Source organism: Metopolophium dirhodum, chromosome 1, assembly GCF_019925205.1.
Source record: "Metopolophium dirhodum isolate CAU chromosome 1, ASM1992520v1, whole genome shotgun sequence".
In the NCBI taxonomy this organism is placed as follows: domain Eukaryota; kingdom Metazoa; phylum Arthropoda; class Insecta; order Hemiptera; family Aphididae; genus Metopolophium; species Metopolophium dirhodum.
The window spans coordinates 99,791,278-99,863,366 of record NC_083560.1 but is presented as its reverse complement, the minus strand read 5'-3'; the positions used below and the strand labels follow the sequence as shown (position 1 = coordinate 99,863,366).

The following is a 72,089-nucleotide window of genomic DNA, read 5'->3' as shown; positions in this document are numbered from 1 at the left end:
GGGCAGCAGATACCGAATGGTTATACCTGATTATGCCTATGGTGTCCGTCGGCACCCTGTTCGAGCTAGTGTCTGAACACGGCAGGCTCAACGAGAACGTAGTGCGATTTTTCTCCGCTCAGGTTGGGTTAGGTTTACATATTATAATCAATAAATCATAACATTATTACCGATGTTACGTTGGTCCCAGGCGCTGTAATCCGTTCCTTATGAGGTACAAATTAACATTTTTTTTTTTTTAATCCATTTATTTAATTACTTTTGAAAGTCAAGGATCAACACAAAATCATATAAATTCATAACGTTACTAACCTAATATATTGTGTATCACTATTGATTGAAAGTATAATAGTTTATACCTCGTTAGAAAAAAATCGTAACATGAAAAACGCCACTGAATTTTAAACGATCGTTGAAATAAAAAATTCACGTACGGGTAGATCGTGCTCGGCGTCGAGTTCCTACACGCTACTGGGCTAGTGCATCGAAATCTCAAGCCTGAAAACGTGCTGGTCAATGTCAATGGTTACGTACGACTGTCAGGGTTTGGTGATAGCAAGCTGATCGGGCGGGCCAGTCGCACCTACTCGCTGTGTGGCACTCCCGACTACATGCCACCCGAGATGGTTGGGTTCCGTGGCTACGGTCTGGCAGTGGACTACTGGAGCCTGGGCATAATGCTTTACGAGATGGCAGCCGCGCATCCACCGTTTATAGGACCAGACGTTGGAGTGTTGTTCGGGCGAATCTTGCGTGGCGAGTACCGGATGGACAATACGTTCAGCCCATCCCTTAGGAACCTGATCCAGAACTTGGTCCAAGTAAGCGAAATATCAATAATGATTATTATGTACCTATTGATGTCACCGCAATAATATCCACGCTTTATATAATATCTTATTATGACGACTTGTTCATCTTTTGGTAGGCACCATTAGGATAATATTGAGTAGGAGGATGTCTCACCAGCGATTATCGGTAGGTACAAAAACGATAGATCCACTATAATTGCTTTTACAGTTTAATAAATATCAAACACTTACCTGGCTTTAAATTACGACAATTTAAGTTGCCATTATTTTGAAAGGAAGCTCATGTCTATTATTTTCTTAATATTAGTTAAACATTAAAATGTTAAACTAAATGAAAAAAATAAAATACAAGCATTAAACAAAATACAAGATGATTTACATAACGGAAGACCAATATGAATCACCCTAAAAAATGTCGGCTAAGACGTAATACCCCGTAAGTCAAAAACATTCATTTTTCAGGAGACACATTTTTGTGTTTATAAAATCAATGTTTGTAGTTAGTTTAGCCTATGTTTGAAATAATTTGTTTAGACAATGTTTTCCATTAGTCTATAATAAAGTTTTAATCATAATTCGTTTTTAAAATGTTTTTTTTAGACTTACGAGATATTGCATTAAGTATATTGAAAATGGATATTGACATACGAGCTATTATTACTTTATTGTTTTCTAGCTGACTGATGTAATTACATTGTTAAATAAAAATTGTTGGATCAGGGGTTTTTATTTATTGAATCTTTTAATACTTCAGCCTTTTGAATTTATTATTAAACCATAATTAATAATTATAGGTAACAATCAAGGTATTAAAAAGTAAACGTTATTTTAAAACAGAACTAAATTTGTATTTGTAGTTACATTCAGACTTTGAATTATAATTATAATATAACACCATACATTATTTTAAAACAGAACTAAAAATGTATAGTAACAATCAAAATATTAAAAAGTAAACATTATTTTAAAACAGAACTAAAATTTTATAGTTACAATTAAACTACTAAAAAGTAAACATTATTTTAAAACAGAACTTATTTAGTATAGTAACATTCAGACCTTGAATTATAATAAATTACTATCAATAAAAATACAAAAAAATAAAAATAAATAAGTAGAAAAAAAAGCTTTAAAGCCTTGGTTTTATATTTCATAACATTAAAAAATAGACATTATAATATTATTAATTTATTACAATAGTGTAGTTAAGTTAGTTTTAATATTTAATCATATTTAATATGATTATAAAACTCATGACAATCATTAGGTATTACTTTTTTCAGTTGCTGTAAATGTTCCCACTTACTTTTGGGAATTTTCAATTCTTCTGCATGAAGCTGACCATAAATAATAGGAGATGTTATTTTACACATTTTTTTTCTTTTCTTTTGAGCCAGTCTGAGATCAGAGTACTCATCATCAAAATTAATTTTAAAATCAATAGTGCCATTTGAATTGCATCGAAGTGACTTTATATTTGTAACAGTTGGATCTCCAGCTGATTTTCCAGGTCTTAATGAGTCATATCTATTTAAATCAATTTGATATTGTTTAAAAAATGATGTATCACACCATTTTACATTATAAGGAAAAGGTTTTTTCCTAGCACTCTGTGTAATTTTTAAATAAACCGAAGGTAAATAAATATCTGCATTCTTCAACTTGCGTTCAATATTGGAATGAACTGAGTCACACTCCATTTGGGTGTGCCCTTTGGTCAAATATTTTTGTTCAATAACAACTTTATTGTTTATGGCAAACTCTAACAGTGAATTTGACAGTACATTATTCCTATTTTGGTAGCAGCAGCCATCACTCCAGAGTATTATATTTAGATTTGGATTTTTGTTATGGCATTCTGTTAATTGATCTATAATACAACTCACAAATGATGAAGCTGAAAAGTCACTTTGGGTCTCATCCCACCAATAGCAAGTGGACTCATGTGTTGCCAAATTATATGTAGTAAAATTATGCACACATAGTTTACTTTTATAATATAGAGCACTTGCTTTAAGATATGGGCAGACTTTAACCGCTTGCAGGTCCATTGTAAACACCAGTATTTCATTAAGTAAAGCTTTTTCTTTGTCCAGACATTTTTCTTCTCTACTTTGATTTTTATCTTCAATGTGGTCTTTCCATTCTTTTTCACTAATATTATTGGTTTGATAAGCACAACAAGTGTCACACTGGTCTTTTTTGGGGCTGAATAGAGATATATTATTTTTTTCAACAATGTCATAAAAGGTGTTTATTGAAACAATATTATTCTCTTTTCCTTCATTATTACACATCTCAATATACATGTTATATAACTGGGATTTTGATTGTATGTATGGCTCAAGGTAAAGTTTAGAAGTTGATGTTCTACAATAATGAGAGGGCATTTTTGGAATTTGTTCAAGAAATTTATTTACAAATTTTCTATTTTTTTTATGTGGACTATCCCTTAAACATCTAACTTTTGGTGTATTTGGACTTAGCTCACATTGTTCTCTTGTTATGCACCAATTATGAACTTGTGACTCACCTAATGCTAGGGTGTTTAAAAACATTGTTTTACAAACATTCAAGAGTTCTCCATTAACTTTTAAAAAATAGGAAAAAGAACTATTTCTTCGTGACACTGTTGAATCAACTTTTCGCTGTTTAACACTAGTCTTTTTTACTAAGGAAGTAACATAAATCTTTTTTTCTGACCAGCTAAGATTGGACCAAAAATCAGTGAATACCCTCAACCTGTCATCCTCCAGTATTTCATTACACTTTCGTTTAATAGACCTTTGACAAGATATTTTGGTACATGTAGGGAGCATAGTTTTAGCTTGTCTATTTGTGTTGTGAGAGATTACCTTTTCTTTAGACCGTGTATAGCCTAAATATGATTGTCCTTTCATACGTAGTATTTGATTTGAATTTCTTTTCCATTTGCTTAGATTTTTTTTCTTATTTCTAATTCTTTTTTCATTTATATCACCATTGAGTATGTCTATTGAACCATTATTGTCACTCTCAGAATGTAAAAAATCATTGTGTTGATCCATAACATCAGTAGTACTCTGTATAATATTACTTGAACAATTATACAAATTTTCCGTTTCTTCAGTATAAAGTAAGTTAATATTATTAGGGTCAACTGTAAAAATTACAAAATAATTATATTAATTGAATAATGCAATTTAAATGTTTTACAATTGCAAACTAACTTTCATTAGGCAAATTATCATCTATATTGTTACAGTTTATAGTATTCATACTAATAGCTTGGACTGTTTCTGTTTATTTATTATCCAGTTGGTTTATATTAGGGTCAACTGTGAAATTACAAAATAAATTACATTAATTATTGAATAATGTAATTTAAATATTATAAAGTATTATAGGTATTACTGCAAAACTTACTTTCATTAGGCAAATTATCATCAATATTGATAGAATTCGTACTAATATTATTATTATCTTGGACTATTTCATCCCACTCTGTAAAAAGAAGAAATATATTAAAAAGGTTACTACTGTAACTAATTATGATACTATTAATGTATGTTAGGGCATAGGCACAATGTACATTAAAATTAAACTATAATGTTTTTGAAACTTACGTAGATTTTCATTATCCAATTCTTTTAACAGAAAATCAATCTCGTTTTCATCCATTCTTATGAATTATTTTATACAGCTTAATAGTTACAAACAAGATAAAGTTAATATGTAATAAACAAATTTAACTTAATTAAAATGAGGAATTCGCACTTCAAACTTCAAACATACTGTGTGATACCTATATTTCTATCAAAATATTATTGATAACATAGATTTAATAAATAATCAGTATTACCATTGATTATGAATACTATATTTTATTATTACAAATATTTATTATTTCTATTTATAAATTGATGGTATTGTGGCAACAGAACCGTTTGTTTGCAGTTGCCGCTGTATCAGTGTGCCAGCCGACGTAATTTATTAATATTTTGTCCAAGGAGATACGATGTATTTCTGATAAAATACTGATAATTGATTTACGCGATATTGCGTCCAAGTTTATATTCTCTTTGGAAATTATGAGCTATACGTGATATTACCATTAAAATATTCCATATTTTTTTCTGTAAATTTTGATGCATATATCTCAAAATACCTTTTTTTTTACTTACGAGGTATTACGTCTTAGCCGACGATAACGGAAGACCAATATGAATCACCCTAAAAAATGTTGTTAGATTAGAACCATTTTTAAATAATACTAATTATAGCCAAATTATATAGAAAATGCTCGTAGAATTTATTTTAACAAAATAATATTGTTCTATCTGGAGAGGAGTTTTTATATGTATATTTAAATAAGATACTCATTAAATTATAATATATCTATCTTTCTTTTATTTAATGTTAATAACAAGGACCGAGGGCGTACGTCCTATTAAGAAACCCAAACGTTGACATAAGCAATAATAATTGTTTACACATATTTTGTAGGTTATGTTTACATTATCACGTGTATGCCAAACATACATATTTTTTTTGAACGATTTTTTGTTAATCCATTTTCATGTTATGGGAGGTATTTATGTGTTATTGTCAGAATTGCAATTAGGATTTATATGCTCCAGGGTAAAATATATTACACTTTTTAAATAAATTCAGTACCTAAGTACAGTAAGCTTAAGTTGTGGCATTGGTCAATGACTCGATGGTTCTAATAATAATTATCGTTTACAAAGATCTAAAGTTATTAGCAGGGCTTGGAACTTTATGCATTCATAAGAAGCTGTATATTAAAAATCTGATTTGATACAAATTCGTTTCATAGTACATACAATCTAAATATAAAAAAAGCGGATAAGTGGATGTCGCTCTGATGTACTGTAGGTTACAAGTAGGTCACTGTATAATAGATTGTAATAATTTTGAATTCAATAACATCATATCATTGTATACGAAAAACGATTCTGAGCGGAGACGGTTTGTCAGTCTGGATATTTTATATTGTTATTATTGTTACTAAAAGGGTCGCGTAACCGCCAAATTTAAACACATATTTATGAATGGTACGTAGTACGCGACACACTGCAGTTTTTCCGCCGGGTTTTGCCGAAATCTGCCGCTACAAAGTTCGACATGTCGCGTTTTGGCAGCCCGTGCTGTATGATATTTTTCACCGCGTAGAAGTCAAACCAATGGTTTTCAATTATGTGCATCACATTACAACGGCTACAAAGCGCGTTTTTGCTGATAGAATTTTTTAATTTTTAAAATGAGTGTTTTGACGCGGAGCTTTTTATCCTGCAAGTTGAAAAAGAAGAGTGTTTATGGAAAACAAATTCCAAAGAGTTCATGGTTGATCGCAATGTAAAAGCCAAGGCCTGGATAAAAGTAGCATCGATTACCGATGTTTGATGAGGGGGTAACCTTTAACAAGGAAGAGTAAGAACTAAAAGGTAAGTTTAACTTTGAACAATGTTTATTACAGTTTATGAACATATTTTGTTCCAACATAATTTGTAGCTACTATAGCTTCTTAGGTACATAATATAAAAAATATATTATTAAATACTGACTTGATTTTATTTCGAAATTAAACGAAAATTTTTTTAGTAACTAGATTACGTACCTATACTGATGTATACCTATGTAAAATTATAATATAAGTACGTCTTTATTATTGAATTAAATGTGAATATGTGTATTAGCAATAATATAGTATATTATATAATTACATAGATACGTAATAGGAGCACCTATAACAATATATAAAGTAGTACCTATTTTATGTTTAAATACACACAAAATGTTGGTAGTTTTATATTAAATATATAATTGTTTACAAGAAATGATAATATAAAGGTATAAATTAAAAAAAAAAAAATTATTCTACCTGTGATTAGGTATTAATTTGCTGTAACTTGCAAGTGTAGATTAATACTTAAATAACTTTAAATAGGTACTTATAATACAATTATAGGTATAATACCTATATACAAAAGTAATCAAGTAAAACAATAATAAAATGGAACTGAACCAACGTTTACAAAATAATCTGCAAAATATTCTCGTACATAAATCCCTTTATGACGAACTCCGGAATTTCCAGAGTTTTGAACATCGTCCAAATTATTAAAAAACTGTATCCTCAAATTGATATCCGTCTCTACTTCGTACATAGTCATCTAAAATGCAGCATACTTTTACTATACAATCAGTAAAATTGGATTATCGGACTAATATTGGGGTGTGTAGAACTCTCCATTTATTCACTAGAATGCCAAAAGCCCATTCCACATATCGCCTGACCCTCGACAACCTAGTTGAACATTTTTCTTTTATCATTGAGTCCTGGGTACGGTCTTAATAAATTTTTATGAAGGCCAAATGCTTCGTGCTATAACGAAGGGTTGTGGAGAATCTTTGGGATTAGGTAAGCCAGGGTTGCCACAGACCTGGAAAACCGGGAAAACCGGAAAAGTCAGGGAATTAATTTTTAAGTCAGGGAAACCGGGAAAAGTCAGGGAATTATTTTTCAAACAAGAAAAACCGGGAAAAATCTGTGAATTTAACAAACACCGTTATACATTTCTTATTCTGTTTAATAATTGTATTTTATGACAAAATTTAAGAAAATAACTTACTGAAAATAACTTGGTATTTTAGATTCGTGTGTATTTACATTAGAAATATACGTATACTATTTTGCGTGAATAGTGAATACGTATTATTCACTAGGCCGCGAGAGTGCGAGACGACAGTGTAGCCCCACCATAGTTACTGGCGCTCGCGTCGCCTCGCGAAAGATAAGAAATAGCTAAAAATAAGTTCAGTTGAATTATTTATTATCGAATATTTACGAATATTGTTATTTTCACGTATATAAAAATAATGATAGTTATTGCTTGACAGTTTTGAGCTGGTAGTTTTTGAACAGTTCGCTTAAATTTATTGTTATTTAATATTATTTTACCTACATGTTATGTTTGTCTATCGTCTACGACTCAGACTCTACATAGTTATCACTTATCATCAAATCTCAATCATCGTACCAGACCTAAACTCGTAAGTATATTTTTGATTTAAACATTGAGGATATAAGATATAAAATACATAGTTAATAAATGTCATTATTTCTGTTCATCCTATGTAAAGTAAGGATTGTCTTAGGGGTATATTATCATATTTTCATACGAACAATGTTTATTTAACAAAGTTAAATTAAATAGTTCTAAATAATACATTGGACATTGTACATGAGCATAACCACTTGCGTATCTTGTTAATAGTTATTACTTATGACAAGATAGTTTGCCTTTCGTGTATTTTGTAAATAACAATTTCGGACTTTTACCACGATTTACCTATATTATTATTTTTTATAATATAAAACATTAAAAAATATGGACTTATTTATTCTTTATCTCTGATGTACAGATTTAGCACTGTTTATCGACTATCGTTTATACGTTTTGCAAATAAAATTAGTGTATTACAAATCAAAATTAAATGTTTCAAGTAGCATTTTTAATAATGTTGATAAAAAAATAAAACAAGTATAATTTCGGACAGTTGAGCAAAAACTAAAAATTAAAACAAAAAATTTTAAGCATTTAAAGTTTCAATTTGTTTTTAAATTAATTTTTATGGTCAACAACATTTTTAATTATTTAATATGTTGGCATTTTGGCCATTTGTATACAATTATTATTGTTATTATTATCAAAACATAAAGAACATAATACCACATTTTAATAATTTGTAGCAACCATACTATAGGTTTTTTTTTTATTAATTGAGCTTATAGCACTATTAAAAAATTTTAATTTTTTTAATATGTATTTGTAGTTTCAAATAATGGCACCAGGAAAAAAACAGTTTTTAATGTGGATTGGTTAAAGGACGAAAAACTATCTCCTTGGCTACGAGAAAATGCTAATGACAAATTTTCAGCATATTGCTCATTTTGCAAGAAAAAATTTTCACTAAGTAATATGGGAAAACAATCATTGGCTAGTCATGCACGTAGTTCCAAACATATTGCGATCATTTCAACTGAAAAAAAGATTTATGGCATGCCCATGTTTTTAAATGCTAAACCACAAACACCACTTGTTCAACATTTAGTGACGGGTCCATCCAATCTAAATAATACACAAACGTCATTATCTGGTTACAATTCTATAGTGTTAACATCAGATGTAGGTACCTAAAGCACCAATACTAGGAGAAAAGAATATAACACCATTTTTTGAAAGAGATGCCACTACAAAAGCCGAAATACTTTGGGCTCTACAATGTGTATTTAGCCATCTATCAATGTCTGCAGGTGGTGCATGCGTAGAGACAATGAAACTGATGTTTCCAGATAGTAACATTGCTTCAAATATTAAATTGCAACGTACCAAATTAACTTACACTATTGTGCATGGATTAGCAAAACATTTTCTGTATGAGCTTCAGGATAACATAAAAAAGGTTGATTGCTTTACAATTGCATTTGACGAGTCGCTGAATAAAATATCCGAAAAAGAGCAAATGGATATATTCATTCGATATTGGGATGATGAAAGAAATAAAGTGGTATGTCAGTATTATAATTCCGCATTTTTAGGCCATACAACAGTGGAAGATATGCTGGATGCACTAGTTTTAGGTTTACAACCATTGAATTTAAAACATATTATGCAAGTATCAATGGATGGTCCGAATGTTAACATCAAACTTCTTCGTCTTTTAAAAGAAAAGTTAAAAACATCAGATTTAATGGATCCAAAAATTATTGACATTGGGACATGTGGCCTTCATACATTGCATAATGCTTTCAAAGCTGGTATAAAGGCACCTAAATGGGAAATAATAGATTTCCTAAGAGCAATTTATAATTTATTTAAAAACGTTCCAGCTCGCAGAGCAGACTTAATTCACTATTCTGGTTCATCTGAATTTCCATTGAAGTTTTGTGCTGTACGATGGTTGCAAAATATTATTGTGGCAGAAAGAGCTGAAAAAATATTACCCAATTTAAGAGCTTACGTTGAAGGTGTAAAAAATACAAACAGAGAGCCAACATCATACAGTTACAGAAAAATGGTAAAAGGATTAAATGATCCATTTATAAAACCCAAATTCGCATATTTTAAGACTATAGCCGGTCAACTTGAACCTTTTTTGAAACAATTCCAAAGCGATGAACCTCTTGGTCCCTATCTTTACACCGATTTACAAAACATTTTGCAGTTTATGATGAGCAGCTTTGTAAAACCAGAAATAATAGAAAAAGAAAAACTTACAGAAATTGATGTTTTGGATAAAAGTAAATTAATTGGTGCAAAAAAAATAAACCTTGGTTTCAGTACAAGAGAAGCTATTCGCTCTATTGATAAATTTACTGACAAAGATATGTTAATTTTCAGAACCACTTGTCAATTAATTTTACAAACAATTTGTTTGAAGTTATTATTAAAATCACCTATTAAGTATAAGATGGTAAAAGGTATATCATTTTGTGATCCAAGCATAATTGTTGCATCTGTAAAAGTGGCAAATTATAGATTTAAAACTTGCTTGGAAATATTTGTGGAAAATCATTGGGTTAGTGGCATAGTAGGTGATAAACTTGAAAGAGAATTTACTATTTTGTGCTCAAATAAAAGTTTTATAGAAAGAGCAAAACAATTTTCACGGTATGAAGTAAGACTTGACAGTTTTTGGACAAATATTGCCATTGTTTTCAACCTATCATCTGCAATGATGAATGTTTTAAAAAAAGTTCTGATATTTTCACATGGTAATGCTTCCGTTGAACGTGGATTTTCTGTAAATAAAGAGTGTCTGATAGTAAACTTACAAGAAGAATCACTTATAGCTCAACGTCATGTATGGTCGGCTATTAATAAGGTTGGTGGTATAAGTAACATAGACATCTCTAAAAAACTTATATTGAACATAAGAAATGCCAGATAACACTACGAGGAAGCATTAAAATTAAAAAAAAAGCTGATAGTGAACACAAAGAAAAACATTCAAAGAAGAAACATATTATGGATCAATTACAACAATTAAGAGAAAAAAAGATACGTTTAATGGAATCTGCTCAAATAGAAGTGGATTCTATTGAGCAAGAAATAAAAGAACTTAATAAATAAAATTATAAATACAACCTATTTTGTTATTTAAAATTATTTTTATGTTATTTAAAATATTTTAATTGATTGAACAATTTTATTTGTTTTTAAAATTTGTTAAACAGTTGCTTTTTTCTTTAGTTTTCATATAAATTTTTAAAATGTTAAACATAGTTATTACTACTATACCAGTATAGGTACATTAATCTTTTTTTTTTATTGATTTAACACTATTATTTGTTTTTAATTTTTATAAAAAGTTGTTTTATTCTTTAGTTTTTATATTGCTTTGTAAAATGTTAAGCATGTAGTTATTTCTACTATGACTATACAGTGTACATGTATGTTTTTTTTATTAAATGATTTAACAATATATTATAATTTGTTTTTAATTGTTGTAAACAACTAGTTAGTTGTTAGTTGTTAGTTTTTATATTATTTAATAAAATGTTATGTTACTCTTTATGGAGTTACATAGAAGATATTAAAATCATTAATGTAAAATAATAATATATCGCATACAAAATTGTTTCAATATAATATTTAACAATATTAGTTGACTTAAATATTTTCTGGGTTGATTATTAAAATTTTTTTTTGAACTATTGATTTAATCTATCTGGAAAACCAGGAAAAGTCAGGGAATTTGAAAATAAAAAATTTGTGGCAACCCTGTAAGCACACCGGGGCGGGAAGATTTAGTTCTTCAGAATACAGTTTCCTACCAACGGGCTTTCTTTAAAAACATTCTCTTTAGAATCGCCCTCTACCGTAAGCACCGACGTCGATGGTCGTAAAACAATATTCTGCGTCTACTACAACTATTAAAATATTAGAGAAATATTTTTTATAATTAAAAAACATAGATCCCGCATTTCTTGGATTCACTCATCTTGTGTTTTCCATCTACCGCTCCTATACAATTTGGAAAATTAGTCATTTTATAAAACTTATTTTCTATATCCATCCATTGCTCTTGACTTGTCAGCTTTGGCATCTCTAGGCTGTAAGGCGGTCCATATAACTTTGCAAGTTTATTAGATGATGGTTCCAATTGTACTTTGTCCCAATAAGAACTCGTATTGCAACGCCACAAAATTTGATTCAGTCGATAAATATCTAAAATTTATTTAATTATTTTATTTTAAATTTTTAAAAATAAGTATATTATATTATTTGTTTTAAAATATTTTAGATTCTGAGTGGAACGATGAATGTATTGATTTTACAATGATGTTTTTTTTTTGTGTGTCTGTCATTACCTTTTAGGACAGTAAAAGTGCTTGGATTTTCTTCAACAGTATCTTTTCTGATAGGGAAGTGAATCTAGTTGGTACCTTGAGGGGTCAAAAGTAAAAATTTCCTTGTAACGACAATAAACATAAAAATATGCTCATGCTCAGGAAATTATCTACTCAGAATTACAGTTTAGTTCCAACAGTATAGTTCGTTATTCTTACCGATTGTCACTTACAAAATGCCGAAAATTATTAATTGTTGTGCTCGTCTTCGCAATTTTATAAAAGAATTTGGTGAAGTATTTTTACTTGTAACAATGCTGTGCTTTTTTGCAAAGTATGTGTAAACGTTTCTGCCAAAAAAAATCTAATATTCAACAACATATCGCTAGAGGTAAACATATCCAGCAGCTTAATATTAGAAATCAACAAGAAAAACCAAAATCTCAGTTTCTAGTAACAGGTATGTCAATTAAGTCATTATTCAACAAAGAACAGTGTAGTGTTTTTTTGTCCGCAAATATCCCTCTCACTAAATTAAATATACCAATATACCAATATTTTTCGATTTACTGCATAAACCACAAAACAAATTATTCCCGACGAGTCTACGCTTCGAAAAAACTATATCGACCAATGCTATACAAATACTATTATTAAAATTAGAGATTACGTCAGGAACAAAAATGTATATGTATAGATGAGACTACTGACGCGATATGTAGCCAATATTATAATTGGTACATTAGGTGTAGACAATCCTGGGAAAATATGCCTTCTGAACGCAGAGGTATTAGAAAAAGCCAACCACTCTACTATATCTATTTGACAGATCTCTTTTTATATTATGGCCTGAAGGCATACTTTATGACAACGTATTACTTTATATGATGAAAGCAGGAAAATCTTTACAAGTTCTTTACTCAAAAATGGTGATATAATTTATTTGGCACATGACCTACACATGGCGGCAGAACAAATCAGAATGAATTTTCCAGAAATTAATAGTTAAATATCAAACATTAAAAAAGTTTTTTTTAAAAGCTACATACCGTATACATTTGTTTAAGAACTTTTCTCCGGGTATTCCTCTACCTCCAGAACAATTATTAATCGTTGGGGCGTTTGGTTAAATGCCGTCAACTATTATTGTGAACATTTTCTACATATTAAAAATGTTATACTTTAATTGGACTCAGATGATACACTGGCTATTAAAAACGCTTAAAAATTAGTTGAAAACCCAGAACTTGAGCAAATTTAATGTACATAAAAAGTGATTTCGGATATTTGGCGTCTAAAATTACACGTTTAGAAGCATTTGGGATGCTATTATCAGAATCCGTGTGTTGTATAGAAAAAGTTAAACAACAAATTAAATAAGCTTCGGGAAAAACAGTTACAAAAAAACTTGATGATGTACTAAATAAAAATTCAGGATTTAAAATTTTTTCCTTAATATCAAATATTCTAAAAGGCGAAAAAATATCAAGAGAAGAACTTCCTAAAGATTTAATATGTGATGATTTAATCCATTACAAATTTTCCCCTATTTCATCTATTGACGTCGAACGTAGTTTTTCAAAATACAAGCATATATTGTCCGATCGTCGTAGACGATTTTTATTTTAAAACTTGAAAAAAGTTTTAATTGTCCTATGCAACTCCGATGATATTAGGTAAAAACAATCATTTTATAATTATTATTTAATTTATTTTTTATAAATTTATCTTAAATAGAATAAATTTAATTTACAGATTAATAATTGTGGAAGAAAGAAAACTCAAAGAAGCCGGCTTGTAAATAAATTTATTATAATACCTTTTTTAAAAAAATAATTTAATGAACTAACAGGTAAATAACTTTAATACTTTTTTGTGATAAATATTTTTTTTTAAAACCCACTTTTAATGCTTTTTCAAAAGCTTTTTTGAAAGATTTTGACAACTTTATTGTTTTTTTTAGTGCTTTTCTTTAGTTTGTTATTATTTAAAAATTCGTACTCTACTGATGACCAATAAATGTGCAAATGAGCGCGTTTTTACCGCTTAGTGTGACAGTAACTAACCACGCGTCAAATCAAACGCGTTTTCAACCATAGAGAGGCCGTTCTGCCTGAACATTGAAGCGCTAGTGGTGTATAAATTACAGGTTAACCACTTACATAAAATAAGTAGCTAGCAGTCGCCCAATGCAACTGAGAGTAAGTAACGCCCGCTGCTACTAGTTCCCGGATGTGTGTCCAAAACTAAACAATATATTGTACTATATTTTACAATATTTTTTTTTATATGAAGTGTAAATCTACATTTTATACACCAATTGCGCTTTCATTAATTGTATAAGCGAGATATGGAACGGCCCATATCTATATTACTCTATGGTTTCAACCGCGATAGCGTGACTCGACCCAAAAGTAATGTCTGGAACATAGGATATTATTATATTACTTTATTTATTATCACATAAGAAACTATTATGGCACTTTGAGTTGCAAAGTAGACCCAGATATTTTGCATTATTTACATCGATTGGGGTTTTATATAATAATATAATAGTAATGACAGACTGCACGACATCGTGACATCATTCAAAAATATCGAATAGAGGTTTTATGATCAGATAATGAAATATTATCTAGATTATAGTATTTGCGATTTTAGTGTTCACTCAAATGTGCAATATGGGTACTATGTGATCACTTTACCGTTGAAATTACGGATCGGATCGTATTATCGGCAGGCGGCAACCGTCATCGCGTATATTGCGTAGATATGTATCTCGTAACTCGTGTAAGTCGTGGTATACTGGTATCAAATGAATAAAACATGTTAATAGTTTATAGTTAATATTTTAATAGTTTTGTAGTGTTATTGTCACGTAATATAATATAATATAATATAGTATAATACCTTTCGATATAAATGTGTGCAGTGCGCTGCAGTATTTACTTTGCCCATATGAATCCGGGCAGTGTACACTTTGCCCGGACAATCTCGTATAATGCCCAGTCAATGTATGAAAAAATTTAGTATTAAAATGATCATTCTTACATTGTCCAAAATGTTCAGACATTGTGCACATTTCCCGGGAATTGAATAACGATTTAGCAGTCTTGTAAAGTATTTGAGTAAATGTATTTAAATACTTTTATAGTATTGAGAATACTTTTTAAACACTTTTTGGTTTAAGTATTTGGAAAGTATTTTAAATACTGTCTTGGACGTATTTGTATTTGAAAATCAAATACTTTTGAAAATTCGAACAAATTATTCGCCGGTCGTCATTTTTTTGAAAATTATTATACTATTTTATTTATAAATTATAAAAATATTTTTCTTTCATAATTGTTGAGAACTTCTGTCCACTAACTCTGTATATCCACATCATTTATATTTCATTAAGAACTGTTTAATTAGGTACCTATTATTAAAGAATTTCTATAATATAACAAGTTTTATTTATTTTCATTTTTCAGTATACAATTGAAAATGGTACAAAAAGTTCTAGTAATACCTAGGTGAATGTATCATGACAATTTTAAATTAGTAATTAAAAAATTAATTTAGCAAACTAACTAATGGAAAAGTAAAATAAAAAACAGTATTTGAAAAGTATTTAAATACATTGCAAGTATTTATATTTTGTTCTTAAATACTTTCTGAATGGATGTATTTGTATCTGTATTTAAATACAATTTTAAAAGTATCTTTTACAAGACTGCGATTTAGGCCCATTTCACCGAGTACCATCCAACCAAAAATCCGTCTTACCGAATCATAATAAAAAAGAATTTTTTTCCAAGTTGATAGAACAAAGTGTAATTAATATTCTTTGGAACCAAAGAATCAGTCTTACTTAAGACTCTTTTGGTATAAATTTGTTGATGGAAATAAAACATATGCCCAGCTATAGGGATTATTGGTCATCGAATCCAGATCTCTATGACTCGTACATCAGTAGTTTAATGATAGTTAATCGCTTTGGATGGTTACTTTCGACATTACACATAAATAATAATGTGATGATACCAAAACGAGGTGACTGGGGTATGAAAACTTTATAAAGTAAGATAGTTTTTAACAAAAATCAAACAAAATGTCTAAATATATTACAATTCACACCGTATAGTTGCAGTTGATGAATCGATGATAAGTTTAAAGGGAGGTTTACTTTAAGACAGTAGATGCCCAATAAACTTATAAAAAAGGGCTATAAGTAGTGGGTACTTATGGAATTTTGATATGTATAGAAAATAATTGGGTGATTTTGTTCAAAAAGATTTTGGAGGTAGTGTTGTAAAAAATTTGTCACAACCCATATAAAATAAAAGCCATTGTTTATACATGGATAATTATTATTTTACAAGTGTCCCTTTATTAAATTATTTGAAAACAAAAGGAATCCATGTCTGTGGAACTATAAATGCGTCCCGCAAATATTTACCAAAAAATGAAATGAAATTAAACATTAAAAATTGGTGATTATGATTGGGAAATGAGCTATTAAAATGATGCATCAATTATTAAGTGGAAAGATAAAAGCATTGTAAATTTATTATCAAATTTCCATAACCTTCAAAATGTAACACAAATAAAACATAAGACTAACCGTCTCTATGGTTCCGTGCCCATTGTACTTCAAGATTATAATTCCAACATGAATTGTATTGATAAATTTGATCAAAAGACAAAAAACTATCATATTGATAGGAAAAGCCAAAAAATGTTTTCTTTTTTTTTGATGGTACATCATGGTACAATTGTTAATGGTGAGGGGGGGGGGGTCCGGGACTCAGTATGCGTGCGCGAAAGCGGAACACTCAGAAGGAACAGAGTATAATAAAAATATGAGTATGAAAAAATGTCGTCGTTATGTATCAAGAGATATGGAACCTAAAACTTTAGTTGAAAAACGTCGTAGTTCATCTGATTCACCAGTCACACCTAAACATTTAAAAAAAGGAAGTCCGACAGTACCCAAAGAAGTCCGCTTAGAACAGTCAGCTCATTAACCACAAAGATCAACGATCAATGGCAGTTAAAAACAAAATGAAGTAAGAACCTACTGGATATGTACAATTTGTGAAGTTCCTCTATGCTTAGGGAAGACCAGGAATTGTTTTTTATTTTGATTCAATACGACGTCTTGCTGTCATCTGACTTTTGACTTTTAAGAATTGAATGAACATTGATCCAGCGATAACACACTATTTTGGCGTTACAATGTTGCTAACAATATAATTGTACCTACCATAGAATGTCATATTCTGTGATACTGCCATAATAAATATACAGAATTCTGTGGTTAGTGGTTACCATAGAATATAATAATCTAATTATCAATGGTGGTTGAACGATATTTTAGAATATAGATAGGGTAATAATTTAATAGATAATGTCTAAAATTAGTAAAATTACTATTTTGTACCTGTTTATACATCATATTTTTCAATGATTTTCTGGTGGTGCAAAAACATACCTTTGCACCAACCAGTTTACGCCACTGACCAGTAGACACTCGCGAGTAGGTACATTTAATTTGTACTTACCTATATTCAAGTTAGTAATAATAAAAAAAGTGAGTATGTGGGTGAAGCTTGTAGGTACTGTAGTTAGGCGGAGATTTGATCACATTTGAGGGGGAGCTTAAATGTTGCTTTGCAAAGTAAGCCGTGGGGGCTTTGCCCCCACACCTCCACTCTTCAGTAAGCATCAACTACTAAATTACTAAATAACAAAACTACTAAATATGAATTACTAACTATAAAATGATATGCACTTCAAAAATTATTAATTTATAATAAAATAAATATTTTATTATTTTAATACAATAAATCTATTTTTATCGGCAAATATATCAATAACTTTCTCAATACTGATATTGATATCTCTTTCAATGTACAATATTGAAGAGTTATTCAATTTTTCTTGCAGCATACTCGTGCGCAGCCATGTCTTGACTTTGCGCATTACAGAAAAGCTTCGCTCACATGTAGTCGAGCTGATTGGTATAGTTATGGCTACCTGTAGTACCTTGTATAAGCTGGGAAACACACTTTTAGAAATATTTTGTTTTATTGTATTATAATTTATTTCATTTCCTGATTGCAAGATGCTGTTTTTTGCTACAGTCATCTCTGACTGAATATTGAATTTCGATAAATCCAATAATCCCCGAGAACAGTTAAAATGTATAATGTACTAATGACTTTTATCATAAAACTAAAAACTGAAGATTTACTTGATAGTGATCAATAAAAAATTGACTTTCTTCAAATTTTAGTTGAAAAAAATTATCAACAGATAATATGCCCATTTGTAAACTATCATTCGAAAATCTTTCTTTTAACTTTGTAACTATTGTGTCAAGAATCACATAGTACGCATTTATTCTGTAGAAATCTTCACTTGTCTGTACGTTACTTTGTGTAGGTTCTGTGTACTGTGCACTAGTGCTAGCAGTGACAATGAAATTTTTAAGATCATTAGGTTCTTTCCTTTTTCTTTTATTTCCTACATTTTAAATTAAAATATAATCAATACAATAATCATTTTTATTAATAACATAGTTAAGTAATCAATTAATTAAGGTATACCTTGGAATGGATTTTCAATAGATATATTATTGACTGTTGCAAATTTATTTATATCCAACCAAATTTCAGCAAAACATTCAATGGTTTTATAATCCTCTAAGGATTTGATTGTAGATTTAATAATTGCTGAATTTCCAAGAGTTGAAGATTTTTCTTGCAATTTGCATGTTAAAATATTAATTATTGTTAAAAATGTATGTAAAAGAAACAAATATACAACAAATTGTCCTTTCCTCATATTGGTTAAAATTCCTGAAAAATAATAATGAAGAGGTACACATTAACTTCAAATATTAACAAAAAGTATATATAATCTATATATTAAAACATTAAATACAATAATCAAAATATTTACCTATTGCTTCATTTACATCTTTATCAGATTCATTTTCAATCTAATTTATTAATGTATCTACTATTGCTTTATAACTGGACATTACAGCTTCACAATTTCTATAACGGCAATTCCACCTGGTGTTGCTTAACCTTGTAATTGACTTTTTTTTAACACCCAACTTATTTTGAATATCGATCAATTTTTTATTATTAGTCGAATATGAAAAGTGAATATGAAGGGCCTCTAATGTGTTAAAAACGTTTCTGGTTTCCTGTAATTTAATATTTGAAATATTATTAAATTGCTTTTTATTTTAAAACAAAACACATTTATTTAAAAATAAAAATATAAATAGGCAATTTAAAATAATTCTTACCTTTACTATTTTACAAATGTCTATAACTACTAAATTAACTTTGTGTGCCATGCAGTGTGTAAAAATTGCATACGGATGTTTTTTTTTAACCTTTGCTGAACACCATTAAATCGCCCAGACATAACACTGGCCCTATCGTACGACTGGGCTACAGTTGCCAATTGAGGGTTTAAATTACATTGCTTGAGGTAATCTAACATAGTTTTACTTAAAGTCTCTGCATCTTGTTTATATGAACAATCAATGAAACCAATAAATCTTTCTTTGATTTCTAATCCTTTGAAGTATCTCAAACATAAAACCATTTGCTCATCTTTAAAACACCTGAAAAATTCAAATTAAATTTTAATTGATCAAATTTTCAATTAACATTTTTAATTTATTACCTAGCTTCATCGCACATTATTCCAAATATGCCCATATCTTCAACTTATTGTATTATAGTATCTTTTGATAAACCTGCACAAATATTAATAAGCTCATCTTGAACTCCATGGCTAGTATAATTTGTTTTCTCTTTATATTTCTGGGCATATTCCGGATGTAATTTAGATATCATATTACAGGCTTCTTTAAAATTTCCTAAATACAATAATTAATTTAATTTAATTATTAATAAAAAAAATTACTATCCACTTCATACCTTGGTTCATGGAGCTGGGAGCTTCATTGTGGCCTCTAAATGCTAGGCCTTGTCTGCACAAAAACAGTGTCACTTCACACAAAGTTCTTATATATCTACGATTACTTTCAATAAGTAGCTTATGTTGAGAAGAAACCTGTGCCATTACACTACCAGTTTTTTCAATGTCTTTATGTGACTGCCATTTTTCCATATTAGTCAGATACTCAGATGATATTTTGTTGTTCCATGAGCATGAAGTCTACTTTGATGACCTTTTTTAGATCCTCTTGAACAACTTAACTGTATTAAATTTAAACGTAATAAATAAAAAAAAATGTATTAAATAAAATTGTTTAATTATTAAAATGCTTACTTTATTCCATTTTTTAAAACCAATTTTGGTAAATGTATCTTCGGTATTGTTCCCAGAACCATAAATACGACAAGCAAAACAGTACAAAGCGTTATTGATGATACTATTCAAGCCATTCAAAGCAGTCGTAATATGATGCATTAAAACTACGGTTTTGTTGACCAAATTTTGTCATTGGATAAGACTGGAACATTAAAAGTACCTAGTAGTCACTATAATAGTCACTCTATACATTTTTGCATGCATATAAATTTAATAAAAAATAAGCTACCTAAGCAATATTGCCAATATTTATCTCAAATACATAATATCTACCTTCATAATTGGACGTGATGGACCAGAGTTAATATTACCCAAATCATTTATATCACTAATCTGAAGCCGCTGAGAATCAAAATCAATATTCGATGACGAGTCGGAGTGTACTGTAGTTGTTGGCAACACGTTTTCAGATTTTACAGTTTCTGTTTCTTTAGGTTTTTTTTAATATTAAATAACTCAAAATAATTTGACATTTCAATCAATAATAATAACGATTTACAACATCAGTGAACAACGCAAGACGCAACACAAAAGACGAAACGGTCGAAACAGCAATCGGCAATCGGCACATTAATAATGTTTATCAGTCTGATTATCGGAAATTTCTATTTTTGTCATTGCGATAATGCGATAACAATCCGTCGCGACGGTCAGCCGGTGCGCACCGATGACGATTAGGTATAGTATAGTATAATAATTATTATTATATTGACATTTATTTTTATCAGTGATGATGATAATATTTTCGACTGGTCTACACCATGCTCAAAAAAGTCAGACAAGAAAAAAAATTAAACAAAATTCTCCAACGGGTATCTCTCCAAATCCTAAACAATCAAACTATACGTATACTTCTAAAAACAGATTCTCTCCACTTGCTCAAAGCAATGACGTCGTTCAGATGGAAACTGATACTTCATCAAATATATCGCAGACAAAACTCCCATTGCCACCACCTATATTTATCAAAACCGATATAGTACAGTTTAATCTTTTCTGCGAATCCATTAAACAGTTGACTCAACCTGATGGTTTTCTATGCAAATCTTCCGTAAATGGTTTAAAATTAAATACATATACAACAGACTCATATCGCAAAACTGTAAAATTCTTGAAAGAAAAAAAGTCAACTTTCACACATATCAACTCAAAGACGAAAAATCATATAGAGTGGTAATAAGGCACCTCCATCATTCTACACCTGTCGACGCTATAAAAGAGGAATTAAATTCCAAAGGTTTCTCTGTCAGGTATATCATAAACGTCCTGCATTATCAAACTAAAAATCCCCTCCCACTCTTCTTCGTGGACTTGGAGCCTTCACCTTCAAACAAAGATATTTTTGCAATAGACACACTCTATTACACAAAAATAAAAATTGAAGAGTCACGTCCCAGACGCAACCTAATTCAATGCACGCGCTGCCAGTCCTATGGCCATACCCAATCATACTGCAATCACCAACCTAGATGTGTGAAATGTGGCGATAACCACCTATCAAGTGAATGCAAGAAAGACAAGGACTCTCCTGCAAGCTGCGCCTTATGTACTCAGCCACACCCAGCCAACTATAGAGGGTGTCAAGTACACAAGGACCTCCAAAAATTAAACCAAAACTCCGCACCAAAATCCACCTTGCGGGATCAAAACTCCAAACCAAACTTCGTCTCAACACTAAGCTCTTTAAAAGACTCATCACACCAGGTCGTGTCAAGCCAGATCAACAGCAACGAAAAACCATTATACGCCCTTATACAACTTCCAAAAGAAACACTGCCTCAAACTCGGACAACCATGATTCAACAGTTCCACAAGCCCCATCCCTAGCATCCTTCCTCGAAGAATTCAAATCACTAATAACCCCTCTCATTTCTCTTCTTACATCACTAATTACCAAATTGTTCAGTCATAATGACAAATAATGCAACAAATATTATTCTCTGGAATGCAAATGGCTTATCCCAACATAAACATGAACTACATAATTTTTAATTCAAAATAATATCCACGTAGCTTGTATCACTGAAACCCACCTAACTAAAACAATAAAATTAAAACTACCTGGTTACTCAATTCACCGTGCAGACCACCCGGACGGCACGGCTCATGCAGGCTCTGCCATAATCATTGCCACTAACTTAGTTCACAACCTACACTCAATCAATCCACAAACCAACCTTCAGTCAGTTTCTATCCAAATTTTCCTAAACCATGTTCCACTAACCCTTGCTTCAGTCTACTGTTCTCCCAGCCAAAAAATTACCACTCAAGATTTTGCTCAACTTTTTACCTCACTAGGGAATAATTTCATTGCAGGTGGTGACTTTAATTCCAAATAGCCAGTATGGGGCTGCCGCTCCACCTCTCCAAGAGGTAAAATTCTACACAAAACAACTACCGATCATAAATGGTCACTCCTCGCACCTACTGGACCGACATATTGGCCCATTCACACCAATAGGCATCCAGATATTTTAGACTACTTCATATATTCCACCCCAAGTAACTTACCCCTTGCTATATATAACATCACTGATCTTAACCCCAGTAAAGCTAGTCATCGATGGTGAAACAAACCAAATTCCAACAAGATCTTCTCTGACCTCAGGCCCAATAAACTGGACCCACTACAAGAAGTACTTAAGCAACAATACAAAATTAGGCCTCGAGCAAGCTTCTGTCACATTAGTAGAAATGATCCAATCCGTGGCCAAACTGTCCTCGCGCCCAAGTAACAACTATTCCACCACCTCGAACATAATTCTGGACAAATACCCACTTCCGGGCCACATCAATGTACTCTTAAGACAAAAAAGAAAAGCTCGTGCCAAATGGCAAATCACAGGTTACTCTAACGACAAGCGGATCTTTAATAATCTAACTAACAAACTTAAAAGACAACTTCAAAATCACAAAAATCAATCCTATGACAGCTACATCTCTAACCTAAATCCAACAAACGGCTCGCTTTGGTAAGCGACCAAAAAAATCCTTAGACACATCGAACCCACTCCTCCAATTCGTCGCCCCGATAACTCTAAAATCGCTGACGATGTGGAAAAGTCCAACGTTTTTGCTGAACATCTTGCTACAGTTTTTAAACCAAACATTATACAAATTAATCCGCAGCACTCTGCCAGAGTGTTCGAGTTCTTAGATAGTCCACTACCAGTCTCTATGCCTGCCAAACCCACTACAACAAATGAAGTTTTCTTCTACATAAAACATTTAAAGGCTGGCAAAGCTCCTGGTCATGATTTGATAACTGCTCCATTTTTAAAACAATTACCACCCAAGACAATAATACTTCTATCTTATATATTCAATTCTATATTCCGCCTTTCTCACATGCCATCTATCTGGAAACATGCTCAAATAATACTCATCCACAAACCAGGCAAACCTCCCGAAAACCCTTCCTCTTACCGTCCTATAAGCCTTCTGTCTATCGTAGGAAAATTATTTGAAAAAATACTACTAAAAAGAATTACAAAAATTGCCGCAGATAATAAAATTATACCTGATTTCCAATTCGGCTTCAAATCTAAACACTCCACAATCCACCAACTGCATCGAGTCGTCGATCAAATCTCATCAGCATTCGAGAGCAAAAAAATCTGCATTGATATTTTCCTAGATATCGCACAGGCTTTTGACCGAGTTTGGCACCCTGGCCTACTCTTTAAATTAAAATCCTTCTAGCCTGCTCCGTACTACCTACTAATTAAATCTTATCTAAACCAACGAAAATTTGTCAAAAAAATTAACGGTGCCTTATCCAACTCTCAAATAGCAACTGCTGGTGTTCCTCAATGCAGTGACATAGCTCCCTTCCTATTCAATGTCTTCTCCAGCGACCTACCTCTAAACGAAAACACACTACTTGGTACGTTCGCGGATGACACTGCTATCCTTGCTACTGACAATGATCCCATCCAAGCTGCCCAAAAAATCCAATACCACCTAACTGTGCTAAACACCTGGTTTCACGACTGGAAAATCCAAGTAAACCCATTAAAATCCTCTCAAATTACTTTTACACTTCGATCCCTAGAATGTCCCGAAACTTTATCGGCAATGCACAAATTCCATCTTCCACACAAACTAATTATTTGGGTTTAATTCTTGACAAACGCCTTACATGGGGTCCACACTTAAAAAACAAGCGTAAAGCTCTCAATTTAAGACTCCACCTTCTCAGGCCCCTACTCCGCTCAAAGCTCTCATTAAAAACCAAAAGAACAATATACATGGGTCTTCTAAGACCCATGTGGTACTATGGCATACAACTTTGGCGGTCAGCCAAACCCTCAAATACTAGAACAATTCAGGCATTTCAGTCCATTTGTCTACGTCTAATATCTAGTGCCCCTTGGTATATTACCAATGAATCACTCCATAAAGACATCTGCATTCCAACCTTAAACAACCTTGCCAAAATCACCTACAAAAAAACACACAAAACATTCAGTACTCACTCTAATCCTATAATCACCCGACTATCATCCAATAAAATTCCAGGTAATCCACCCAGACGCCTGAAAAGGAACTGGTGTAGGGACCTACTCTCTCCTTAAATCGCTTCCCACAGGGTGTCGCCAATGGGCAACTTCCCCCTTCTGTAAATCAATTTCCATCACATTTACTTATTGTATAACTTGTAAATACAGATTGTGAATATTATGTTTTGTTCAATAAAAAAAAAAAAATAAATAATAATAATAATATACGTTATTTTATTTGAAATATTTTAATTGCTTAGATACTTATTTAAAAATACATTTGTTTATTTTAATTCTTACTTTTAAAGTATAAAAAAAAAAATTATTCAAGTAACTTGTTATCGGTTCTTTTTTTGCAGGTTCGTAAAAACTAAATTTATTTGATTTTCTTTTGTAGCTATGTTTTTCAGTTACACGTTTTTAACACCAGCAGTAATCGGCCATTATACTAACATCCCATCGACCTTGATATCTCTTTGATGTCTTGATGAAAACGTTCACCCTGTTCTTCACTTAATGAACCCAAATTTTCCAGAAAATAGTCAGTGAATTTAAAAAGAGCAATTTTATGCTCATATTACAGCCCAATAGTTGTCAATTTTTTCATCAAATCGGCTACGATCGATTTATAATCTAGATCTTTTGTATTACCTAAAAACTTCGACACCACGTTTTTAAAACTAGTCCATGCATTTTTTTATACACGGTTGTCATACTATTTTGAAAATCTGTATCTTTTATTAGTATTCTGATTTGTGACCCATCAAATTTGAGCTTTGCTTCAGATAATACAGGCAATTTGTGGCACAGATATGGGAAACAATGTCCATTTTTATCAAGGACCTTTACAAATTACTTCATTATTCCTAACTTTATGTGCAAAGGAGGTAATAAAACTTTTTGTGGTTCAATTAAATTATGACGTATTATATTTTTAGTTATCAGTTCTAAAGTCTGTCTTTTTGGCCAATACTTCACCGTCCAATGTTTCATGCGATTTCTGCTGTCCCATTCACATAAAAATATGGAAACTTAGTATAGCCATCTTGTTGACCTAATAACATTCCCAAAACTTTTAAGTCACCGCAAACAATCCACTTATGTAGTGGATATTGAACTTTTTCTAGCAGTAAATGTAAGTTTTCATACATTTCTTTTAAATGTACAGAATGTGCAATGGGAATAGACGCTAACTGGTTTCCGTTATGAATCTATAAACAACCTCCATTCATTCATATCATAATATTTGCCAAAATATTGAATTAATCAAGAAATATTATTACAAAATACAAGTGGTTCTTCCTTAGAAAAAATTGTTTTTCACTATTCAATTCCATTTCACGATTGGTTTACCAAGAAAAAGTAGTACCTTTTGCAAGTAAATTGTTTACTTTTAGTCTCGAACCCAAAATGTTCGCTGCCTCTTTAGTAAGGGTTAAGTCACGTACTAAATCATTCAATTCAAATTGATTGAAAAGTTGTGGAGAATCTGTAGTGTCAAGTTGAAAGTCTTCATCATTATTACTAGGATTGCCATCGGAATCTATAGAAGTATCGTGGTTTAAAATAGTTTCGAAAGTTTCTGTTGGTACGTGTACAGGTAATTCAAGGTCGTGTGGTATTGGTTGTATAGCAGAAGGTGAATTTGGGTAAATTAGCTTCGATTTATTATTTCTATTATAACCAGAAATATTAACCATACAAAAATAGAAATCGTCAATATGATTTTTTGGTTCTCGCTCTCATTGGTACTGCAAAAAGGCATTGATAAACGCTTACCGTGTTTCCAATTTCACAAACTTTCAACACATCGGAAAGCAATATGGGGTGCCCAAGATTTATTTTGATCTAAATGAATACCAAAATATTTGTGATATACATTTTGAACAAAATTTGTAATGTTATTTCGTTGTTTCATTATAACATATTCACCACATATAAAACAAAATAAATTTGAGTTGTTTTTACAACATCATATTTTAATGGCCTTAAACGTGATACTAAAAAAAAAAATTGAAAATCAAAAATCGCACGAATAAACTCTAAGAAATATGATATACAACTCGGATATTTTATGAAGAATAAAATGAACGTAACTATAGAGAATAAACATCAATTGTAGAAGTTTAAAAATATATTTAATTAAACTACTATGAGATTAGAACTAGGTACTAGAAGATAGACAATTTAATAAAGATAAGATTAAAGTTTCAGTAAAGTATATTACATTCGGTTTATAATAATAATTCGATGAATATATCTTATATTATTGTATGACTATACAGAAGATACCATATTTATTATTCGAATTGTAGATAAACTAGACGTGTTATACAAAAATTGATTACAGATTTAAATTCAGCGCGTCAAAATCTATAAATATAAGTGCAAAAAGTTAAAACAGCAAAGTAGTCGCAAATCGGTGTAATGTTTCATATAAAAATTAAGAAGGTGTGGCAGAGTGGCACCCACTTGCCCTTATTAAAAAAAACATTTGTTGTACCTATCCAAAAAATTAGGTACATAGTTGTATTATTATTTATTTTTTAATTAGATTATTATTAATATTGTTTCAGTCAAAGATTTAAAAAATCGATGGAGGTATATACGTGATGAGTATGCTAAATTTTTAAACCATGGTAAGAGTGAACCAAGAAAAAAAAATTGCTTACTCTGAATCCTTAACATTTCTACAAAAAGTTATAGTAAAAAGAAGGTAAGTTTATTTCAATAATTTAATATAAAATATATCCATACTAAATTTGCTAAGATATAATTAACAACTTAATGATAACGTCAAGTAACATAGAAGATCGTGAAAATGAAATAGAAAATACCTACTGAAGAACATCTATCAACATCAATTACGCCAATTGCTAATGCAGCTAGTTCAAGCATAAATACTCAGGCGAAATAAAAAAGAACATACATTAATCTTTTAAGACTGCATTACTTCAATGTTTTGATGCTTTAAATAACGAAAATTATATTGACCCTGATAAGGCATTTTTACTTTCCGTCTTATATTATAAAAGCTTAGATCAATAAAAAAAAGAGACTTTTATCAATATATTTTAGACTTTTAAAATTCAAGACTCCTCAACTCAACAAAACACACGTCCATTGGGCGTTCACTGGACATAAACGAGTTAAAAAGTTAAAGTTAAGTTAAAGTTAAGTTAAAAAGTTAAAATAAAATAAACTTTTTAACTTAACTAGTTATTTTTGGCTTTTCATTTACTTAACTGTTAGCTTACTACATTTATTTTTTAATTAACGTGAAATTAACGAATTCATTTTTCATTTTAAGAAGTAAGTTAATTTATTTTGTTTTAAATTTTATTATATTTCACTGTTTCAGTCTATTTCGTTTTCATATCAAAAAATATTTACCGTGAATTATTTAATTTTAAAAATGTATATTATTATTATTAATTTATTTCTCAAGATAAGAATACTGGGCCTCACTGAGTATTCTCGTGTGGAGGCCCAGGAGTTATTATGTGTACATGAGTATAATTATTACTAGTATAGAAGTTACAATATGTTCTATCATATTTAAAAATTATTAATTATAAAATATTAAGTAAAAATATGTATCTATTGACTAGTGAAACATTAAAATTAAATCATTCGAATATAAGTTTTATGGAAATACTGTATAAAAACTAGTATAAAAACTATAGTCTATAATTTAGTTTTGGGTTGGAAAAAATTAAGTACACTAGCTTTGTATAAACAAATTAACCTTTTAAACTCAATAAAAAGTTTACAAAAAGTGTGTACTAACTTTTTACTTAACTGAGCTAACCTATGGTTAAATTAACTTTTAACTTTTAAAATTTTGTTATTGGTGCATATCAACTTAACTTAACTGAGTTAAAAAAAATCATTAACTTGCCCAGCGTAGTTGCTTCTGGCGACAACTGAAGAAAAATAACTAATTATCATATACATACCGTTTATTATTACTAAAAATCATACATTCTTTGTTTATTAAACATCTTAGTAATCAAATATTCTTTTTGTTAACATAAATATTGTTTTAACAAAAATCAATTTTTACTTTATTTCAGTATAGGTATGTATAGTATAGTATTTTTATGCAATATGACCAATAAAATATCTGAAATAAAATTTCCATATAACAATATTATTATAGATATGTTTATCAAAACCAGTATTTTTTTCGCAGTTATTTGCAAAGGATATTACGGTCCTGTGTTTACAAAATATGGGTGCCTGCTATAAACCGAGTGTTTGATAGGCTTTTCACATTACAATATAATAATCGTTACTTCATTATTAATGTTTATGTTTCATAGACGGACCTGACTAAACGACTCGGTAATTTGAAAAATGGCATTTCCGATATTAAGAATCATACATGGTACGGCGCTACAAATTGGTTGCAGATAATTAATCAAAAAACGGAGTCACCGTTTAAACCCACTAATACCAGATGTATACCACCGGAGAATAGAGAACTGATGCCATTGTGGAAAAACGACGAAGAATTTTTTGATTTTTAATTTGTGATTATTGTTTTTATTTTTTTTTATGTAAGCTTATAGAAATATATGAAGATAAAACTCATGAAAATACTTTATGTTTAAGAAATAAGTAGAAAATTAGTTAAAACCAGGACAGTAGAAATCTGAAATTTCTAAATTTGAAATCCGTAAAAATATAGACCAGAAAAAACTGGACCGTAAAAACATGGAGTGTCTAGAATTTTAAAATTTTAAATCCATAAAAATCTGGACGGTAAAAACCTGGTTTATACCATGAAGTATACCAGCATATACCAGTGATCCAGCAGTGACGCCAATGTGAAAACAACATCGTTATAAGATGCTGTTTAAGTAAATATGTATATTGTATGAACTATATATGTTAGTATGTGGGAGTCTGTATGTGTGTATGCATAAATATATGCAATCATATATGTACGTATGATTTAATGAGGTGCCTTATTGATATGCAAGTATTGAAGTATATAATATGATTGGGTGTTTATGATGTTGAATATTTTGTACATATTTTAAATTGTGTATTTCATATCAAGCTGTGTTTCGCATATTCAGGAATAAAATGTATAGACTATAGAATGTAAGTAAATGGATTAAGCTCGTGTTTTGGTAAGTAATCATCTATTACTTTATTGTACATTTATATATATAATTGATATTTATTAAAATACAATATTTCCTTTTTTATAATAACATTGCTCAAAGAGCTTACAATTTTTTTAATTTAAACAAAACTTACAGTTAAAAACCTGTTATTTTCGTAACTGATGTCGGATTGAATATTGAATAGGCCGTGTATGTTTGTATTAGGAAATATAACTGATTGACGCAGTGAAATATGCTTAGGGCTGGGCAAGATACCTCAAACAAAGTATCTAAATACAAGATACAAAATACATTTATAATTAGTATCTAATTATAAGATACAAGATACAAGATACTATGATATTTTTTAAAGATACTTGGTACTAGATACATGTATCTGAGATACATATAAGATATAAGATACTATATACATTTATTCACATTTATTTATTTATTAATTTACCTTAGTAACAATAAAAAATATATATTTATAAATTAACAATGTTAGTTATTAACTATTAAATTATTAACCTTGGATACAATAAGAAAATATATTTATAAATGTGCAATGTTTATTAACTATTAAATGTTAATTTTTATTTATATCCCATATTTTGAAAAAAAAACTGTTGGTGACCTTTTAATGAAACTAATTTTTTTTAAAGTTTCATCTGACATGCTAGATCTGCAATATTTATAGTATATTAGTAGTATAGTATATTCTAAAATCAATGATACTACCTACTGGCTGCTTACTTATTTTCAACTATCTAGTCCTATTAGTCCATTATTTTTAAGACCTAGTCTATTCTACTCAATACTCATTTGTAAACTGCATTGACGTAGGCACTATGAGTACAAAAAGTAGTAAACATACATTATCCGATACTTCTGACATTGATAACCCACTGCCTTCCACAAAAAGATGCACCACTCCGAAAAAAACCAGACAAATAAGAAATGAGTTAACCAAAGAAGAAAGATCTAGGACTTTTAGGAAATTATTCAATCATGCTTGTACAAGATGACAAGTTTAAGAATTGGTTGAAAGAAGATCCGTTAAATAAATCAAAGTGTTGTTCTAGCTATGCTACATTGACATGCGGAAAATGTGAGTTGGATAAGCATGCGGCAGGTAGAAAAGATATAATAAATCTTAAGTCTATAGTTAGTACAAATTCACTGAATACTTTATTTCAAACACCAAAAAGTAATCCGATAGAAAATAAAGTAAAAACTGCTGAAATAAAACTGACCAATTTTTTCGCTGAACATAATGTTGCATTCCAAATTGTTGACCATTTAATTCCTCTTCTTAAAGAAATATTTAGAAATTATTAAGAATGTAAAAATGCAGGTTTAAGTGCACAAATATTATATCAAATAATCTGTGTCCTGTAAGGTTGAAGAAATAGCTGAGGTTATTAGGAAAACTTCTTTTTCAATCCTAGTCGACGAAAGTACTGATATTTCAGTTTATACATTTTTATGCTTTCTCGTTAAATATATGTTGACCAAAATACAGGAATGTTGCATACAAGATTGCTCGAACTAATTTCAATAGATGCAACTAATTGTACGGCCAATAGTATTTTTAATCAATTTAAAAAATCACTTGATGATAAACAAATTCCGATACCTAATATAATTGGAATAGCTTCTGATGGAGCTAATGTCATTAAGGGAAAAAATAACTCATTTGTCTTTCGTTTGAAATTTGAAGTACCAAATTTTATATTGATGAAATGTATCTGCCATTCTTCAGCATTAGTTGCGAGCAAAGCTTGCAAAAAATTACCAAGATCTGCTGAAGAACTAATTCGTTCCATCTCAACATATATTTCTGGTAGTGCTAAGCGCAGTGCCCAACTTGTCGAAATACAAGATTTTTTAGACGAAAAACGCAAAAGAATACTTAAGCTGGCAGATACACGTTGGTTTACATCAATGTGTCGTTCGTATACTTGATTGTTGGGAGAGCTTAACTAAATTCTTTAGAATTGCAATGTTTGAAGACAAAAAAATCGGCTGAAATAATATTAAATTAATTTATATGAAATCATATTTATTATTTTTGAAATATTCATTGAGTTTTTTTAATACTTTCAATGCTATGTTTCAAAGTAGGCAAATATTAATTCATCAGCTTAGTGAATAATCAATGTGTTTACTTAAAATTATTTGTCAGAACTTTGTTCGGCCATCATTAGTTAACGATTTAGTTTATGAAATTAGTTTTGAAAATTATGATAATTTCTTGCCTATTGATGAAATATTTGTTGGCTCTGAAGTGAAAAGCTGTTGGATACACTACCAAATATAGAAGTAGCTGATTTTAAAAGAAACTGCATTCTATTTTACATAACATCTGCAGAAGAAATAATAAAACGTCTTCCTTTAAATGATAACATTTTTAAAGAAATTGTATTTATCGATGTAATATTGCTTTAAATCATAAACGTCCAATAAAAAAATTTCCATTTTTAACAGAAGTATTCAACAAATAGATTGACATAAATCTTGTCGAAGAAGAATAGCGACAACTTCCATTTGTTAAACTGAAGTATAAAAATCCAATTTGAGATCTTTAAGCAAACCAGAAATGTGGTATGAAATATCTAAGCTGAAGGACTTCATTGATGATCAACCTAAATTTATTAATATGTCCAAACTTGCTCAACTTGTCATAAGTTTGCCTCACTCTAACGCAGAGGAAGAAATAATCTTTTCAATGATGAATGACATAAAAACCAAAAAAAGGAACAAAATAAGAGATGATTCGTTGAATGTAGTCACTATAGTAAGGTCTTCGTTACAAGATAAAAATATTAACTGTGTTGGTTTCAAAGTTACTAGTAAACATTTAGAACTACATAATTCGAAATCTTTATATTAAATATAATTATTATATTTATTATTTATTAATTTTTTTTTTAATATGAAGGAAGTAGTTAACTGACTATTTCTTTTATAAATAATTTTGTATATGATTTTTTATGATTTAATGAAGTAACTAACAAAAAGACTGCTTATAATATTACTAAAGAATAGATTTGTATTTATTTACTGTTTTAAAATACCAATTGTTCAATTGTTATGTTTTTTATTTTATCTTTTGTTGTTTTTTACCATTGTTAATTTTTTGATATATTTTCTCAACAAAGATTATAAACACAGATTTATTTAAACTAAATATTCAAGAGTTATTTCAATATGTTATTGGATCGTTTCTAAATGACAAGAAGTCAGTTATTTTATAATATAAGTGAAATTTAAGTTTGTTAATATTTTAAATTAAAGTTATTCTTAAAGTCATATTTATCACTTATTTGTTTTTATTAATTAAATTTAAGCATACCTTAATAAAATGTCATGTGTATTTGAGTAGGTATTTGACTAAGAGTAATAAGACCCAATTATAATTTATGAAGTAGATGTTGATAAAGTAAGTATGTAAGTATATTGCACAGGTAAAAATATCAAAAAATGTTGTGAATGTAGGTTATTATAATAATTATTAAATGTACATAATATTAAACATGTACTTTACTAAAAATTAAAAACTATAGCAGATTTTATTTCGTTTTAAGAAATTAGGAGGTATAGTGTATGAAAATAATTAATGATAATGACATAAATAAATGTAGTCATGTAAGTATAGAGTTGATTATATTGATAAAAAAAAATGAAGGGAAATTTTGGATCGTAAAGGGAAAATTCGTTTTCTTTAGAGGGAAAACTGATAACTCCTATCTAGCATCACTGACTTAGGTGTGAAGGCTGTAGTACGGTATACCATATTCTGACAAACACTAAGCCGATTAATGGTGGTTTAAACAGTTTTTTTACTTATTGTTTGTAAAAAAAGGTTATTGTACAATAATACTGAACAATACTCCGATCTACAAACAAAAAGGTTTTTAATTTATGCACCTGCGGTTTTTAAACAAGATATAATTTATTCATATAAAAATGGAGCGTGAAAAAAGGATGTTACCTAATAAGTCAAGAACGGCTGGTCTGATTTGGCTCAAATTTTTTTTAAGATATTCTTAAATTTTAGGAAAATTCACCGGAAAAGTAGGAAATCTGGATGTCAAAAATACTACAGTGGCGCATAATGTCCATAAAAAAATAAACTAAATAATAAAAAAGGGTGGGTAAGTGGATGTCGCTCTGCTGTACAGTAGGTTACAAGTGGGTCACTGTAATAGATGGTGTTAAATTTGAATTCAATGATATAATATCATTGTATAAGAAAAACGATTCTGAGCGAAGACGATCAGTCAGCCTATGACGAAATGGACAGATCGCCGTGGCCGTTTCGCTGTGGCCATTTAGCCGTAGGGACATTTCGCCGTGGTCAAAAAATTGTGTATACACAAAAAATAACTTTAAATTCACCCTATATAATGTTATTGGATTTTTCTTATTTATCCTATCTTATCTTAAAATGTCTACACATCGCCCATGGCCTTCGACGACGATCACGATTACAATTGTGGCAATAAAGTTTTAATCAGTTCTCATCCGACGACACAATTTGCAGTAAGTAGGTAACATTATGGAACAGCCAGTAGGTAACATAATGGAATCTCAAATAATATCGACTCGTGGTCGTGAAATATTTGTATGTGATGGTTTTATGTATGTTTATGATAATGTTAATTTTAATAATACAATATGGTTTTGGCTTTGCCGTAATAGAAATTTTTGTAAAACGCGAATTCATACAGGAATAAATGACTACACAGTCATAAAAACTATTAATGAACATTGTCACGACTCGGAAGCGTCAAAAATCGAAGCAGATGTCGCAGTGACAAATCTAAAAAGAAAAGCTACTGAATGTATGGAGCCTACGTCTACTGTGATTAACACGTGTATTGCTCCATTGTCTGAAGCAGCCAAAGTAAGTGATAAAAAAAACTATTATTTAGGTGAACATTATATTTTATAAATTATAACTATATTATTTATTTATCAGGCAACATTACAAAATAGTGCTGCATTAAAAAAACAAGTTCGACGCAAAAAACAAGAAATTCTAGCTGTACCACAAAATCCGGAAAATGTAATCATATTAGAAATACCAGCTTCATATCGTATGTACACTTCATCAACAGGAAATGAGGAACTATTTTTGCAAGATGATAGTGGTCCGAGTCTGGATAGAATATTAATTTTTAGTCGTTCCCGAAGCCTTGATATACTACAGAACTCTAAATAAACTAAACTCCTTAATTTTTCTTTTGTTTTTCACGTCGCTTTTGAAAACTACTAGGAAATTTTTACTTTTGACCCCCCCCCAAAGTACCAACTAGATTCACTTTCCTATCAGAAAAGTTACTGTTGAAGGAAATCCAAGCACTTTTACTGTCCTAAAAGGTGATAACAGACACAACAATTAAAAAATAAAAAAATAAAAAAAATACATCATTGTAAAATCAATACATTCATCGCTTCGCTCAGAATCTAAAACTGTTCAAACCACCATTAATCGGCTTAGTGTTTTTCAGAATACGGTATATTTTTTTTATCAATATAATCAACTCTATACTTACATGAGTACATTTATTTATGCATTTATCATTAATTATTTTTAAATGTCGACGAATCAAACTATCGAAAAATTGAAGGTAACGTTTAAAATGGAATATTAAAAAATAATAATACATATAATATGCTGTACATATATGTTTCAGGTTTGCAAAAGGATATTTTAAATAGTCCATACCATATATTTGGCAACCACTCTAATTGTGCCCGGTATTTTTGCACTGGAAGAAAGTTATACGAACTGAATTTGATCGACGAAGTATTGTGGTCATAGGCGCCGACTTTTAGATATTAGTGCGGGGGCAAATTCTTCTGTTAATCGGAAAAAAAATTCTATAGTTTGCTGATCGGGAGGGGTAATTATCTGATTGCTCCGTAATTCTTTTTTAATATTCCTATAGGGTACAAAATAAAATATTATGCATGTATATTATTTAAATTTTCTTTATTGGTTTTATTTCTTTTAAATTATTTACATGAAAATATAGAAAATATAATTTTTTATTATACAATACGTTATATTATAATACATATATTTATTTTAATGCGAAAGTATTTTTTCTTGTTGAACACTTATTTATAAAATTATTTCCTATTTTGGTATAGTCCAAAGATTCTACAATTGTTTTGTGGCAATTGAGAACCACCAAATCATTCAAACGTTTTTGTGTCATAGTACTTCTCATATAATTTTTCAATCTTCTTAACATAGAAAAAGATCTTTCAGTAGTACACGTTGTGACTGGTACTGTCAATATCAATTGTATGCATTTTCTTAGCTCGGTTAAATGAATGACCAAGTGTGGTTTATCTTTAGCAATATTTAAAACATCTGAAAATGATGATACATTTAAGCCTTGGCCTCTAATTATATCATGAAACATATCTCTGTGCAATTTTAGTTTATCAATATTTAAATCATCTTTATAAAATTCGCAAATTAACTGTGGTGATATACTTGGATCAATAAAAAACATTTCAACATCACTTAAAAACATTCGAACTTCAGAATTAAATCTTAATTGTAAACCAGATAGTATATGATCAATAATTTCTTTAAATATTTTATTATATTTACATTCAGGTGTAAATAAAAAGGACTGGGATGTACTATCATCAAATTTAAGAGGCATTTTTCGTTTTCTAGATTCTTTTGGTGGATCTAGTTTTAAATCTGACCATTCGTTTTTTCTAGATTTCCATAAAATATTGAATGTATCTCTCATACTTGAAATAGTATCTTCCAGTGTTCAAAATTTGTACGGAAAGTTTAAAGTATAAAGATTTACTTTGTAATATTGTATTTGTTGTTTCCATATGTTTAAAAATACTAATTACTATTTTAAGCATTATGTAAGTATCTGAAGATTTTAATTGTTTTAAAAATCCTTTTGCTTTACATCCTGCATCGTTCTTTTCAGTTTTTGAAAAATCCGATAAAAATGTCAATAGTTCATTATAGTTATACATAACAGATAATAAACTAGAATATCGTAACGTCCACCTAGTTGGACAAAACGGTCTTAGAGCAGTCACGTTATCTTCTGTTTGTAACATTTTAAACCAAGATAGCCTCTTGGGTGATTGTTTGATAAATGTAATTAATTCTCTTATAAAATTTAGTATATCTCTAGCTTTTTCTACATTTCGCATACTATTTTGGGTAACAAGATTTGAAGAATGAGCTTGACAGTGAACAAACAATGCTCTAGGTTCAATTTCTTTAGTTCTAGCTTGTAATCCTTTGTGAATTCCAGAAACATTGCTAGCACCATCAAAACATTGTCCTCTAACATTATGAATATTCAACTCTAATCTACATAGAATATCTTTTAAAATATTGAAAAGAGTATTAGAATCAGTTTTAGGTGTTTCATAAAATCCTATAAAATATTCTTCAATTTCAAATGATTCTTTGTCCACTGTTCTTAAACAAAATGAAATTTGTTCTTTTACTGTAATATCACTAGTTTCGTCTAATAAAATAGCATAAAATGTATTTTCTTTAATTTTTTTAATAATGTTTCTAATGACTTCTCTTGAAAGTATACTATGAATTTCATTTGTTATATCGTGGGAAATCCATTTATAAGTAGTTCTATCTAACCAGTTTTTTAATTCAGTCGAATCTTCCGATCGAAGTTTTAATAACTGATTGAAATTTGCAGATTCATCAGTATGCCCTCTTATTGCTACGCCTTGTTTTGCCAAAAACACTATTGAAGATAATATTTTATCAAAAGCAAATCTTGATTCTTCCATAGATTTTTTATGACTATCCGAAATTTGAGCATATACATTAGCATTTGTTTTAATAAAAGAACTTTTAACAATATTTGTTTGGGCAATTCTGAACGTTCATGCATATTAAACCTTTCCGCGGCTTTTTTACAATTATTAAAGCCCTCCAAGATAAATACAGAAACATTATTATTGCTATTACTACTCAGTCTACTCATAGATTTACATAATTTGGAAAAAGTTTTATCATTAATTTGATCATGTTCTAACCAGTCATATTTGTTTAACCAAGATGTTAAAAATGTTCTTTTTTTTTGTTTTGAAAAATCTAATGTAGTCGATGTAGATAAATTATTTTCAGAATTAATTTGATTATCATAATTTTCATTAACGCTTGAAGTTGAACTACTATTAGAATTAATTTGGTGGTTAATTAAGTTTGAGTCAAGTTCGATATTTTTTTTTGTATATATTTCCACATAGACATAATTGTTATTTGTTGAAGAATTACTTTTATTATTATTTGTAATGCCCTACAAAAGTTTTAAAAAATTAAATATTAAAATTTATTTTAAAATCTGATTTTGCCATAACTATTTTTAACAAAAACTAGATAGGTGCGTACGTAAAAATGTGGAAAAACGGCGTAGGCGCTAAATTGCATTTGTTCCAATATGATTTATAATATAAACTTACCTTAATGGCTTATTGTTATAATCTTCGAATAGTACACTTCGTAGGAACAGAAATAACTAACAATAATAAAATAATTGAATAGGTATTGGTATTAATACTGTAGAATAATCAGTACAAAAAAGGAAATACTATGGATCACTAGTTAAGTTAACACGTAATACGTATATCACCGCAGTCTATTTTCCGTTGCGTTACTGTGTCGCCACAATGGAGATAGTAGATACTAGTCGACTAACGAGTAGGTAACGACTACGTGTCGACTAGTTGGTGCATAGATACATGTATATCATTCTAAAAACTATAAATATAATATTTGCTTATAATTTATAAAATGCCTATACAATATTATCATGCATGTTTTTATTTTTATATAGTATTAATGGTATACTATAAAAGTAATAAAATCAGCTCTGTCTCTACATTTCGGGAATAATTGAAATTACAGATGTATTTTTAGACCAAACATAAAACCAAATAGTAGTGAGCGATCTATAGTATTTTAGTGTTTATAATTATTATTGATGATCATATTTAGGTTTTATATAAATATACAATCGTCGATGTTCATGTTCTAATGAATATTTTCATGTCATAATCTGGTATTTTAACCAAATAATTATTATTATACACAACGGGGGCGAAATAATACTTTTACCCCCGTTAAATCAATGCACGGGGGCGATCGCCCCCTTTGCCCCCGTGGAGTCGGCGCCTATGAATGTGGTTTAATGAAAGATATTTCCACTGCACGTGTTGCTGATAATTCAAAAAGTTTATTACTTGATGTTGATAACAACATCTGCGAACGATTTAATAGTGTCATTAATAAACACATAGGCGGAAACAAATTAATTTTTCTCAAAAGCAGTCATACAGCACTAGAATATATACTGCTGTAGTATAATTTAATACTGATGGCAATTATATACGAGAGATTCACAAAAAGATAACAACCAAAAGTCCAGGTACATTATTTAAAAAGTAGATACCTATAGAGTTTAGTTAATTAATTTTAATTTTATATTATTATGGCCTGAATTAGAATTTAATTGCAATTTTGATTAAATTAAAATTAAAAAATTAATACCAAAACTTATATTTTGTATTTCACGTTTTTATATTTTGGTATATCGTATTAGCTATGAGTAAAATTTAAAAATTGAAATTATTTGTGGAAAATATAGGAATGGCGTATACCTCTATGACGTATAAGTACAATAATTAAATAAATAAAATATTTCATTATGAATTATTTTTAGTATTTATAATTTAGGAATAGTATTAATTTATTATTATTATGTGGGTAGTTGTTTTAATATTATTTTATGTGTATAGGCAAAACATTTTTGAAGCATACGGCAGATAAACGAATAACATTAAGACGCAGGAGAGCACTTTTTAAATTATCTGGAGTGTATAAACCAAAAAAAAATATCATGCGGCCCCGACGAACATTATGGACTAGCTGAACCCTTGGATGATTTTTTGTCCGAGGAAGAAATGAAAAATAAGAAAGCAGAATTTATAAAATCCCTTTCACTTTCAGTAGTTGCCAAAAAAACATTAGAGTATGAAACCCGAAACCAATCTGATAGCCAAACTTGGTTTACTGAACGAAGAAATCGTCTTACGGCTTCTAATTTTGGTAAAATTTGTAAAATGCGGCCGAACACTTTTTGTAAAAATACAGTGTTTGAAATGTTATATAACACCAATAACACTAAAAGTAATGCCATCGGCTATGGTAAAGAATCTGAAGATATGGCAATAAAAACATTGGAAAAAGTCATCAAAAAACCAATACAAAAATGTGGGTTATTTGTTGACGATAATATTCCATACTTAGCAGCAACGCCTGGTAACGCATTTTTTCATTATTTTATATGTATTGTCCAAATTTTGTTTACACACAAAAAAACATATTTAATTTTATATAATATAATTATAGATGGTTTGATAGAAGATAATGCTATTGTTGAAGTCAAATGTCCGTTTTCTGTTAAAGATTATGAAAGTTTGGAACAAGCTCTTCTTGAAAAGAAGTTTTATACCTATTTTTGTATTTTGTAATCAGGGGTATTTAATATAAAAAATACTTTATTCGAAAAATAGTTTAGACGAAAATATATTGTAAATTGTAATATCCACTATAATAGTAATGTTGCTTTTAGATTCCTTATTTTAAAAATAAAAACGATACAGTCAAGTTAAAAGAAGATAGTAATTACTATTATCAGATTCAAGGCCAAATACACATCACAAAATGGAATTGATGCTATTTTTTATATTTACTCCAAAGTGGAACAAACTCGAAGTTATTAATTATTCAGAAGTATTTTGGAAAGAAAAATTTGAAATTGTAATTGTTTGTAAATAGTAAATTAAAATGTTATTGTATTTTTGGTTTTTCTATATATGAATTAGTAAAATTCTATTGGTATTTTTGTAAGTCTAGCATTTATTATATTTTTCAGATTTTACGAAGAATGTTTACTACCTGAAATTGTTGATTCTCAATACAGAAAACGATTGCAAAAAAGTGATATTATTGACCCCCCACACATCATAGAAAATATTATAAAATATAAAGAAAAAATAAAATTATAAATTATATTATACTTGTTGAACTTATATTAATTTTTTTTCATGGTATATAGGAAATAGTTGCTCGTTAACCTTTTATTATATTAATATAGGTAATATGATTATAATATATTTTTAAATAAAAATATGGTGATAAATAATATAGGTCACATACTAAATCAATTGATTGATTTTATAAATTTGATAAGCTGTAATTTATTGAATTGTGTAATACTTATATAGTAGTTTGTATAGTAATTTTAAACAAACAATTATTTATATAAATAATTTTTTGGTAAATTTATGTTACAATTTGTTAATATTATATTATACAACTATACATTTTAAATTAGTTTTTTTTAGTCAGTGAATGTACCCGATTTCCAAAAATTACAGAATGATAAATAAAGTGTTAACTTTCCCTACGAGAAGAATTAACACAAGTTTATAAAGGCTTAGAAAAACAACAATTTATTAAGTAAACGAGGCAATCGGGTAACGTCTGGTCAACCTCGCAACGGCGCAGGTGGCAGGTCACCAATCGCTACGCAACGCGCGACAACAACTAAATAGTGACAAAACAATTAATTAACAATATCTGTACGCGCCCCACAATAGGGACTACCCGAAGGACACTCGGTGACAACCGAGACGAGATTGCGTGTGTTGATGGCTGTCAATGTCACCACTAACCGACGACACTTCTTGGGTAGGTAACCAAATGTACACTATCAAGAAGGTGTGGTGAGTAGGCAACCAAATGTGCACGGCGACGACAACGACGAGGACGGGAGGGACTACCGAGGAATGAGGATGGTGCAAGCTATTTATGGGTGGAGGGTCTCTGCGGTCGAATCGGTTTGGTGTAATGACCACAGAGCTCACAAACACAGGGACTGTTATGTTTTAGAGAGGTATAGAGCACAACTTGAACGCATAAGTGCAAAAAAACGAATGATTCTTTATTGAATAATTTAACCTAACAATACAAAATATATCCTGGAAGAATTCCATATTTCCAAAGACATTACAGATTCCTTCACACTTAATTAGGAATATTTAAAAAAAAAACAATAGTATTAAAGAATCATAAAAATTACAAAATATTAAACAGTATACATACATTTTATAAAACATAAATTAATATAACAGTATTAAGGTATACACAACAAAGTCATAAACATTACAAATAATACAATTAAATAATACAATAAGAATAATGAAAATAAAATATAAAAATTAGTTTTAAAAATTTAACTTTTGAGGTTTTTTAATAATCCTATCACTCTTCCTAACCTGTGTGACTTCTGGCTTAACTTCAATAACATCAGACTTAGTATTCTCTACCTCAGTACTAACTTTTCCTCCTTCCTCAATAATACTTTCAATTACTGGTTTGTTTTCACTAAACCTAGTTTCAATATCATTCAAATGTTTATGATTAACATTAATATTTTTAACTCTATCAATAATTTGATTAATATGTCTTTTCCACACTAAAGAATTATTAATTTGAACCAGATAAGTAACAGGTGACAATACTTTAATAATTGTACCTGGTACCCTCATATTACCAGAACCATAATTTCTGCACATAACAGTATCTCCAATCTTATAGGATTTCTCTCTATTGCCTCTAAAAACATGTTTAGCATTTTCCAAACACTTGTTATATTTATTCTTAGCAAAAGGAATTAGTCTATCGAATTGAGTTGGCAAGGTACGCCTAATGTGTAATTCTGCCGGAGTAACACCTGTAGAACAGTGTTTTGTACTGTTGTACGACATAACAAATCTATATACATCAACTTCAATGTCAGAATTAGGGTTACATTTTTTTATAAAATTTTTGAAAGTACGAACAAGATTTTCAGCTGCACCATTTGATGCAGGATTATAAGGTGAAGTTTTAATATGAAAAACTCTATTTTTTTTGTAAAAAATCTTCCATCTCTTTCGAGCATAAAGATGGACCATTATCAGTCACAAGTTTAGCAGGAATGCCCCAATAAGCAAAATATTCTCTTAAAATTTTAATAGTTGAAAAAGTAGTTATATTAGGCATAAATTTACATACACCCATTTTGAAAAGGCATCTATTATCACAAGAAACATTCTTTTATTAACAGGACCTAAAAAATCTAAATGAACCCTAAGAGATGGACCATCAGGCCAAGGCCAACTATGTAGAACTGCCTTTGGAGGATTCTCACTATGAATCAAACAAAGTTCACATCTTTTTGTAATACCTTCAATTTCTAAATCAATTCCAGGCCACCAAATAAAAGAACGAGCGATACTTTTCATTTTAACAACACCTAAGTGAGTGCTGTGTAATTCAGTTAACAATTCAGTCCGAAATTTAGACGGTATTACTAAACGATGCCCCCAAAATAATAATCCTTGTTCAATTGAAAATTGATCCTTACGGTTAAAATATGGTTTCAATTCTTCAGATACCTTTTTAATGTCAGTAGGCCACTGACCAGTGAAAACGCTAAAAAAAACTTGTTTAATAATAGTATCTTTTTTAATTTCCTCACAAATATCTAAATCAGAAATTGCTTTAATATTTTCAGTGATTAAATTAATAGAGTAATTATCTGATTCTAAAATATTAGAACTCGCAGTGGTATCTAAAGGAAGTCTTGACAATGCATCCGCATTACCATTATCTATACCTTTTACAAATTGTATTTCATAATTATAGCCAGATAAAAATATTGCATACCGCTGTAACCGATTTGCTATCATGACAGGAATACCTTTTTTAGGACCAAAAATAACTACTAAAGGCTTATGATCTGTTCTAAGAATAAATTCACGACCATATACATATTGATGAAAATACTTAACTGAATAAACTATAGCAAGAGCTTCTTTATCTATTTGTGCATAAGCACGTTCGGCCTTATTTAATGTCCGGGAAGTAAAGGCAATAGGCTTTTCTGTACCATCTGGTAATTTATGAGATAATACAGCCCCAATACCAGTAGGACTAGCATCACAAGCTATAATGATAGGCCATTTTGGATTATAGTGGATTAATATTTCATTAGACAAAATAGCACTTTTAATTTCATTGAATGCTTTGTTTTGGTCTTTACCCCATACAAAAGGTATATCTTTCTTAAGCAACTTATACAAAGGATTTGCTTTGGTTGACATATTTCTAATAAACTTACCATAGTAAGTTACTAATCCTAAAAATGCTTTTAGTTGAGTAACACTACAAGGTATAGGTACTGATGTAATAGCTTTAACTCTAGCCTCAGGAACATGTAAACCATCTTTATCTATTTTATAACCCAAAAAAGTAACACTATCCTGGAACAATTTACATTTATCTTTTCTCACCGTCAATCCTACTGAACCTAATCTTTCTAACACTTCCCTAAGTCTTTTAGTAACTTCTTCTTTAGATTTTCCAGATATTATGATATCATCATAAAAATCAACTGTACCCTCAATATTTCTCAGAATATTTTCCATTTCACGCTGCAGAATACCAGGAGCTGAAGCTATACCATATGGTATACGTTTAAATACAAAAAGTCCTTTATGTGTAGATAAAGTTGTTAACTTTTGTGATTCCTCATCTAATGAAAGCTGTTGATAAGCTTGACATAAATCAAGAACACAAAATTTGGATGCACCCTGCAAAATTGCCATTAAATCTCCTACTCTGGGTATAGGATATCTGTCTATTTTAATAAATTTATTAAGTGTAACCTTATAGTCACCACATAATCGAATTTTACCATCACTTTTTAAAACAGGCACAACTGGTGTAGCCCACTCTGAAGACTCTATTGGAATTAATAACTTTTCACTGACTAATCTATCAATTTCCAAACTCACTTTATCTTTCAATGCAAAAGGTAACACACGAGGCTTACAAAAAATAGGTTTAATGTTTTCATCTTTTAAGCATAATTTAAACACTTTAGGTTTATAACATCCAAGTACATCTCCAAACACTGAAGGAAAATCTTCAAAAATATTTATTTCTGTTTTTGATGAAAGTGAATAAACTTCCCCTTTAATAGGTAATGATAAATTCTCAATCCAATCTCTACCGACAATAGGAGGGCCACCTTCTTTAATTATATACAAATTCAACACTTCAATTTTTCCATGAAATTTCACACTCACATTTAAATAACCCATTGGAATAATTAAAGTACCAGTATAACCTTTTAAACTTATATCACTTTTTTGAATATCTTTCAATTTAAGATTCACTCTACATGCATCACTATAAGACAAAGCTGTAATTGAAGATCCAGTGTCAATTTGAAAATTAATAATAATTCCACTTACATCTAACTTAATATTAAATGGTTTAATAAAATTAACATCAACAGTCTCTAATGAAAACAAATTATCAATATGCAAATCTTCAAAATCATTTAAAATATTAGACTCTTCTAGTATATTAACATTACCAGCTTTACTTTTAGCTTTACAAACTTTAATTAAATGACCTACTTTAGAACATTTAGTACATGTTAAATGCTTATACTTACAAAATGGTTTTGTATGACCTGCTTTACCACAACAAAAACAAACAGTTTTACGGCCATAACTTGAATTGTTCGTTGAATCCTTTGGCATTGAATCTGATCTGTGTGCTTTCCTTGACTTCCCTTGTCCCCATGGTTGTCTGTTTTGCTTAAACTTCATTCCTCGCTGATAATTCAATTCCTGTTTTTCCCAATGAGACACATTGTTCGCTGCTTCCATTGACAAACAAAGTGTAACACTTTTTCTAAATGTTAACTCCGGTTCAGACATTAAACGTTTTTTTATGTTGTTATCCCTGATACCGTAAACAACTTGATCTCTCAATGAATCATCCAAATTATTACCAAATTCGCAATACTGTGAAAGCTTTTTTAATGCAGTCACAAATTGACTTATTGTTTCTTCTGAACCTTGTTTTCTCTCCTTAAACTTGTAACGTTCAGTTAGAACATTAGGTTTAGGATTAATATAATTAGATAACATTTCTTTTAGTGTGTCATAACCGTCATTGCCCAAAAGTGTTAAGAATATTAATTTCTTTTTGTGAGAATTAATTTCATTCAATTCAAAGCGTTCAATCCACGAACTGAAGTCGTCAACTTTCAAATTAAATTCGGAAATGGTGCCATTAATTTACCCTTTGCTAATGTTACCATTACCCCTACCGCGAAGCCTGCGTAGTTGCACTGTTAATGTTTGAACGACTCATTATAACACTTTTTATTTTAAACACTAAGCGTTTTAAATTAATATTACGCACTTAAAACAAATTAAATTTCATTTTGACACGTGGTTTCCTTACTCTACTTCGTCGCCATTGTTATGTTTTAGAGAGGTATAGAGCACAACTTGAACGCATAAGTGCAAAAAAACAAATGATTCTTTATTGAATAATATAACCTAACAATACTAAATATATCCTGGAAGAATTCCATATTTCCAAAGACATTACAGGGACAATACTTAAATCTAACTTAATGCTATTGAAGTCTTGAGACGGTGACAGGTGTAACGCAATCGGCAGACGATCTGGACGACCTGGGCGGCCTCTCACACAACATACGCACTATATATGTTGCTGGCGGACTTACGCGGAGACGAATGACGGGAACAACCGCAGACAACAACCAGAGTCCCGATTTGCGACGATAATAATAATAATAATAATAAGAAACTTACGGTTGCGTGTTGGAGATCGTGTGTTTATTGAGCATAATAATTTTATGGCATCACACAATATAATAATAAAAAAAAATAATAAAATGTTGTGTTCGCTTTAATAGCAGGTCACAAAAATCAGTACTACGGAGTGTTATACACGGATAACAAAATTAATAAAAGATCGCTATATTAGCGGATCTTACAATAAAAAAACGTATGGTCGCTTTAATAACGGACCAAAAAAAACAACAATGATAATAATAATAAAAAACATAGGGCGTTGGCCGCAGAACGAAACGAAAAAGGACAAGATAACGGGAGATGATATAATATATATCGACCGATAGTACATCACAAAGAGATTAAACAAATACAACAATTATAATAATTCACAATTAACAGAATGAGCGGTGTATGGATGACAAGGGAGCTGATAGGGAGCGGTCGTCGTCGCCGCCGAATGAGATTACGCGATGCGTTAATAGCTTGGCGCGAACAATATCAAACTAACATCTCTTCTAGATATCATCAAGCACATACCCCGCCATCTAGGGGAGTTAACACTCGGCCTTCCTGCTTAGGGCTGTTGTCCTCAACAGTTACATTTTTTTTTTTTTTTAATAATACAGAATAACAATCCTACAAAAAAAAAACCAATTAAATAAAAGTAGTATAACTAATTAACATTTTAACTAAGCATCTTTTCATAACAAACATAACATGTAACAATTCAAAAATTATTAACAGTTTTAAATAATACAATATATGACAATTCAGTTTCTAATAAATTAATAATAATTATACAAGGACAAATATATATATCAACCAAATAAGGTAAAAGAAATGTAAAATTTAAACATAGTCTCGAATTCAACCTGGAGGGTGCCTTTTCCTGATAGGTCTACCACCTGCTACTTCTATGGCTTCCTCTCTTGTTTCTTCTACTCGATCGACTCCTGGCTCTTCTCCGCGATTGTCTCCTATCTCTCCATCTTGATCATCATCCGTATCTTCATCTTGGTCATCATCCGTCTCTTCATCTTGCTGGTGCAGCTTCCACGACTTAAGTTGTATAACGTGAGCAGTGGTGGCGAACTGACTTTTTTTTTCTTGGTTCAACTCAACCACTCTGTAGACATCACCAGGTAGCCTCTCAGTCACGACCAGGGGACCTCGATAACGGTTTTGTAGTTTCGTGGATTCTCCAGTGGCCGTAGGGCATCGCTTCATAACCACTACCTCTCCCACAGAGTAGCTCGTGTTGTCGTGACGGTTTTTGTCAAACGCAGTCTTTACCTTCTGTTTGGACCTCTCCATTTGCTCCCGTGCTTCTTGCCACAACTGATCTGGCATCGTCCACTCATCGGCTGTCTTAGAAACTGCCCTAAGTGTTCCAAGACGAAACCTAGGTCTATATCCGTGTAGCAATTCGAAAGGCGTCCTATACGTCACCTTGCTCTCACTGTTATTAAGGTAACGCTGTACCCTCGGTAGGTCTTGGTCCCAACCATCAGGTTCGCTGCCCTCAGTCATTAACGCAGCCATAACCACACTATGTACCCTTTCCACTTGGCCATTCGCTCGTGGGTGGCGCGACGAAGCCAACACTAACTGGACTCCCTGGTCTCGACAGTACTCATCGAACAGCTTGGAAGTGTAACACGATCCGCGATCCGTGATAAACTTCTTGGGCAAGCCATAAGCTTCAACAAACTGGCCCACACAGGTTAACAAAGCTTCAGCTGTAGTGCCTTTTACTGGAAATAAGACAACAAATTTTGTAAAGTTGTCCACCAATACTAGGATATACTTATTTTGACTAGGGGTCGTCACAAAGGGCCCTACATTGTCCATGTGTACAACCTCAAATGGTCGTTGTCCCACCGGTATCGGGTGCAACAACCCTGGTCGTCTGCCCCTCGGGTTCTTCGACAGCAGACACTCAAAACACATATGGATGTGCTGCCTCACATAACGCCTCATCTTAGGGAACCAGAAGTCCTGGAGGAGGTTACTCACCGTCCGATCGATAGCCGGGTGGCCGCTTAGGTCATGCGCCGTCACCAACAAGCTCTTCCGCATTGCCTTGGGCATGACGAAAAGAAGCCGGTCTCCCTGCTTCCTGTAAAGCAACCCGTGCTCAACTTTATAGTTGTCGTTTTCGGCTTTTGGAGTAGACTTGACAATTTCCAACTCCCTAGCCACTTCAGGATCCGCGGTCTGGCACATCCGCACCCTATCTTCTTCCGTCATTAATGTACACACCTCGTATCTCCCAGCCAACTCCTCGTCAAGGCCCCGTTCATTCATTGCTACCGGCGCACGTGACAGCGCGTCCACGTGACACATTCGAGTGCCCGGCCGATACTTTACTTCATAATCATACTCTTGTAAAGAGTCATGCCAACGTGCGACTTGCGAATTGGTACTTCGGAAGTTGTTCAAGTACACCAACGATTGGCAGTCGGTATACACAACAAATCTCACTCCCAACAGGAACTGTCTTAATTTGTTCATTGACCACACTAAGCACAAAAGTTCTAGCTTACTAGAATGATACCGGGTTTCCGCATCACTGGTCTTCCGACTTGCATAGTAGGCAACACGTAGTGAGTCATCCAACTTCACAGATTGCAATAACATGGCCCCCAGACCAATCGTACTGGCGTCCGTGTGCAATTCAGTTATAGCAGCGTCAGGTCTAAACAAAGCCGTCTGTAACTTACGAAAAGCTGCTTCATGTTCTTCACCCCAACGGAACCGTTCTCCTTTCTTGGTCAATTTATTGAGCGGCGCGGCGATCTGGGCAAACTTGGGAATGAACCGTCTGAAAAAGCTCGCTAATCCAAGGAAGCGCCTCAACGAATGTGCGTCTTCCGGAACAGAATACTCGTTAATCGCACGTGTTTTCTTCAGTCCTGGTCTAATTTCTCCACCTCCGACCACAAATTCAAGGAACTCGATACTCTTCGTCCCGAAGTGACATTTCGACGGTTTTAAGGTCAATGCTGCAGATTTGAGTCGTTCCAACACGGACCTTAACTTAGTTAACAGATCAGACCAATCCGAGCCATCAATCACCATATCGTCCAACTAATTGTGCACTGTTTTACCTTGCAATGGCCCTAACACATACTGCATCAGCCTCGTAAATTCGGCAACTGCGCTCGATAGCCCGAATGGCATGCGCGTAAACTGACCTGTCGTGTCAGCTGTGATAAACGCAGTCTTTTCAGCAGCTTCCGGTGTTAGCGGTATTTGGAGATATCCGCTCGCCAAATCCAGCTGGATGAACATTTTCCCGGCCGCCAACGCCTCAAGCTGTTCCGACATATCCGGCAACGGATAATGTTGACGAATGGTTTGCTTGTTTAAACGCCGATAGTCTACACACAGTCTGTTTTTGCCATCTTGCTTTACAAGCAGTACCGGGCTCGCATAAGGAGAGACCGTATCGACGACCACTCCACTCGATTTCCTCTCTCGCACGATCTTGGCGATTTCTTCACGATCGGCGTGCGTTGTCTTATACGGCCTGCAAACTACTGGCCGACAATTGGGTACCTCATGAATTCCCACGGTCATAAGTGGCGTGCACCCAAGTTCGTCCAAATTCGTTGCGAAAGTAGTATACCTACTATACTCTTTTTCACGAGAGAACGTGACCGTCTTCCGACCGAAACTGGTCACCACCGCGCATCCCCCACCCAAAAACACAAATTTAATACGTCGTTCTGGTGGCAGAGGTCGCTCGCCGGTAGCCGACGGCAACGTGCTGTTGTTTATACGTAGCGACTGAAGTGTCTTTGCTTTTAACGTGTTCCGCTCTACTGTGTATTTTGCATTAAATTAATTTGAACCTTATCGTTTTTTTTTTACTATTTCGTTCTGTATTTAATTACAATGAGTGATCAACCGTCTGGATCTGGATTGATTACAAACGAATCGCCGGTTAGAAAAAATCTGAGAGGAAAGGTAAGAGATTCACTCAAATTATGTATTATATTTACATTTATATTGGTGGTTACTACATAAAAAAAAATTATTTTTTTATTTTTTTAGTTTGTTTCTTCCGGTAAGAAGGAAATCATTATAAACATTTATAAAACCAAGAAAAATGAGTTTCCAGATATGAAGTACAAAGACGGAAATAGTTTCCGAAACATCAGGCGTAGGGAAAAATACTGTTGGATCAACAATTTCTGAGTATAAAAACACTGGGTTACTCAAATCGCCTAATAAAAAGAAAAACCGGCCTTCTATAATTCAAAAAATTGATGACTGAAAAAAATGCTATTCGTCGTAAAATTCATGACTTCTGGTTGAAACGTTAAATACCGACACTTAACAAAATTTTGATTGCTGTAAATACTGACCAAAACTTGCCTGATACCTGATATCCATTAAGTCCGTGGGTCCCATCAAGACAAACTACTTTTCCATGTCCAAATTTTTGTAGCAAGTGTCTTTGTCCTGGGTCCATTATGATTAAACAAAAATCATTTATTTCTAATTTTCCAGTAATATCGATAACTCCTGAAATTCACACAATTATATTTATATGATTATATATTTATATTTATATTTATATATTTTAAATAAAAATTAAATTACATATTAAAATAATGTTATACTTACCTATTCTATTTTGTGTACCTACCAATCTACATTTAAAATAAAATAATTTTGTTGGACAATTTACCTTGTTTTTTATAGTATTGAACTGGATTGTTATCTCCATGCTCTTTCTTTTGTTCAACCCAAATATCCACACTTGTAGAGTCATCTTTATGCAATTGACCATCCTGAATATTTATATTATATTTTTGCTTGATGTTATGAAGATCAGCTCGAGTAATTAGATCTTCTCTTTTCAAATTGTTTCTAATGTTATCCCTAAAATCATCCAATATTCTACCAATTGTCACACCTTGTGATAATTTTGCAGCGACCTCGTGCTTTTTTATTACTGGTAAACCAATGTGTTGCAGTTCATTTTCATGTCCATAATGTTCTTTATAAAATTTTATATTACAATTGCTTTGGTTTACGGGCTCAAATAATATAATATGACTCGTACAATTTGAGTTGATTTTTTTAGTTCCTTGTGATTTTATTAGTCTTTTAGAATCATCTTTTTCTTTATAGGTGCCAGATCGACTAAATTCATAGTAAGTTCTACGACCATCATTGCATATTCTTTTTCCGGTTTAGTGTGAATATTGACAATTATTTTTTAGTTCAAAATTTATTAACCAATTTTGAAAATCTATAATTTAATGTATGATTTTTTTAGTTTATAAGAAGTGTATATTTAATAAAAAAAAATAAAATAAAAATGTTATTATGTCATAGTAGTACCTGATACACTAGAAAAGTTTATAATTTCTTCTTGAATACTCATTCCATGTTCTGTATTTAAATGATCAATAAGCAATTTTTTTTTTGAAAAAGTTTTGTCATTACAAGTGATACATTTAGATAAAATTTTTTTTTTTTTAGCTTCATTAGTAACATTGTGTTTATTTAAAAGATGTATTGTCAATGAAGACTTAGTTGCAAATTCTACTTTGCATATATCACAAATAATTGACATTTTGAAAATAAAGTTAAAATTAGTGGAAATTCTAAGGTGGAAACTCGTTTTTTGTACACTTTGTCAAAGTTGCCTACCATTGTGATTGTATCTTTCATGTAATTATTAAGAGCTATTTTTACAACTTTTATTAGGAAAATTTTATTACTGTACATATAAGATAAATACAAGATCCAATAAAAATATTGCATGCAATAACATGTTTAGTAACAATGTTTAGGATGTTATGAGAATTAAAAACAAGCTAATATTATTTTACAATATCAATTTCCACAATTTCTATATTAATGGTGGCTAATTATTTTTATAGATATCTAGAAAGGAAATGAAAGGTTAAAAAATACACAGTAAGTCTTACATATAATAATGAAATATTTTATTATGTGCTTTACTTTAAACATTTTACTAATGTGTTAATAACAATTCTGTATTGAGAGATTCATTATTTATGTAATTAAACTAAAAATACATAATGATTATTAATGAATATTAAATGTAAATGAAAATGTATGATTTACTTTTCAGTTTCTAGTTTTTTTGTAAACATATTCATATTATACATGATTACATGAATGCATGATATAATAATTGATAGAATGATAAGAGATTTCAAATCTTAATATGGTACTCGCGCATGCGCAGATAGGCCACGGTTCAGTTCTGTGTTTAGACGCTCCTCATGTTATTATGTTATCATTCTATCGTAATTGATAAGCAAAACAAAAATTGATTTATTTTTATGGCGGTTTTTATATTGATAATAAAGTGGCTACTATCTATGCCACAGTTCCGTTAAACTAAAATTAACAAAAATAATTTTGATCATACGGGTCTCTTCAATGGTGGCTGATATGGAGGCCACAGTTGTCTTATTTGTCGTATTTGAAAATTAGGTTTGTCCGTTAAAGGGTTAAAAATACGTACAAACAGCACGGGGGCCGCGATCTACCGCAGGCAGATTGCCTACCTGATAGTATACTGCTGCGAATCATAATTCTTATTCCGGGCAACAGAAAAGTTAAGATAAATTTTGAACACCATACACCATACACCGAATATTAAATAACGAATTTAACAAAGTTTGAGTCATATAGAATTGGTAAATTTAACGGGCAACGAAGTGCCAGCGGGATCAGCTAGTTATATTTAAATAAAATTCACATACTTAAAGTAATAAAATGTTTACATATTAAAATTTAAATATTTATAGTATACATATTCATTGTTTTAAAAATATTTTAATTTAAATTGTGTAAATTAAAAATTCACATAATATTAAACTGTTTACATTTACTGGAATTGGCCTTTTTTGAGATCGTCGTACAATTCTCAATTATGCGTTCCTCTTTTAGCATAAGCTGTATAATGGCCTATCGAATTTCGCAATCCACTTGTTCCTTTATAGAAATGTATAGCACCACGAAGTTCAAATGTGATGTTGTCATACACAAGTATCTGTGGAATGTCACTCATTTTTACTTGAACCATGCTAGCTGCTTCAGTACTACACATGGATGAAGTTAGATCATTACCTACAAAAAATATAAATATGTTTAAATTTTTAGCTGTTGATAAAAATAATTTTTTACTTATAGAACTAAAAATATATTTACCTTCCCATTGCAAAACATCAATAAATAAATGGTGGGTTGATTTTTGAATGTACAGTTTTCTACTATCACAATTCTCATTGCATTACAAATACTCCACACCAGTGCGTTCTTTGATGAAATGCTGTGAGCAAGTTTCCGTTATTTCCAGTCTGATACGTTAAATACATCACTTGCCACCTGGATGTTTTTATGCAAATGTTAGAAGAACATTTTGAAAATTCTTCAATTGTTGGGTAATCTTTTAGCAAAGCTTTCATAACATGACCCATGGTAGCATCACATTTAGCTAAAGTGACGTTATATTGCAACAGTTGTAATTCTGGTTTTAAATAATGCAATATAACTTCGGTTATTTTGGTGTGAGTTGAGGATGTAATTCCATTTTTCACTAAACTTGAAATGAAATTGAAATACTTATCATCATTGAATGAATTCATTAATTTTGAATATTATACACCATCACAATATGATACCTGAAAATATTATAATTTCAAATGACAGTTTATAAAATAATATAGATGTTTTAAATTAAATATTATCATAGAACTGTGAATAAAAATTTGATACCCACTAAAATACATTTCTAAAATGTAGAAAACATTGGATTATGTGTATTAAAAAAAAATATTTTAACCAACTTTCAAAAATATTTTTGGTTAAAAATATAAAATTATACCAACAGTTATTATTACTTACCATGAGTATAGATGATAATGCATCAAATGCACAGGTATTACTTAAAACAACTCTGTCGGTTTTGTTAACAGTTTTAGAACTTTTTAAATCTTGAAATCTTGACCCATTTTTTAAAATAGGCAACTGTTGAATTTTATTGCTGTTCTTCAAATTCAAATATCTTAAATGCAGGTTTGGAACTAAATACGAACAACTTTTTACTTTTTTCTTTGTTTAAGGCTTTTACGATTCCATTCCTCAAGTGTGGCGTTTTCTTCGGTATAACTCGTTTGCCTATCGTTTTTTATATCCTCATCTACTGACATTGGGTTATTTTCATTAAAATCATTTGAACTTTTACAACACAACTCTTCAATCAAAGTAATTTTTTTGTTAAAATGTGCTTGTTCATTAACTGTATTAACTACAATCAACGCTTCATTTTCATCATAATCGTTGAATTTTGCCAAAACAAACGATGCTGACACATTTCTTGAGAGACAAGGATCATCTAAAACTTGTTGATCATTAACATTGTGAGTTTCTAACAAACTAAATGAAAATAAATGATTCAAATCGATTTTATATCGATCTTCAACTTCTTCAGTAGTAGAATATGGTGACATAGATTGATTTTTGGCTATTCGGATAAGTGATGCTCCTTTTAAAGACATAACATGATTTTCTACAAATATTTCAATATTAGTGGGTAAAACAACATTAATCATGGTGATCGTTTTTAATTTTTTGAAACTAGATTCAACTGCAGCTGAAATACATATTAATTGTTCTCCATAGTTGAAGATTGGTATCATAACACAAGACCATAGGGGAGAAGCTTCATGCATTTAATTAATATAGGAACTAGTGATGGAATAAATAGAGTATTAATTTCAGTACCTTCCTGTATTAATGATTTACTATTTTCATAACTTTTTTTTGCCCATTCTTCAAATGGATTATGTAGGTTGTCTAACCCTTCATTAGAACGTTCATAATCTTCCTTAATACACGTTTTAGCTTCATCCTCAGATCTTGCTGTAGAAATTAGTGGTATCCATTTACTGCATGTTTTTACAAAATGAGCAACATCAATCCTTATAAAACAATGGGGTACTTAGTGTGAATTTCCTTCTATTATTTTAGTCAAAAGATCGGCACAAATTATGATGTAGTCCTGTAACGTCGTATATTGTGTAAAACTTTTTGCAATAGCAGAAAGCAATGCCATGGATTGATCACATACAGTTTCTTTGAGCCTTGGAACATCATAATTTATCCAACTGGATAACCAATCAGAAATAGCCAAACTGTTATGCCGCTCACTCAACATATAAGTAACTGTAAAACTACATTTATTTTGTGAATCATAGACCAATCCTTCATAAAAGAAAATTGAGCTTGTTTTTTGCTTGCTTAACTTTAAGAACTTCTTCACGACCGAACCTGTAGCATCAAATATCAGTCTGGGTCTTGATTCTTTATAGTAGTTCCTATAGATTTGGATTTGATCGGCACAATGGTACAATGGCAAGTAGAAAGGATCACATCCAATATCATGCATTGTGTTTTTAAAGTCATATTCTTCTTTCATCAAAGCTAATGACGTTTTAGAGTTACAACAAAAAGCAAAAACCAAAATTGATTTTGTGGAAAACCAATTTTGCGTAAAAATTCCCGTTTTTCCTTAATTTTTATATTGTTTTTCCGGCGCTTTTAAAAACTATTGGAAATTTTGACCTTCTCAATGCACCAACAATATTCACTTTCCCATCAAACAAGATACTGAAGTTGAAAATCGAAGCATTATTTCAACTACTTATCTTGTACACAGACACAAAAAAAATAAATTAATTTAAAAATTTAAAAATTTAAAAAAACACACATTATTGTAAAATCATAAATAAAAATTATAATTTATCATAACACCTGAATTGGGTAGCATTTCTGAAATCATCATTGATGTCTTCGGGATTTAAATTAATTACTTTACTATAGGTTCGAGCTTTTTCGCATTGGCAAATCGACTATGAAATCCAATATTCTTATTTAAAAAATAAAACTGAAATATTGTAACAAATACTATGACAAATACAAAAAGTATGCATTTTGCTAATACTTGGTAGTTGATAACCGATAACTGGATGTTTAATTTGCTAATAGCATGTCCATAGGCTGGGGTATGTTCATACGTCAGACGGTGGCACGATTTAGGCCGGGTGCAAATTGAGACGTAGGCGACGCAGCGCAGCGCAGCACAAGTCAGCGTAGGACCGAACTGCGCGATCCGTGTGAGCGAATTAACTACACAGTATTTCAACGCAGTTTCGTGTAGTCATTCGATGAAAACATTTGAGATCGACATGATGGCTCACAAATTATTTAAGACAACGGAATTATCTGAAAAACAATTTAGTAACTACTTCCGCTTAAATAGATGTCAATTTCATGAAGTTCTCCATATTATAAAGGATACTATATTTTCTGAAGGGTGTAATGCTCAAAGACCTATTGATCCTGAAGTAAAACTCGCTGTGTTCTTAAGGCAAGTTTTTAAATATTTATTTAAAAATTCAAATAAAAAAATACATACATATATCATGAAGTTAATTCGCATCAATTATAAAATATATATATATTTATATATATTGTGTGTTTTTAATAATATACACAATATTTAAGTAGACTTATACTTTACTTTGAATTATTGAAAAGTAGACTTATATTTTATATTAAATTATTAAAAAGTACACAAAATATGATTAATATAACCAAAAAATAAAAATGAAGTAACTCAAACTAATTCATTCAAAAAAATTGTTAATATAATTTACCATGTCATATTACTGTTTTCACAAGTTTGTGTATTCACGTAATAAGTGTCAGACGAAGAAGTTTCATGGGAACTTAAAGAGTTCTGTTCATAATAAGTAAATAAATATCAATACTAATAAACTCAATTATTATCTCCTATATGATATTTCCGTTAATAAACATTGATTAATCACGTTAATTTATTCTGTTACAAAATTATTATAATCTTAATTACCCAATAATGGATGCTAAATTGGATGATATTTTAAGCTCAATAAACGAATTGAAGACAACACAAAATAAATTGGTTAATGCAGCTAATGAGCAAGGTAAAACACTAAATTCATTTACCAAAAAATTAGATGACCTTAACTCAAAATTTGTTAATCTTGAAACCAAACTCTCAAATTTAGAAGCCGGAAACACGCAATTGAAAAGTCGTTTTGACTTACTCGAACAAGATTATGTTTCGTTTAAACAAAAAACAAGTTCACCAGCTTATCAAATAGAAATATTAAACGAATTATATGACCTACAATCTAGAGCAAATAATATAATTGTTTTTAATTTACCGGAACTTAATTCTGAAAATTCTGAAAACTTATCAGATATGTCACAATTAAAAAATTTATTTAGTGATTCTGGTTTAAATCTTCAAATAATAAAAGCACATCGCCTTGGAAAACCTATATCAAATCGACCTCGTCCTCTTAAAGTTACACTTCCAAATGCCAGTGACACTTTTTCGGTCTTACGCTCTCAATCTAAACTCCACGGATCACAAAAATGGCCAGACATACGTTTCTCTTCCGACCGTTCAGCTAAACAACGTGAATTCATGTCAAATCTACGTGAAGAGCTAAGAAAAAGAAGAGAAAATGGTGAAAAAGATATATTTATAAAATATATAAAAGGTATTCCAACTATTATTTATTCAAAAAACTAATAAAACCCACTCCATTTACGTTAGATATTTATTACCAAAATGTTCGGGGTTTAAATACTAAAATAAACTACTTAAATGCTTAAATCCCTTACTCTAATTTTGATATATTCGCGTTTACTGAAACTTGGCTTTCAAAAAATATTAGTTCCTCTGAATTGGGTTTTAAAAATTATAATGTATACAGATGTGACCGTAATACTAATACTAGTAGCCTCTCTAGAGGAGGTGGTGTTCTTATTTCCGTCAAGAATACATTATATTCAGAGTTGTTAAATACATCTTCTTGTCCACTAGAAATTTTAATTGTTTTAATAAAATTAGATAAGTGAATATGTATTGTTAGTTCTGTGTATTTCCCTATCAGCTCATCAGTAGATTTGTACACTTCATATTTTGATATCATGTATAATATGTTAAATAGTTACCCAAATGCTGAATTTTTATTATTAGGTGATTTTAATTTACCCTCGGCAGCCTTTTCGAATGCAAAATCTCTTTTCTTTAACAATTTATCCTTTCTTAATTTTAAGCAAATTAATAGTGTTTTAAATAAAAATAATGTTTTACTCGATTTTGTCATAACAAACTCAGACACCTGTCATGTTTCCTTAAATACTTTACCTATTGTTAATGTCGATTTACATCACCCCCCTCTCATTATTAACCATTCATTCCCTTACCTTCATATAAATAATCTAGAACATCGTGAAATACTATATAATTGGAACAAAGCTAATTACAGACAAATTATTCTCAAGCAGAGCGCTATGAATTGGCAAAATATTTTTCAGCTTCACGATATACATTATAATATAAATTTATTTTACTCTAACATTTTTTCAATTATAAATTATTATGTTCCAACTTTTTCAATATCTAATAATTCAAATTTTCCCTCATGGTTTAGTCACGAATTAAAATGCATCATTAAAGAAAAGAAATTATACCATTTAGCCTTTAAGCATTCTAATAATTTTCCCGATTACCTTCAATTTTCTAATTTAAGAGGCAAAGCTAAAATAATTAGACAAAGAGACTATAATACTTATATGAATAAAGTTCAAAATTCAATAAATAATAACCCCAAATATTTTTGGAAATTTTTCAAAGACAAAAAATCTCAAAACTCGATTCCAAACAACATGAATTATAATAAAATTAATGCCAACAATGGTCAAGATATCGTTAATCTTTTTGGAACATTTTTCTCTAACGTATACAAAGAACCTCTATTAAATTTACCAGATATCCATATTAATGAATCACCTTTCTGTATTAACAGCTTTGATATATAACTTGAAGAAGTTTTTTTTTAATTAGATAATCTAAAATTAAATTTGTCAACAGGCCCCGATAATCTGTCAGCTACCTTTTTACACGAATGTCGTTTTGTCCTTGCACCTCATATTCATTTTCTTTTTAACCAGTCTTTAAATTCTGGTATATTTCCTACAATCTGGAAAACTGTGTTTATTTCCCCTATTTTCAAGAAAGGTGATCGCTCTACCGTAGATAATTACCGCCCAATTTCAAAAATTTCTATACTTCCAAAAATATTCTCAAAAATAATAAATAATAAAATATCTCTTATATTAAATAAATTTTTACATGATACTCAACATGGTTTTCGTAAAGGGCATTCCACCATAACTAATTTAGCCATATTCAAACACAATATAATCGATTCATTCTTAGCTAAATCCCAAATGGATACAGTCTTCACTGATTTCAATAAAGCGTTTGATAGTGTGGATCATTTTATACTTATACATAAACTAAAAAAAATCGGATTCTGTGATCCATTACTATCCTGGCTTACATCCTTTCTAATTAATAGAATCCAACTAGTTAAATTAAACCAATTTATTTCAGAACCCATCCAAGTTCTCTCAGGTGTTCCTCAAGGCGACCATCTTTCACCTACATTGTTTCTATTATTTATAAATGATATAAATATGATTATAAAACACTCAAATATTTTATTATTTGCAGATGACGCGAAGATCTTTTAAAAAATTGATTATATTCATGATTGTATTAATTTACAAGATGATTTAAATAATTTATATGGTTGGTGTAATTTAAATGGTTTGAACCTCAATATCAGTAAATGCAAAATATTATCATTTAATATTAAAAAATCTCATGTTTATTTTGATTATAAATTTAATAATGTCTCTATTGAACCTGTGGATTCATTTACCGACTTGGGAACCACTTTCGATTCTAAGTTATGTTTTAATCAACACATTGATAAAATAACCAATAAAGCATTTCAAAATCTCGGTTTCATTACTCGAACTTGTAAAAATTTTAATAATGTAAATGCCCTAAAAAATATTTATTTTGCTTTTGTCAGATCACATGTAGAATATGCATCCCTTATTTGGTCATCAGACAACATAGGAGTTAATCATAATCTCGAAGCTATTCAAAATCGTTTTCTTCGCTCTCTAGCATTTAAGTTTAAAATCGAACGTCCACCACATTCAAATTATAACGGAGTATTATCCTACTTCAATATAGAATCGTTAAATACAAGAAGAAGTAACCTCCATTATTCATTTTTATTAAAACTATTAAACAACTCAATAGATTGCCCTTATTTACTGCAACGATTAAATTTTCGAATAAATACTAAATCCACCAGAAATCTAGAAAGCTTTTTAATTAATAATGTTTCTAAAACATACTCTAAATCATCTCCTTCAAATATACTGATGACTATAGGAAACACTATGAATATTAATTTTAGTTAAAATTATTATAGCTGTAAAATTATATACCACATAATATGTAATTGTTATATTAATTGAATGTAAACTTTATACTATTTGTACCAACATTTTATTGTATTCATGTCACTACACAAAACAAATTTTTTTTTTTATATATATATTATTCTGTAAATGGAGTTTTTTTTTCCGTCAATAAAGATAATAATAATAATAATAATAATAATAACTCCACGCAGCAGTAGACCGAGGTTGCTCATGGATTGTTTGTTGAAATGTTGTTGGAATATTCAAGAAATTAGCCTCAGCTTTTGAAACCGCTTTATATAATTCATTTTTTATGAAATATTGGGATGCTGGTGACCATTTTTGTGTAGTGTGGTACATTGACATGGAAAAATGGTACATTGGATCATTTGGGGTTTTAGAATCCTCTAACTTCTTACGTTCCAGCGCTCTCTCTTTTGCAAATTTCAATTCATTAGCAATATTTTCCCATATATTATTTTTCAATTTTGCCTTCGTGTAGGATGGCTAGTGTCAAATAAGACACTGTATTGTCGAACTGCTTCAATTAGTTTTTCTTCCATAATATATAAAAAAAATTGAATTCAAAGTCGAAAAAGTTGAAAAACTGCGCTACACATTCGCAGGAAACTGTGTCATAAACACTGTGCGACGCAGACTGACGTAGGAGCAGTACTGCGCTGCCCTACCCTGCATCTTAATTTACGCTCGTCTGTTCAAACCAGTAGATCACAAAAACTGTGCTACGCTGCGATGCGTCGCCTACGTCTCAATTTGCGCCCGGCCTTAAGGTAGTATGGTTGCCCGACGACCTATGATAAGATGGTTTTAAACAGGCAACCAAATTAAATAACCAGAACAGCTGGAATATTCACCACTGGCGCTTGCGACATGTGTGTGCCGATGGGCGGATCGGTTTTCGCCCAAAATCGACCTTTTGGTTTTCGCCCATATGACCTTTTTTACCCAAGCACAAAAGAGTGATTTGGTTTGCGCCCAAAGATATATTATTTATGGTAAACGAAAAAACATTCCATTTAAAAGTGGAGGAAACTCAACATTCTAAATTAAATATATACCATAATCTCGCCGATAAAGATAAGTTATAATCGTTAATTATGCTGAATGTACGAATACAATATACGGAGCATTACATTTCAGAAGAAAGTACATTTCCTCCTAAGCTTTGGACGTGTAACTCTTCAAGTCTTAGATTAACTACAAATACATGCGAATCTTTTCACTCGCACTTTAATAAAAATGTCAAAACAAAATGACCGTCTATCATGCTATGGTTGAATATATTTAAAATTGCTTTTCTATGTTTTTATATATATTATTTATATTGACTAGTATGTTTTAAACTAATCTATATCTGCCATAACTTTGACGAATAGTTTGATTTTTATTATTATGTTATTTTTTTTAAGATGTTTTAAACTTATAAACTTATGTTTATTAAATATTATGTAGGTAACGTGACCATATTTTTTTTTTCTTCAAAGCGGGCACCCGTACATTTTAATAAAAAAAACCATAACATTTTGCGTAAAATAATAATTCTTTTATTGGAAAAAAGCATTAATTATTTATTAAAAAATTACAACAAAAAAACGCAGCTAATATAATATTAATCATAATACTAACAATAATAAATAATAAATAATAATAAAGTACATTATTCGGCTGGTTTTTTATATTTGTCGGATCTACAAATTTGCTTTAAAGTAGCCGGTTTGGTTTTTATGTATGAATGGAACTCTTGACATGATTTGTTTATGTTACCCTTTGTTATAAGAATGGCTTTCAATACAGAGACTCCCAATAGAGTTTTTTCACTGCTCCATATTTTATTCATATAAAGGCGCGTACACACAAGAGCATGAAAGTGACGAATGCTCACGCATGTTTTGCGTGCGACCCATCGTGTGAGCGTGTAGACGTGAGCGTGAGCATGCGGATTCATTCGTCAAGGTTCGCCTATTAGGTCGAATGGCAAGCCGATGACTGTCGGTATTTTGGTCTTGCTCAAAGAAACACCGCGCGCATACAAGTTATCGTGTGGACGGTTATTTTGGTTTTGTGTTGTGCGTCGTATGCCAGTGAGAATAATTATTTAAAATGGACTGGCCCAGTGAATTAAGTTTCGAATTAATCGAAGAATTTCGACTAAATGAAGTACTATGGGATCCACAAAATCCATCGTATTTTTCAAAAAATGCAAAACACAATGCGTGGTGTTCAATTTCGAGAAAATTGGATAAAGATGTGGAAGAGATAAAAAAGAAAATGCTAAGTTTACAAGGTTCATTTCGCCGAGAAAAGGCCAAAATAAAAAATAGCATTGGGACTGGAAAAGGTAAGAATTTAAATTTGTATACCTATTTATTTCAATTTTTATTAATATATAATATTGTGTTGTAAAAGATACTTTTTAAAAGTATTCAAGACTCAAGTACAAATACAGATACTAGAAAAGTAGAAAGTATTTAAAATACGTATTCGAGTTGGAACTTAAAAAGAATCTGATTACTTTTACTCATGTACTTTCCAACACTGATAAGTGATGATATTATATCATATTGAATTCAGGGCCGGCCTTAGGTATTTTGCCGCCCGGTGCGATTTAAAAATTTTCCGTCCATTAATTTATAATACGTACAAATAAATTAATAATCAATAAACATACTTTTTATTGAAAAAGAAACACTAATCTAAATTAAAATAAATCCAGCTCTTAATTAATAAATACAAATATTTCATAATCATTAGGTATTTAAACTGTATAATGTATATTATAATAGGTACTAAACAAAGTTACAAAATTCCAAGTTACATGGTTCATAATAAGTACATATAAACATAAGTTATCTATTAAAACTGCATTTTCTTGCTTTTGCATTAGCGAAATCTTTTACCATGTCAACGTCATTTAGTTGTTCTGCCAATTCATGTTCAATTGCTATCATAGCTAATCCACTTAATCTATCTTGAACCATGGTTGATCTTAAATATGTTTTAATAAGTTTAAGTTTAGAAAAACTCCGTTCTCCACTGGCGACCGTTACTGGTAGTGTTAAAAGTATACGCAATGCCATACATAAATTTGGAGCAAAGTCCCCTGTATTTATCACAAATTTTAATAGTTCAATGGGAGATAAATTTGATTGAACCATTGTCGTCAAAACTGTTAATTCGTCCGCCATTTCAATCCCATTAATATCGGCGGAAACACCATCCGTTAACACGAGTTGTAAATCAGCACAGTGTTTTATAAGTTTATCGCGAGTCATAATTTTGATTTTTTCAATTTCGTACAAAAATAAAAATATATCATTATGTTCTTTTAATTGTTCAAATCTTTCAGTAATACAATTAATAGCAACGTCGAGAATAAAATTAAAAAAATTAACTTTCAAATGTAGTTTAGCCAATTCTGTGAAACAAATGGCATTAAACACTTGACTTCTCCTCCATTCCACCCTGCTAGCAATGGTGCAGCAGAGAATGCCGTTAAAAACTTTAAATTATGTTTCAAAAAAATCATAAAAGAAAGTAAAATGTCAGTTCACTCAGCCATACAGAAATATTTATTTTTTTATAGAAATAGTGACCATAGTACAACTGGTTACACTCCATCTAAACTAATGTTTAAACATAATGTAAAAACTAGATTTGATAGGATAAGGAATGCAGATAAAAGTAGTGACAAGGCAATAACTAGAGAAGTTAGGAATTACAAAGGTAAAGCGGACAACAAAAGATTTGAAATTGGAGAGAATGTATACATTAGGGACTACAGTAAACCAAATAAAAAAACTTGGAAAGCATGCATAATAGATGAACAGTTGGGTAACTCTACATATACCTATCTGTAAGGATACAATAAATAATAGTTATTTCAAGCGAAATGTTGACCAAATAAAGGCACCTTCTACGAGATAATAGGTTTAGAAAAAAAAATCAAGGATTATGTTAACAAACAAAAAGACTGTGAAAGTCTTATAACACTACAAGGAGATGGTGATGATAATTTAGTAGTGCCATTAGAAATCAATGAGAGAGGTAATGATGAGTAGGTACATATGCAAAGTAAAATTAAAGTTCCAGAGGTAATAGAAAACAAAAATACCAGACCCAAAAGAAACATAGTTAAACCAGATAAGTTAAATGATTATATAAGTCATGTGGGCATGGTTGCAGTTAGTAACAAGTATAATAATTATTTATGTATTATGTTATTATGTTTTGTTTTAATCATAAAAAAAAAGTTGTGTTTCTATTAAGTTCAAAATGTAAAAATTCATATATCAAATATACACTACAGTTAATGAATTGTTATTTATATAGTAATTCTTGTAATATGTTTGATTTAATATTTAATATTTTAATTTGTAAAAGATTAAGTTTTCTTTATTATGTGAAAATTATGTATTAGTGTATTATAAACTTAGGGATGAGTATTGTGATATATAACATCCTTGAAATAATATAAGTGATAAGAAACACATTTTTTTATAAAACTATCATATGTAGCGTTCGTTAGTTGTTACGCATACTTAATGCTGACTAATATGATTTGTACGTTCTTAAATAAAGTTACAGTAAATATAATAAACATCTTATTTCTTATTTTTGTATGTTTAACACACAAATAAATGTATAGACACGGCGTCATACATAACAAGTACCTACCTTTCAATTGGTCATTGGAAATCACAAATTACATTAGTATTATTTTAATGTAGGTAAGTATATTATATTTTCATTTTAATTTTTGTTTTTATTTTTATTTAAGAAGATGTACCTAATAAGATTTAATAATAATATATTATAATAGATTATTTTCATTTTGTATTCACAATTTAGATGCTGTTGATGCCATACATTCAAATTATTTTTATAATAATTATAAGTATAATTTTTTGCTTTTCAAAGAATATTTTATCATCATAATTGTATAATGTGTTTTTTTTAAAAATATTTGTTCGTGTCTGTCATTACCTTTAAGGACAGTAAAAATACATAGATTTTCTTCAACAGTATCTTTTCTGATAGGAAAGTGAATCTACTTGGTACTTGGGGGTCAAAATTAAAGTAAGTTTTAAAAAGCGCCAGGAAAAACAAAATAAAAAGTATGGAAAACGGGAATTTTTACGCAAAATCTGTTTTTGACAAAATCGATTTCGGCTTTTGGTGTAACTCTAAAACAAATGATCGTATATACATGAAATTGTTGACTCTATGTTTATATTAGTATTTTCTGTACACCATAGTCCATAACATTTTCAAAATATTTTGACTTATTTTGAGCTGTTTATTAATGCTAATAGCTAATTTTTATATTAAAAATAAATAAAATGTAAATACTTACATCATTTTCATTATTTTGATCTAAATTTGTCTCTTTGGTGCAACTTCCGGAAAAGTTACATAAACTTATTGATGGTGTTTCTTGATCGATGGTGAACTGTAATATATTATAATTACATAACAGAGAGTTGGCTCATACACTTGATCGTGTCCATCACTGCCAGAGCGTTTCGAACTCATCACTTTTTTCAGCTCTTTTCTGAAGGAACCTCGGAGACTGGATTTTATTGATGTCACGGTTTGCTGCATGTAGATGAATTTGTTTGCGCGATTCCACCAATTAATCATAAGCTGATGTTTTCAAGTTTTTGTTCAAATATTCTTTAGATTTGATTTTTCAAAGACAAGGGAATTTGCGATATTTTTCTAAAAAGTTGTCGTGGATTCTTTAGACTATGGCTATTACTATGGCCTACGTGTATTACTCATATTTACAATTTTTTAGTAAATAATCATTAAATAATATTGTTAAAAAAAGTTTATTTTAAATATTTAAATATGGTAACCGGAAACAGAACTTGTTATCTGGTACTGAAAACACGAATTCGATTTGCGTGTTGGTTAAGCACGCTCGTTCGAGAGTAGAGTAGGTATTTGATCATACATGAGATGTACAGGTATGTACAGGTAAATTTAGGAACTGTTGCTATTGTAAAATACTACAGAGATCAAATTTACCTCGGTGGGAAATATTTCTTTGATCAATGGGTGCTCAACAAATCATAATGGAAAAAATAGTTACTCGTCGATATTCAAAAATTCTGTATTTTATCAAAAACTTATTAAAAAAGAGCTCAATATTCCAGAAAATTCCTCATTTCCAGAATCAAAATTGCCATTTGTTATTGTAGGAGCTGAGGCCTTTGGTTTATCCCAAAATGTAATGAGGCCTTATGGAGGAAAACATTTATCATCACAAAAAAAAGTGTTCAACTACAGGTTGTCAAGGGCCCGACGTTTCATAGAATGTACTTTTGGTATTTTTTCGAATAAGTGGAGAATCTTTCACAGGCCTTTGAACGTATCTGAAGAATTTGCAGAAGACATTATAAAAGCAGGTGTAACTCTACATAATTTTGTTCGTATTCGGGATGGACTTTATAGACACATTATTTATTTATTTTATTTATTTTATTTATTCTATTTATTTTATTTATTTTATTTATTTTATTTATTTTATTTATTTTATTTATTTTATTTATGTTGTATATCAACGGGGATATACCCTTTTACAAATTATATAAATGAAACATATTAGATAAAAACTAAAAACTAAATAAGTGTAGTAAAACCTAACAAAAACAGATAAAAATAATAAAAAATTAACTCTGAATTAAAAGTAATAAAAATATAAAATTATAATTACATTATAAATATTTTTTTTTTTTTTCATATTAATCAATCAATATTTTTTAATAATAACATAGATTTAGATTTAAAACAATTGCGTGAGAGAAAAAATATATCTAAATGTATACAAATTTTATTAGCTAAAATTAAAGCTCGAGGGAAAAAAGAATTGGTACCACTATTCGTTTTATAATGAGGAACTAAAAATAAATCTGAATTACGTGTAATTAGATATGGAATTCGAAAACTGATTTCAGGCAACAATTCGGGACACACAATATTGTAATTAATAAGATCATAGACAAACATAATATCAGTTAATTTCCGTCTAAGTGAAAGAAAAACAAGGCTAATATAATCTTGAGTTAGATGGAGAGAGTCCCTAGATAATGGAATACTCGATAAGTATGAAATCCTTTTTAAAAATGTATATTGTACATTGTCTAAATCATTCATATATGTCAAGTATTTGCATGACCAGATTACGGAGCCTAAATCAAGATTGGATCTAACTAAAGATGTATACAAGGTTTTTAAGCACAACGGATTTTTAAAATCTTTAGTATTTCTATTAATAAAGCCTAACATCTTAAACGATTTATTAATTATCATATTATGGTTCGTTTTAAAAGAAAGATTACTTTCAAAATAAATACCAAGATCTTTGATTACATTTACTCTAGTGAGAGAACACATTTCAATATTATAGTTAAAAATATGGGATTTTTTTTACGTTTAAATGTTATCGTATGACATTTATCAATATTTAACGGTAATAAATTTAATTTACTCCATAATTGAAATTTATTAAAATTATACTGAAGAGATTCTGCATCACTTAAAGAACTAATTTTACAGAAAATCACTTCGCATCATCCACAAATAATAAAATGTTTATAGAACAATCAAGGACTAGTGGGAGATCATTAATAAAAACTAAAAATAGTAAATGGCCTAAATGACTGCCCTGAGGAACACCTGATAAGACAGGATAATCATCAGAAACATAAGACATATTTTTAACTACTTGAGTACGATCAGAAAGTTACGAAAATAACCATTGTAAAAAGTTCCCACCTATGCCAATATTTTTTAATTTATGATATAGTAAATTATGATTCACCTTATCAAACGCCTTTTGAAAGTCCGTATCTACTTGGAAGCCTTGATCAAGAGCTTTTACAAAATAATTATGATATAATAATAAATTAGTTTGAATCGAATGTTTTGGTACAAATCCATGTTGAGAAAAGCTTATATTATTACACAATAAATTTGATATTTTTTTTGAGATAATAGCTTCAAACATTTTTGGCAAAATTGACATTTTCGAAACTGGCCTATAGTTTTTCACATTTTGTTTGTCACCTGATTTATATATGGGAGAAATGAAAGATTTTTTCCAACAAAGAGGAAATGTTCCACTGGATAGAGATAAATTAAATAAATAATATAAAGGTTTAATGAGAGTTTTACAACACATTTTCAAAAAAATTGTAGGAATTCCACCGGGCCCAATACTTGTCTTGTCATTAAGTGAATCAATAAAATCTATAATTTCGTATTCATAAATAATAAATGAATTAAAATTAAAATTATGAAACTGATTATAAAATAAATCATTATTATAATCGTCTATAATATTAGTTGTGTTAGTTGTGTATACTGATGAAAAATATTTAGCAAATAACCTAATGGTATCATTCATATTATTCGCAGAAATATTGTCCAAAAATACTGAAAGAGGAATATAAGAACGATTAGATCTCAAAGATTTAATATAATTCCAAAACGACTTCGGGTTGATATTAATATTATTTTAAATTTTTAACAAATGATTTGCATGAATTCGAGAAGACAATTTTTTACAATTACTACGTAAGTTAGAAAAAAATATGTAATCTGAATGTGAATTAGTAAGTTTATATTTTTTTATGTGCCTGTTTTTTTTGTTTAACTAAATTTCTCAAAATAGGATTGGACCGATATAAACTGCGTATCATAATGATTTAATTTAATTTTAGGAACAAACATATCAAACGAATGGGATATAATTTCATTTAGTTTAAGAACCGCTAAATCGACATTAAGATCAATGCTATTGAGAGACAGATTAACATCATTATAATTACATGCATTAAAATTAAAAACAACTGGACATGATGTTTCGGAAAGAAATTCAGGTGTAGAAATGTTAAAATAAAATCCAATGGTGGGTGATAAGAATCAATTAACGGTGTAAGTGAACTACCTATACGTATGCAATCTATGCAATTATGAGTCATTATTAAATCTAAGATATCAAACCAGTCATTAAGGATACTGTTAACTTGTGATTATCACATCATTATAATATGAAGGACTTATAGATGAACACGGATCACCAGATAATACATCGGGAAAAGCTGCTACCAGTATACGAGAGCAATTTGCTGACTACTTCATGGGTGCTGGAGAAGTTCCTTTACATATTACAATATTTGGTTGACTCCTAAATAATCCATTTTAATGTTTCTATTTTTAGATAACTTAAATTTTAATCAATTAGCATACAGCTAATATTTGTAAATTATATTAGATGCACCCCCCTAAGTATTTATCTTAAAACCGCCCCTGTTTATAAAATGTATTATTTTAAGGAATAATATCAAAGTATAAATAAATATAATAGAATACATTTCATTACAGAACTATGCAGAACACATAACCATGGGCGTATGTAATTTGCGCCAAAAACAACCAAAAAAAAAAAAAAATATATGTAATTTGCGCCACTTATTAAATTTGTAAAACTAAATAAATAATATATAAAAAATAATCACTCATATTAATAATCATAAATAAATGTATAATGTATATAAGTAAAAAATCAAACTCCATGCATATTAAATATCTAAATTGTCGTTAAGCAAGTACTATTTTTGTAATATTACCTTTTTTTTATATTTATGGCTTAATGATGAAACTAAGCCTTTTCTGTCGATTTTGTTTTGTCTGTAGTCTTCATATATTTGTTTGAAAGTTTCCAACTGATTTTTATTTTTAGTAGAATTTCGTTTTTTAAGATGTTTACTTTTAATTTTAATCATTGTTTCTGTTTGAAATCCTTTCAGTACGTCCAAAAAGTGGTAAATAGTAGGATGTGGGCGATAGAACTCAGAATTGAAACGAGAATGATATGATTCGCAAGCATTAGTAGTGAGAGCTAGTGACGCGATGTTTGCAGCCCAAATTATTGGTGGAAATTTAGCTTCTTCACTGATATATGTGTCAACTAAATAATCAGCATATTTTTTAAATCGTATGTCATTAGGAATCGATGTCATAAAATCTTCAATAAAACAGTCACTGACCTCCTTTGGAGAAATAAATGGCAAGCCAAATATATGGTTTAGCCATTTGCTTTCTTCTGTTTTAATATTTTGATACACATTGGATAGGCCTAATTCCTGAATTTTTCTGTACCACGATTGAGATAAGTGAAATCTGCAACCAAATATTTTAGTGTCATCCCAGACTTGTCTCAATGCTGCATGAATTAATTCTTCAAAATCAGATATAAATTAATTTGGTTTTAGAGAAAGTTCACGTACATTACACAAATGTATGATATGTTTAAATAAATTTACGTAAGTTAAAGTTTTTTTGTCTGGAAGTAATGCAAATAAAAGTGGTATATAATGATCATTGCATAAACCATGCAAAGAAAACAATTGTGTAAATAACTTGGGACAATATTCAAAAGTTCCATCCATGTATATAATTTCAGATCGGCATAGAACTTTTAAATTTGCGTCACATGAAAATATTATTATATGACAGTCCAGATCATTGATTAATAAAAATGGCTCATTCAGGTCCATTTTTAAATCCAAATTATTTAAACTGTTTTGCAATTCTTCCATTGTTTTTGATAATGGTGGCACCATCTTTCTACATGCGTTATAAATATTTCGTCGAACTAATGATATATCATCGATAGTAATAGTTTGTAAATTAGATATATTTTCAGAAATTTCTGTTCGTAATATCTTACTTGGTTTAGAATACAGAT

At 30.2% G+C, this 72,089-nt stretch overlaps 5 protein-coding genes and 3 pseudogenes across 5 annotated transcripts in view; 3 read left to right on the top strand and 5 right to left on the bottom strand.

Annotated features, from left to right (window-relative positions):
- Positions 1–1,433, top strand: part of LOC132948480 (cAMP-dependent protein kinase catalytic subunit beta-like) — a 2,005-nt gene extending 572 nt beyond the window's left edge. The window contains exons 2-4 of the mRNA XM_061018960.1: positions 1–98; positions 441–821; positions 1,413–1,433. The exon at positions 1–98 is cut by the window's left edge and continues 236 nt beyond it. Of these exons, the coding sequence (XP_060874943.1) occupies positions 1–98; positions 441–821; positions 1,413–1,433 (500 nt within the window). The remainder of the gene's footprint in view (positions 99–440; positions 822–1,412) is intronic.
- A 16,952-nt stretch (positions 1,434–18,385) lies between these two features.
- On the bottom strand, positions 18,386–19,204 carry LOC132937499 (uncharacterized; annotated as a pseudogene).
- A 7-nt stretch (positions 19,205–19,211) lies between these two features.
- On the bottom strand, positions 19,212–20,316 carry LOC132948473 (zinc finger MYM-type protein 1-like; annotated as a pseudogene).
- Positions 20,317–31,666: 11,350 nt separating this feature from the next.
- Positions 31,667–32,107, top strand: LOC132948405 (uncharacterized). The gene has a single exon (XM_061018845.1). It carries the CDS (start codon positions 31,667–31,669, stop codon positions 32,105–32,107), a length of 441 nt encoding a protein of 146 aa, XP_060874828.1.
- A 3,951-nt stretch (positions 32,108–36,058) lies between these two features.
- LOC132948395 (zinc finger MYM-type protein 1-like) lies at positions 36,059–37,960 on the bottom strand. Its single transcript, XM_061018835.1, has 3 exons — positions 37,030–37,960; positions 36,378–36,938; positions 36,059–36,093 (listed from the first exon to the last, which is right to left on the bottom strand). Exons 1-3 carry the CDS (start codon positions 37,958–37,960, stop codon positions 36,059–36,061), a joined length of 1,527 nt encoding a protein of 508 aa, XP_060874818.1.
- A 2,334-nt stretch (positions 37,961–40,294) lies between these two features.
- Positions 40,295–41,310, top strand: LOC132948386 (uncharacterized; annotated as a pseudogene).
- Positions 41,311–41,762: 452 nt separating this feature from the next.
- Positions 41,763–43,195, bottom strand: LOC132948377 (uncharacterized). Its single transcript, XM_061018814.1, has 2 exons — positions 42,515–43,195; positions 41,763–41,783 (listed from the first exon to the last, which is right to left on the bottom strand). Exons 1-2 carry the CDS (start codon positions 43,193–43,195, stop codon positions 41,763–41,765), a joined length of 702 nt encoding a protein of 233 aa, XP_060874797.1.
- A 75-nt stretch (positions 43,196–43,270) lies between these two features.
- Positions 43,271–46,228, bottom strand: LOC132948369 (uncharacterized protein K02A2.6-like). Its single transcript, XM_061018802.1, has one exon. The coding sequence runs from the start codon at positions 46,226–46,228 to the stop codon at positions 43,271–43,273; it is 2,958 nt and encodes a 985-aa protein (XP_060874785.1).
- Positions 46,229–72,089: the final 25,861 nt, after the last annotated feature.

What these genes read in the sequence shown, in the direction of transcription:
- LOC132948405 (XM_061018845.1), top strand. Translation starts at nt 31,667, where the DNA reads ATGTTGCATACAAGATTGCTCGAACTAATTTCAATAGATGCAACTAAT.
- LOC132948395 (XM_061018835.1), bottom strand. Translation starts at nt 37,960, where the DNA reads ATGGAAGAATCAAGATTTGCTTTTGATAAAATATTATCTTCAATAGTG. An exon ending in AATGCTTAAAATAGTAATTA is followed by an intron (nt 36,939 to 37,029) that starts GTATTTTTAAAC and finishes GAACACTGGAAG; the next exon opens with ATACTATTTCAAGTATGAGA. An exon ending in ATTGAAAAATTATATGAGAA is followed by an intron (nt 36,094 to 36,377) that starts GTACTATGACAC and finishes TGTACCCTATAG; the next exon opens with GAATATTAAAAAAGAATTAC.
- LOC132948377 (XM_061018814.1), bottom strand. Translation starts at nt 43,195, where the DNA reads ATGGTCCATCTTTATGCTCGAAAGAGATGGAAGATTTTTTACAAAAAA. An exon ending in TTAAGCCAGAAGTCACACAG is followed by an intron (nt 41,784 to 42,514) that starts GTTAGGAAGAGT and finishes GTCACTATTTAG; the next exon opens with TTGTTGTCGCGCGTTGCGTA.
- LOC132948369 (XM_061018802.1), bottom strand. Translation starts at nt 46,228, where the DNA reads ATGTTATCTAATTATATTAATCCTAAACCTAATGTTCTAACTGAACGT.